Source organism: Castanea sativa, chromosome 1 (genome assembly GCF_040712315.1).
Source record: "Castanea sativa cultivar Marrone di Chiusa Pesio chromosome 1, ASM4071231v1".
NCBI classification, from domain to species: domain Eukaryota; kingdom Viridiplantae; phylum Streptophyta; class Magnoliopsida; order Fagales; family Fagaceae; genus Castanea; species Castanea sativa.
Window position 1 is genome coordinate 34,627,474 of NC_134013.1, and position 72,089 is coordinate 34,699,562.

Below are 72,089 nucleotides of genomic sequence, written 5' to 3' on the forward strand. Positions count from 1 at the left end.
GGCCATGTAACCCAAACGAGAGATGGTAGAGCTGAACTTGGCAAACCAAGCACGTGAAGCTTGTTTAAGGCCATAAAGTGCACGCCGAAGGTGATAAACCTTGTTTGATTCAACAGAAAGACCAGGAGGAGGTTGCTTTTAAACTTCTTCACTCAAATCCCCATTGAGGAATGCATTTTTGACATCCATCTGGAAAAGATCCCATTTACTGGCAGCAGCAACAGAAGAATAAGAGGGCACGAACGTATGAGATACGAGCAACCGGAGCAAAGGTCTCTTCATAATCAATCCCATACTCCCGTGTAAAACCTTTTGCAACAAGACGAGCTTTGTAGCGCTCAATGGACCCATCGCAAGCGAGTCTTAATCTTGCTAGATCCACTTACAACCAACTACGCATTTCCCTGTGGGAGAGTGACCAAGTCCCAAGTATGGTTTTTAGATAATGCATCAAGTTCCTCTTTCATTGCAATCTGCCATAAAGGGTCAGTGGAAGCCTCACGATAGGTGTGAGGCTCGTGCAATGTAGCAAGGACAGTGTAACAATGATAGTCAAGTAAATGTGCAGGAATAGACCTTACCCGAGTTGAGTGACGAGGTGGAATGTTTTGTACATGATCTTCAGGCGGAGCAGGAGCGGGGGAACCAGGATCAAGGTTGGGTAGCTCGTCTTCAACCTGTTCATCTTCCACCTGTTCATTAAAAGGGGAACTAGGAAAGGGATCAAGGATTTCTGGTGGTTGGACAGAGAAGTTAATAGGAGAATCGGGGAGCAACTACAAGAGGATCAGATCACCTATAGGAGGGTCGTGGAGCAGCACATGTATGAATTTGCGTCTCATCTGGAAATAGATCTAAGACAGAAGAGGAAGATAAAGAAGCACGAAAGTGAGAGAGCTCGACAAAGAGGCGATGTTCCCAAAAGACAACATTGCGAGAGACACGAAGACGATGAGAAATAGGATCATAACACCGATACCCCTTTTGAGTTTCGCTATAACCAAGAAAACAACAAAGTCTTGACCTAGGCTCAAGTTTGTTATGCTCATGTGGCTGAAGAAGAACGAAACAAGCAGCCGAATGAGCGTAGGTGGTGATAGTCCGGAGGTGACCCAAAAGGCGCTCATATGGAGTTTGATTTTGGATGACAGGATCGAGAATGCGATTAATAGTATGAACAGCATGAAGAGCAAGCCTTCGCCCCAAAAGGAGCAGAACTTTGGCAGAGAAGAAGAGCATGAACAAGTGTCAAGAATATGACGAAGTTTTCGTTCGGCTCTACCATTTCTTTGAGAGGTACTCGGACAAGTTAGTTGATGAACAAGGCCATAGGAATGCAAAACAGCTTGGAAAGCATATTGAGTGTACTCAAGAGCATTATCGCATCGAAAAATTTTGATACGTTTAGAAAATTGAGTTTCAACCATTTTTGCAAAATTAGAATACACTTGCAATAATTCGAACGATGTTTAATATTAAAGATCCAGCTATAGCGAGAGTAATCATCAACAAAGACAACAAAATATCGAGATCCACCAATACTAGAGACAGAGGAAGGTCCCCAAACATCAGAATGAATAAGGTCAAAGATATCAGTGGATATAGATTCACTAGAATTGAAAGGCAAAGCCGGTTGTTTTCCTAATTGACATGAAACACAATCAAAATTTTCGTAGACACCGAACCTAGCAAACCTCTAGAAGCCAATTGTTGTACACGGGAAGAAGATGCGTGACCAAGTTGAGCATGCCAAAGAGCAAGAGAAGGAATAGAGGAAACCGCAGCACCGCGGCAATAGAAACGGAGCAACAAGTGGAAGACGAAGGTTGTCCACGGAAACATACGCCCAACTCGGGACCGGCCCCTAGCTCTGTCCCGTCCTTGGATCCTGCACAATACACCGTAATAATCAAATATGATTCGATAACCCAACTCGGCTAATTGTCCCTACGTAAAACAAATTGTAAGAAAGGTCGTGAACATTAAAGACCCCAAAAACGGAGAAGTTGGAGGTTGAAACGGAACCCATATTATGACCGTACATTGTGGAACCATTTGCTGTGCGAATAGTAAGAGGGTGTGGTGCAGGTTTAAGTTCAGAAAATAAGGATGAGTGAGGTGTCATGTGATTGCAATAAGCAGAATCCATAAACCAGGAGGAAGGAGACATACCGGACAAAGCTGAGAGAGAAGAGGAATAAGATGCATTACCAACCATACGAATGACATTGGCGATGATGTTTTTAAGGTCATCTGTGGTCATGGTGAAAGTGCGACCTGAAGACTTAGACTGTGCAAAGACGGGAGCCATTGGTTGGACACTCTCAATGTTAGCAATAGTGGCAGAAGAACCTGAAACAGCTGATTTATTGCGCTGAAAGCAAGTCTCAATATTATGGCCAAAACGTTTGCAAAAATTGCAAAAGCGTTTACTAGATTGTCTGCAATGATTGTTGCAAAAGGAAGAAGACCTGTCCTTATTCTTCATTTAGAAGCAAAATATGCAAAAATGGATTGCAAAAAATGAAATCTACGCGAAAAACTGAGTAAGGAGAACCTGGACTGAAAAAGTCAACTCCAGAAAAGTCAACGGTCAACAGTCAACGGTCAATGTCAACGGTCAAAGTCAACGGTAGCTGACGTGGCAGGCTGACGTGGCTTGCTGACGTGGCTAGGGCTGACGTCAACAGGATCAGTATGGCGCGTGGAGGCGCGTGAGCAGGCGCGTGGCGGCGCGTGGCGGCTCGGTTCGGCGCGTGGAGGCGCGTGGGCGCGTGTACTGCAGTGCAGAAACTTCTGGTGGCGCGTGAGGGTGCGTGGAGACTCCGATAACTGTGAGGTTTTCACGAAAAAGATAGATCGGAGCAAGACGATCTTCGTGGTACCTTCGGAAAATTTTTCGGAGCAATATTCACGGCGGTGCCGAAAAAGGCAGTGGTCTTTGCAAAGGTTCTGACTCCTCAATCGGCGGTGCCGCAGGTCCGGAACCTGAGGACGATGTCTGGAAGACTCGAAGGTTCAACGGCGAAAGGCTGTGGCAGTTGTCGTGACAGCGGAAGCAATATTGAGAACGGAGTTACACCAATAAAGACAAGACTGCTAAGAAAAGGTCAGAGCAGTGGCTCTGATACCATGTTAGAAATACTGATTGAATAGTATTGTATTTCTCACTGAAAGAATATACATGAGTGCCTTTATATAGGATGCATATGAGTGCAGTACAAGTAAATATGAGTGTAGTACAAGTAAGAGTGCTATACAAGTAAGAGTGCTAAACAAGTAAACTAGTTGGGCCTAAAGCCCACAACACTATATATGTTAACAATAAGAATTAAAATTGCAGAAATGCGCAAATTCTAAATAGTTTCTGAGATAATCTAATTGTTGTTGATAATTGTATTTAACTAAAAATGTGCAATATAGTACTTGATTTGCTAATGTTCAATATCACACATGGTTTTCTTTGGAAAAAAAAAATCCGGCTTTACTTGTGATCAAGTACCTAAATCAAATACAGATCTAAGGAAGTTCTAGAAATATATAGGATAATCAAATCTCTTGTGCTGAAAGCTGGAAAAAAAAAATCTGACATATACAATCATAAGCTACAGGAGGGACAGCTTAATCCCTTTAAGAGATTAGCCTTTTCCCTCGTTTAAAATGCTCCACATCAAACACATTATAATTGTAGCCCATCAACAGTACTCTTTCCTTTCCCAACAACCCTTTTTGACATTACAAAGAGAAATAAGTTGTAATTTATGAAAAACCTACCTGTTGGTGCAAATACAATGATAATGGAAATACACAAAGAGAAACTGAATAATACTTCTGAATTTTTTATTAATTTAAAGAGAGAAATTACACAACACTATTTGGACTGAGGCGCGGCAGTCGCTCTCTTTAAGGAGATTCAAGCCCTTGGTTGGCTAAACTTTGTAACCGGTGCAGACCGTCTCTAACTTGTCTCCCCCAGGATACAACAGCCCAACAAGTGTCGTATGGCTAGAACAACCTCTGCACAAAGTGTTCAAGCCCAAAGCTCCACCAGAAAGAACACCCTTCCTTGCCAAGAATCTCTCTATTTTTTTGTGTGTGTGTATATTACAGTCATATGGATTGTGTCTGAATGAGTCTATTTATAGGCTCAATGGGCCTCACGAAATTACTACCCAAATTAATCTGATTAATTAGGTCCATTATTCTGATATAGTGGGTGTTACAAGATTAATTGCTAGATATTATTCTGATGGGCTGGAGTTACACAATTAATGGTGAGATAATGAGTTTTCTGAATAATGAAAAGGCCCAAACGGATAGTCCATTAAGTGGGTTAATGGCTCATTATTTTCCATAATAAAAATGGAATATTAATTCGGGCTATTTACTCACCAACGGATCCGTCCATTAAGTGGGTTAATGGCTCATTATTTTCCATAATAAAAATGGAATATTAATTCGGGCTATTTACTCACCAACGGATATAGTAATTACTCTGAATGGGCTGTCAAGTAGGAGGATCCAAGGTGCTGATTCATTTCCGAATTTGACACCTCCACCCTTCACCTCCCCCTTGCGCACGTATCTGGCCCAATATTTAAGACAATTCATGTTAGCCCATTAATCACCACAATTAAAAAGAACAAAATAGTCTCTCTCCTTTTCAATGTGGGATTAAACATTTTCACTAACTCCTCATCTTCCACATTCACTCCCACATCTTTACATTTATTTTTATCACATTTATTCATTTTAATTATTTAATATTAAAATGCTCCAACACTACCCTTGCCTGGTAAAGTTTCTACATGACACACAAAGTCAGAAATATTAAACTGATGTGTCCCCTCCTCCATATAAATAAGTGTTAAATTATGAAAAACTTACACCCATGTTGATCTCAAATGTCCCCTGCTCCATATCGTCATTGTTTTTGCATTGGTTTAAAGCTTCAAACAGACAAAGTCACAAATATAAATCCTCACCAGCCAAATTAAATTGCATTGGTTTAGATTGTAGGTAAAATATAGAAGGGAGAATGAGAAGTGAGAAAAGAAAGTTGATGAAGATTTAGGAGAGTAAAAGGAATTGTCATCCTAAAAAATAGAACAATTCAGTAGATGACATTGCTCAGTTCTAATTTTTTGTGATGAAGTCATGAAATAACTTCTACCAAATGTTATAACTAACATTTTGTCATTTCTAAAGAAGATAACCTTTTGAAATAATCATGCAACACACAAAAAGGAAAAAAATAAAATAAAAAAGCTTGAGCAAAGATTAGAAACCCCACAATTTCAATCCCGCTTACACATAACAGAATAGAACAGAATGCATAAGAAAAAAGCATAATTTCAAAACCTAGCAACGTAAAAAAAGAAAAAGTAAAGGAAATTAAAAAATAAGCAGAGTAAATGATAATTCTTAAATAGCATTATTTCAAAAGGGTGAGATAAAGCCTTGGCAACCATGCAGTTGGAATGTGACACCTTCATAATTCTCTTCTACCTTCCCCAAATTCGTCCAGCCATCTTTATTAAATAATATTGATAATACTCTCTGTTGTGGAAAACCAACTCTCTCTCTCTCTTTCTGCCATGGATTTACAGTTTTAATCCCAAACAATCAGACATAGTAATCAAATCCAACCAAAAAAAAAAAAACAAACCAAACAAGGTAAATGTCGACGGCGCCATCTTTCGCTCTCTTCAGGCTGTTGGTGTCGGACTTGTTGCCAGAGACCACACAGGACAATCAGTTGCAGCAATGAGCAAGAAGATTTGGGTGCCACTTGGTCCGTTGGAGGCAGAAGCAAAGGCAATGGAAGAAGCTATTGATTGCGCGTGGAGTATCGGACTTCAAGACGTGATCTTCGAATGCGACTCGGAAGTACTGCATGGTGCACTCACCGGGGCCACCACAACTTCTGCAGCTATAGCAAATGTTGTCTTCTCTTGTCTTGCGCGGCTCCAGGACTTCAGATCAGTACAATTCTCGCACGTTCGACGTCAAGGAAATAACCCGGCTCACACCTTGGCACATTATGCCAAAAGTTTAGAGACATTTGTCACCTGGATTGAGGATAATCCCTCACCTATCGAGCATGGCTTAGCTCGGGATGTAATGTTTATTGCATGATTTTATAATAAAGTTCAAGTATTTCCTATCAAAAAAAAGAAGAAGTGGGGGTTGATCTGGCAAGAGTTGTTGCCTGGGTGTACGCATTTCTAGAAACTGTTTGATTGTAAGTAACATTTTTGAAAGAGAGTTTATGATTTAGATTGGGAAACCGGTTGGTTGTGTGCTACGAATTATATTTGGGTTTCAAATTTTTTGGGATCTTGGGTGGGAAGAGGGAGAGAATGTGAATGTACTGGGAGCATATTCCTATTTTGTAAATAGTGTTTTACATGAAAATTAAAGAAACATTTTTATCAAGTCTACTAGATGGAAACATAAGCCTTTTCGCTTCGAGGAAATGTGGTTGGCTGATTGGGGTTGTGGTGATATAGTTAAAAAGGCTTGGGAGGTTCAGCCTAGGGGTCAATTTATGTATAGAGTGGTGACCAAGGTTAAAAAGTGTAAAAGAATGTTGCACTCTTGGAGCAAAATTCATTTCGGTAGCATGAAGGATCAAATTAAGAAGAAAAAAGAGCTCCTATGGAAGGCGGAGGAGGTTTCGGCTAAGGGAGGCAATTATGATATAGTGGTCCAATTAAGACGAGATTTGAATGTATTGCTTCATAAAGAGAATCATATGTGGTCTCAAAGGTCTAGAGCTCAATGGTTGGCGGAGGGTGACAGAAATACAAAATTTTTTCATGGAGTGGCAACACAATATAAGAGAAGGAACTTCATCAAGGGGATTCGGGACAGACATGGTGATTGGGTTACGGATGAGAAGGTAGTGGCGGATATTTTTGTTGATTAAGGCTCTTTACTACTTCGAACCCAACAAATTTGGAGAGAGTTTTGGCAGGGGTTCAGGTTGTAGTTAGTGATTCCATGAATGAAGCCTTAACTAAGCCTTATGTTCGTGAGGAGGTGGATGTTGCTATAAAACAAATGGCTCCCTTAAAGGATCCTAGAATGGATGGGATGCCTCCCATCTTTTATCAGACCTTTTGGCTAGAAATTGGCATGGAAATTTCTGATGCAATACCCTCTTGTCTTAATTCTGGCACTTTTTTAAATCCTGAAACTGTTGCTCAATTTAGGTCTATCAGTCTTTGCAATGTTATTTATAAAATTTTGAGTAAAGTTCTTGCAAATAGGCTAAAACCTATTTTGAATTCTATTATTTCGGATGCTCAGAATGCTTTTATTGCTGATAAAGTTGTAACTGATAATATCTTGATTGCCTTTGAGACTTTGCATCATATGAAAACACATTGTTCAAGCAAGAAAGGTTTCATGGCCTTAAAACTTGATATGAGTAAGGCTTATGATAGAGTGGAATGAGTTTTTCTGGAGAAGATCCTCCTGAAGATGGGCTCTCAAGATACATGGGTTGCCTTGATTATGCAATGTGTGACAATAGTTTCTTATTCAATTCTGGTGAATGGTGAGCCTCATGGTCTTATTTATCCTTCTAGGGGTTTGAGACAAGGAGATCCTTTATCTCCTTTTTTATTCTTATTTTGTGCGGAAGGTTTGAACGCCCTTCCCACTAAAGCAGCTAGTGCTAGGGATATTAAAGGATATTCTATTTGTAGAGCTGGGCCGAGAATTACTCATCTTTTCTTTTGCGGATGACTGCTTATTATTCTGTAGAGCAACTTCTTCAGATTGTGCAAAAATTCAGAGCATTCTGGCTTGGTATGAAGTAGCTTCGGGTCAACTAGTCAATTCTGATGAGACCACAGCTTTCTTTAGTAGGAATACTTCTGAGGAGGTTCAGGAAGAGCTAAAGGTATTGTTGGGGGTGCCTACAATAAAAAGTTATGAGAAATATTTGGGGCTTCCGTCGTTTGTAGGGCGTCAGAAAAAAGCTTGTTTCAATCACATTAAGGAGCGGATTTGGGCACGGATGCAAGGGTGGAAGGAGAAATTACTTTCTCAAGCCGGTAAGGAGATTATGATAAAACTGGTGGTTCAATCCATCCCTACTTTCTCTATGAGTGTCTTCCATCTCCCCATTGGTTTGCTCAAGGATATTGAAGCTATGATTAGGAAGTTTTGGTGGGGTTGTTCAAAAAATTCTAGGAAAATTCATTGGGTTCAGTGGGAGACACTTTGCTCTTCTAAATCTGTTGGTGGAATGGGCTTTAGGGATTTGCAGATGTTTAATGATGCAATGTTGGGTAAGCAAGTTTGGCGCCTTTTTCATGATATAAATTCTCTGGTTTTTAAGGTGTTTAAGGCTAAATATTTCCAGTCCGCCAATATATTTGATGCCAAGTAGTCTTCTAGATGTTCCTTTGCTTGGCGAAGTATTTTGCAAGCCATAGATGGGTTTTGAGGGGAGCTAAGTGGAGGGTGGGAGATGGGTAGGATATCTATATTTAGAAGCATTGTTGGTTGCCTTCTGAAGGGAGTGGAGGTATCTTATATCCTCAACGGGATCAGTCTTTACAGGTGCTTCATGATTTATTTCTGCCTAGGTCAAAGAGGTGGAATAAGGAACTCATTGATGTGAATTTCTATCCATGGGAAGCTGAAATTACTAAAGGTATTCATGTCGGCCAATATGTGGATTTGGATACACTTGTTTGGCCTCTATCGCCTGATGGGGTGAATTCTGTTCGGAGTGCGTATCGTTTATTTGTTGAGGTCAAAAGTCAGAATCTACCTAGTCCTTCGAATGTGGAGGAGGGTAAGGGGATGTGGAATGGTATTTGGAAACTTCGAGTTCCTCATAAAGTTCGCCATTTCCTTTGGAGAGCTGTTAGAGAGGCTCTGCTTACCAAGTTAAATCTGCTAAAAAGGCATGTGGTGGCTGATGATCTTTGTGAGCAATTCCATGAGACCAACGAGGATAGTATTCATGCCTTGTGGTTGTGTGACTCAGTGAAGCCCATCTGGATGTCTGATTGTCGTTATTCAATTCTTCGTGCACGGAAGTTTTCCAAGTTTAAAAATGTTTTCTAGTTTCTGCGTAGGGAAGCTCCTTCTAAACTGGTGGACGTCTTTGCCATGGTTGTGTGGAGCATTTGGGAGCGTCGGAACCGGGGAAAGGAAAGACAAAAGACGTGGGGCATTGACCAAGTGTGTCACAGGGCTTCCAAGCTATTGAAGGAGTTCCATGATGTGCATAAGAAGGTCCCTCGGGTGGTTCCTCGGAGTGTGGATAATCGGTGGAAGCCGCCAGCCTCTGGTATGTATAAAATCAATTTTAATGGTGCTCTGTTTGAGGATTAGGCTTGTGCAGGTTTAGGGGTGGTTATCAGGGATTTAGGGGGATTGATTATTGGTGGTTTGAGTCAGAAAATTAGGCACCTAAGATATGTGGATATGGTGGAGGCGTTAACTGCAAGCAAGGCCATCAGTTTTGCTAAGGAGCTCTGTCTTCATCACATGGTGGTTGAAGGTGATTCATTGCAGGTTATCTAGGCTACTGTAGCTACGAGGCCATCAAGGACTATGTTTGGACATGTTATTGCTGAAGTTCATAGTTTAGCATCTACTGATTGTTGTAGTTTTTGTCATGTTAAGAGAGAGGGTAATAAGCTTGCTCATGCCCTTACTCGTAGAGCAGTTCCATCCATAGATTTTGATGTGTGGTTGGAAGATCTACCACGTGATTTGGATGATGTTTTTCAGTTTGATTTGTAGTAATAAATTTCCTTACCTGTTTCTCAAAAAGAAAAAAAAAATTGTTTTGTCCCATTTGATAGGCCAAGAATGTATTTACGCCTTTGGTAACTTAATCAATTAATTTAGCCAAGTGAAATTAATTAGATTCAATTACATGCAATAAGAATGGTAGCAAAAACAAATTACCAAATAACTAAATGCAGCGGAAAATAAATTTGACACAAGTGATTTGTTTACGAATGGAAAAAACCACCTATGCAAAACCCCACTAGGTGAATTTAAAGTCACCACTCCCAAGAATTCACTATTATCAAAACAAGCGGTTACAAGTAACGGAATCCCAGTACCTTACTCCTTTGCATGAATCCAAGTACATGACTAACACACCAACTTGAGAAAAATGTTAAAGATTAAGAAGCTCATTGCAAAACCCTTAGCGCAAAGACGCAGTAGCTTCTACAATAGGAAGATGAACTAGGTCAACCTTTGTCTCCGGTCACACAATGCATGAAGGGATGCTCTAATTCCTTGTGCAACAACATTGTGATGGCCTTTAAAATAATTCTTATATATGTCTAGGGTTGTGAGAAAAAAAATCCTACACAAATAACTTGGATATGCATGAAAAACATATCTGGAAATCTGAATTCCGTAATTCTCGATAAATACTATTTCTGTCAAGATATTGTCACGCATTAAACTTCGATAGATATTATTTGTCGAGCTTTAATGAACAACACTTTCTTCACTTATTTCTCAAAGAGTTTTGCATGGCTTCAATACTAGACTTGAATTCTTGTTCCGTAAAGTATTAAACACATCCTAGATCTACCCAAATACAAGTAAAGTGCGTTTTGTCAAAGAATTAGTCAATATACAATAACATATGTTCTAACAAGTTCCACATGTCCTAACATTTTTCTGTTTTTTTTGGGCATCAACCTAATGTTCTGCTTCTAGTGCTCCTAGCGGGGCCGGCCCAAGCGTTTTGAAGGCCTAAGGCAAAATCTTCAAATGGGGCCTTTAGATTATCACTTAAATAATATTTAACTAACATTTTATACAATAATTTTTTTAAAATTCATTCTTTTTAATTTTTAATATGATTTTTTTTTTAGAAAATGCTAAAGTTATAACAAATTTTACTACAAGCTGGTGTTGTAATGAATGTAATTAATGACATGAGGCTTACAAAAATACTAGAAATATTATAAAACTAACAACATGAGAATTACAAATATATATCACCAATCACATATATTCATTCAAAAATGCATTTAATGGTTTGTTGAAATCTACCTATTATATTCATTGTCACATCAAATTATAAAAGTTATGAAGACCACCAGGCACCCTTGGTTTAGTGATCACTTCACAAGTATAAGTTCTTGTGGGAAGTGGAGGGCAATGACCGAGATTTAAGTCTCTAGAAGAGAGTTTCGTGCACATATACACTTAGATTAGGTTAAAGTAGAATTTTTATTTTGTATAAAAATAATTAAAGATGTAATTACACATAACCCACCTGTGGTTTGGGCGAAAATCACTTTGCCTACCCGAAGTTTAAAAAGTATCACTTAACCCACTTGTGGTATGTTCCGTTTGTTTTCCATAACCCACCTCTATTAAAATCATGGTAAATAGGTATTTTTGCTTAAATTTTATATCTCTTTCATCCCAAAACAAAAAATAGCACAAAAATGCAAGAGAAACAAGATAAAAAATGGAGGGTTTTGTGAAAATTAATAAACCAAAACATAGAGCAACCCTTCACAACAACCCTTCTCTCATCCACCTATTCTCCTCCTCTGCTCCTCCTCCAAACCCCACCACTTCTGACCAACCTCAATCCTCCTTTACCTCCTCCTATTTCTCTGATGTCAAAGCCAGCCTCAAACACCAGCAAAGACCCACTTCCCCATTTTTACCAAGGCACCCCACAAACCCATCATCAAAACCCACAAACCCATCATCAAAACCTTCAAACCCATCTGTCTCCAAGCCTTCAAAAGTCGCTTCCCTCGAAGCAATTCGCAAAAACCTCTCCGAATTTCGTTCCTGATCTTCCGTTCCACCTGCATTCAACCCAACAACTCTAACTCTGCACCCTCCTCTTCCTTTTCATCTCAGCACATTTCATTTCAAGAGCTTTACAAAAGAAATGTGACTGCCAAGGTAGCAGAGGAAAATGCTGCCAATAACACCACTGACTTCGGCCTCAGAAAGTTCGGTACCAATGCAGGCGACAAGCTCTCTTTCGAAGCGATTCGTGAGAGCTTGCGGTAGCTCTGATTGACAAATGATTCACCCTATAATGAGAGGAGGATGTTATTGGCTACCTAAGACTTGGCAGAAGGGAGTTCAGCTATTGCTGGAACGTCGCCGTTTTCGACGATGACTGTGACGGAGATGTTGATGTTGGCGAAGGCTTTGAGGATGTCAGGGTTGGCGTCCAAGATCTTGATGCAGTCGATGATGGTTTGGGTTTCCAGGAAGTGGGCGACTTGGGAAAGTGTTAGGAGGTTGTTGGCTGTTGTTCCATAGTTGACGCCGATGTATAATGTGGCGGCGGAGGAGTGGTCGAGTGAGAACAAGGACAGGAAGATGAGAATTAGGAGAAGTTTGGGTTGTGATTTTGAAAGTTTTTCCATAGCTATTAATTTTCACAAAACCCTCACTTTTTGATGTTGTTTCTCTTGCATTTTTGTGCTATTTTTTGTTTTGGGAGAAGAGAGACATAAAATTTGAGCAAAAATACATTTTTACTCCTGATTTTAACAGAGGTGGGTTACGGAAAACAAACGGAACATACCACAGGTAGGTTAAGTGATACCTTTTAAATCACGGATAGGCAAAATGATTTTCGCTCAAACTACAGGTGGGTTATGTATAATTACCCCATAATTAAATAAATAAAAGTTATGTAGTAAAATTTATAGTATTTTTAACATTGTCATATTTGAATTACTTGTTATTAGTAACACATCTATTTGTAAGATCTATTTATTTAAATTTGTTTTATCTCTATATCTAGCATTACTTAATTCTTTGAGCTTTTTTAACAGTAAAAAAAATGTACACTAAAATGTTTTAATATCTCCCAAAAATATTTATATATAAAAAATAAATAAAAAATTTGCTCTCAAATTTAAGACCTTCTCTAGTAAGGGGCCTAGGCAATGGCCTACTTGGCCTAAGCCTAGGGCCGGCCTTGGCTCCTAGTAGTAACCACTTTTTGAACAATAACCAACCTTCAACTCAGCTTGCCTGCAGGAATGTTTGGCAATTATATGATACTTTGTGAGGCTTTAGGAACCAGTTGAATGTTTGGCAACCTTCTAGTTTTTGCTTTTCCTAGGAGCATAATTTTTCAAGGATAATACGACGTGGGTGATTTGAATACCAAATACGCTGTATGAGATCATGAGTGAGTGATCAGATGGTATTGACTTTTGACAGTTGAAACTAAATATTAATATTGTTTATTCTTGGATTGTTAGGTTGAATCACGTGCCTTGGAATATAATATATATTGTTTAGGTAGAACATAGAATCACGATTTACATTTGACTATTAATTTCAAAATAGTTTGACTTGTTTTATCCATGTATATAAACTCTCAGAGCACTACGTGAATATCACGAAAGAAACTGGTTTTTGATTCTCAAAAGAGAAAAGAAAAAAGAAACTAGTTTCGTGCTGAAGAGGGTGAGTCATGAATCCAAAAAAGAAAGAATCGCTGTTTCTGGGCTCTCTGTTTCTTGTTGTACAGTGTCTTTGCGTGGTCAAGGGCGATGTTCATCTTTATGACTTTGTTGTAAGTAGGAGCTACCTTATACTTTTCCTTTAATCGTTTTATCTTAAAAATGACAGTTACAGATGCACTACCTCTACTAGCATTATTATTAGTTGCGCTAAAAAGTTATATTATTATTTTTAACACTACTAATTACAAAAATGAGACTAGATTAGTAAAGTCAAAGTCAAATATTCTGTCTTCTCAGCCGCTACAGTGCAGAGCTACTTAACCGTAACTCATAGTTATTTATAAAAACCAATATTATATTCATAGCCTTATTATTCTAATCATGTTTAAATATCATTCACTCATTTTTTTTTTTTTTATCTACTCTCCACCTCTCCCACAGTTCTCATTCACACATGTTGCTTTCTTCGCAAACACATTTTGCAAACACATTTTGCTTGTATTTCTATCCGTGGGTCTCTTTGTGCAGTGTCCAGTCTCTCTTTCATCAATATTCAATTACTTTCTACACTATCTTGAAAATTTTCTCACCATTTCCCTCTTTCTTTCTTTCGTTTTCTCTTGTGCTTTCTTTCGTTGAAAGTTTATTTTTTCACTACTGTGGGATGTAGTTGCCACAGTGGTGGTTGTGGCTGGTGGAGTAGTGGTGGAGGTGGTTGTAACTGGTTGCTAAAGATTTTTTGTGGGGGGGGGGGGGGGGGGATTTTTACTATTATTTTAATGCGTTTTTATATTATTTTAATTGAAGTATTGCTAAAAAAAAAACTATTAATGTTTAATGAATCGTAAAATGAAACGTTAAAATAGATAAAATAACTTTTTGAATGGTTAAAAGCTAAAAAAATTTAGCTCTTGAATGCTCTAAAGGTGATTTTCTAATACTGTGGGTTTGAAAACACAAGCATAAGCTTGCCACCAGAGTTGGAGAGTACAAGCTTGTTGTTTTTGTCCGTTACATCAATTTATCAGCAAATGCTTATTCTTCTTTTAATTTTACAGCTTAAGGAGGAAAACTTCACAATGTTGTGTAGCATTGAGACCATGTTAGCTGTAAATGGCAGTATTCCTGGGCCAGTAATACAGGTTCACAAAGGGGACACGATGTATGTCAATGTTCATAACCAAGGGTCTTATGGGGTGACCATTCACTGGTAATCTCCCTCTTTTCCAAAACAATCAAGCTTGCGTCCATATTTAGTAAAATTATTTTTCATTTAGGGTTTGTTTGGAATTTATTTATTTTGTTGAAACTAAATTTTTTTTACTGAAAGTATTATAGATAAGGGTAAAAGTTAGCTGAAATAGTACAGTTAGACCCATAAATAATACCAAAAAGTGCAATAAGACACATAAATAGTAGCAAAAATAAGTTTTCAATTAACGTGGTTATCGCCTCTTTGGGTCAAGGCATTGAATGACACAGACTGAAGGCATATTTGCACATAGTATTTAGTTTGAGTAGTCTATTGTACACTTTAGCGTTCATATTCTCACAGGCACGATGTTATCCATACTACAGATTTTATTATATAAATTGATGTGAGATCTATATTGAAAATTATAACTATTTAATGTCAGCAAAGTCCACTGATCCATTCATTATCAAGTCAAATTATTAGGCTTATACAGTAAATATTTATAGCAACTTTATCATTTCCCTTCTCATAAATATGATTCTTGAGGATTTGTAAACCTAAGAATGCAACCATGCCCATATGTTTTTTTATAACATTTTCTAAGAATAAAATATTTTCATATTAAACCGGCTAAATTACCATTTCATTTATAACATAAGCACTGCTTAACAAGATTGACAACCTTAAATGATATTATGATTCTTATAGGCATGGCGTAAAGCAACCAAGAAATCCATGGTCAGATGGCACAAACTATATCACACAATGTCCTATTGAACCCGGATCAAACTTCACCTATGAGGTCATTTTTTCCACCGAGGAGGGAACACTCTGGTGGCATGCTCACAGTGATTGGACACGAGTTGGTGTTCATGGTGCTATTGTTATCTTGCCTGCTATTGGAACCACTTATCCATTTCCCAAACCAGATGACGAAGAGATCATTATTCTTGGTATATTAATATTTTTATCCATTCCTCAAATTTTACCTAAACTAACCAAAAATACTCTACTTTTTCTAGTTTAGCTTCTTTTTTTTTTTCCATACACATATATCAAACTCAAAGCTCAATTTCTTACTTCATTTAAATATTATTTTTCTTTCTCTCTTCTCTCCCCTCAGCATATATTTACTGTAATGTTAAAATGGCCACACAAACGTAAGTACTCTAAGGTATAATATATATATACGTGTATATATATGTGTGTGTGTGTGTGTGTGTGTGTGTGAAATAAGAATCTCAAATAGTTTAAAACGAAAAATATAATTGACTTAAAATATTTTACTTTTTTTTGGGGTGTCTATTATCGATATGGAGAAGGGAGCACTCAAAGGCACTAGTGGTGATGAGCAAGGGAATGGTGGTAATATTGGCTCACCTTGGGTCTCTCGTGGCGACGCCTTCAACATCAAAACAAGGTGAGATCTGTAATCATCCTTTCTCGGAGGTTGCCAGATTTCTCACCAATGATGAGTGAAGGTGAAGGCTGGCACCACTGGTGTTGCTATTGCTAGTTTGGCTTGGGAGAGTATGAAAGAGGAAGAGAAAAGTGTGAGAGAGGAACAAAAAGAGGTGAGTGTGAGAGGGAGAGTTAGTCGGGTGTGATGGAGTGAGATTTTTGAAAAATGTTTTACACTTGTTTTTGTTGTAAAACATTCTACAAGTTTTTACATGTAAGGTTTTAGTCAAAGGAAAATATTTTACAACTTTGAATACATTTTACATGCAAACAAATACTTGAAAATGAGTAAATATTTTACTTCAAACAACAAAGTATACATTTTATTAAAATATTAAATTTTCTTAACAATTTATATTTACCTTCTAATATGATTAGGTGAGTCATGAGCATTATCTTTTTAGTTTTTCCTCCACCTTGAAAGAGGACTTGATGGAGACATGAAAGAATTCAATAAAGAAAATAAAAGAGAGATAATATGATAAAGCTAATATGCGAGATTCTTAAGAATTAGCATTAGGGGTATAAATCCTCCCTAGTTTCTATTTTAGATTCACACATGCCCAAAACCACAAACATTCAAGTTGGTATATCTTAAAACTTTTTACACACTACTACAATAAATGAGTATCAACAGCAATTACAGTAGTTGTATTAGTAAAATTAAAATGGATTATTTTATTGCCTATCACGCACTCTCTTCACCTTCTGTGATCTCCCTCTCTGTCATACTTTGCTGCTGCTCTCTCTCTCTCTCTCTTAATACTTAACCCATGTGAATCTCTCTCTCCTCATGCCACTAAACACAACACTCTACCCTCTCTCTATTCTCTTTTCTCCCTTTCTACCATCGTCAAATTGGCTGTTTGTGGTTCAACTAGCTTCTGATGGTTGGGTTGTGGTGGTGAAGATATTGAGTTTCGGTGGTTTGCGATGTTGGGTTTTGATAGTGGTGGTGGTAGTGATGTTTGGTTCTATCCAATCTAATTTTTGGTGGCTTTAATGGAGGTTTGCAGTGATTGGTTCCTTCCAATCTAGGTTTGTTTTTGTTTTTATATAGATTTGATGATGATTGTGGTTATTGATGGATGGTTGGTGGCTTCTGATGGTTGTGGTGGTGGTGGGTTGTAATGGTAGTTGTGGCTGAGTTTTTATTTTTTACTATAGGGTTTGTTTTGGGATGGGTTTTGTGTTGGGGATTTCTCTAAATCAAGGAGTAATAATGAAAGAACAAAATGAACACATCAAGTAAATAGAAATTAGTAATTGACTTGGAGGCACAATTGAATGTTATCCTTAAACAATATTTGTCCCTATACACAAGTTATTAAAGGGTTTCTACAAACTTGTCCCTAGGATACAACCAAGTTTATTGGGTTCTACAAATAACAATTTTGGAGAATACCCATAGGATTTCTTGTGTTTCTTTAAACTTACTATTTTTGGAGAGATAGTCTATTTTTCAAGTAAACATTAACCTTTATTTATACCCATAGGATTATAACCCTTCAAAAGGTACGTATGGAGAATTATGATGCCTCATAAAACCATTTACAAGATTTAAAACATTTCCCAACGTTCAGAATGGTTACCACAATTTCTGCAGAAAATTCTGCAAAAACAGTTTTTACGAGGCTCGATCGATCAAGAGGAATCGAGCATCAATCAAAGACTCTTTTCGATCAATCGAACAGGAATCAAGCATCAATCGAGTCAGGAAGAAGCTTCAAATCAATCTTCTTGATCAATTTGATTGATTGAGCAAAAGTTTCAACCGATCGAGAAGCCTTTCTCATTGCTTCGATCAATCAATCTGAAGTCTCGACTAATCAAACATCCTGAAACTTGAATTTTCACATAGAAAATTCTAGATCTCGAAATTCTTTTTTATTCATCTCACAAAAGAATACTCTCCAACCTTATATCATTATTACAACCTATCCTTATATATACTTATATATACAACATTTTGTGGGTTGGTGGTGGTGGTGGTAGTGGGGGGATTGTTTCTTTTTTTGTGTTGTTCATGGTGGATTTGCGGTGGTTCTTGGAGAGAGAGAGAGAGAGAGAGAGAGAGAGAGAGAGAGAGAGAGAGAGAGAGAGAGAGAGAGAGAGAGAGAGTAAAGAGAGAATAAAAAATAGTAAAAAAAAATATTTAAATGAAGTGGTGAAAAAATAAAAATTAGGATATTAGATGTATTGTAAAGTGGTATGATATAATAGTAAAGTAACATTTTAGACGATAAAATAGACATTTTTATGCAAACGTGAACGCTTAGAGGATCCAAAAAAAAGATGAGATAGTTTTTTTTCCCCCTCTTTTTGGTCTTAAGACGTTGTCCTAATTAATGCGAGATGGTGAACTGTTACTGTGGCCGTTGGTGTTGATAACCAGAGAATGATGTGTCGGAGAAGACAAAACTTAGAACTCAACCCTTGTGTGCCACAACTCTGAGAAAGAGTACCAACAAGCTAATTTTGCTCCAAAACACGTGGAAAGAAGTTGCTCCACATATATAACATATTGATATTATGTTTCCTAATTCTCACTGGTCGGTGGTCAATATACTATAGTTGGCTCCAAGCTGTGAATTGAGTACGGATTTTAGAAAAAGCAATGTTACATGTATAATAGTTTTTACAATAGATTTTATAATTGTGAAGTTGTTATTAATTTTTACAACTCTCACCTTATTAGTTATGAAAAAAAAATTTCCTAAAAATTATCACTCTAGATTATTGATTTTTAGAAACCAACAATAACAATGAATCTACTTGGAATTCATACTTTAAATTCAAAGGATATAAATATTTTTTTTCCAAAATAGGTAAATTGCTAGAAAAATACAGTTCAGTTATGAATATTATTCATATTTTAAAACCCAATAAAAAAAATTCTTCACCTTCTCATAGTCAAGAAAAAGTAAAATAAAATGTTTATTGTGATAATATGATAAAAAAAATTATACTACAAAAAAAAAAAAAAGACTTATAGTTACGAGCAGCCCAATCTTCTTTGTAATAAATAAAAACGGTGAACTAATAAATAAATTTCAAATTTTGGAAAAAAAAAAATCGATTTGTAAATGTTATTTTGATTTTTGGCATACGTGGTGTAATAATTAAACCTAGATAAGAATCTGTTATTTATTTACTAAAATACAATAACTTTTATCTTTCAAAATCATTTTGGGTCTCAATACATAACTGCTATACTTACTAGGTAAATCAATAAAAAATGTTAAGCATATTTATGATTCAATTTTGTTGAGCATGCAGGTTCGTTGTACAGTGGAAATGTAAAATCTTCGTTGGATGAGGATCTACACTCTGGTATTGACTTGCCACATTCTGTTGCTTACACTATAAATGGCGAACCAGGAGATTTGTGCCCATGCTCTAAAGGTATGGTTGTAGATTTTGAATTTAATTTGGACCTCAGGCATACCTTGTGGATCATTTTGTTAAAATAAGATAAATTTGGCCATTTTCACCCATGGGAATACTAAATAGAGTGTAAGTTCAGTATTAACTTATACCCGTATTAACTTATACTAGCCTCAGCACTTTTTATTTTTTATTTTTTGGATTTACATGTTTTACTCATTATAGTTTTATGAAAACAGTTTAATGATAAAATAAATAAATAAAATACAACAGTACATTTGTGGGGAAAAAAAAAAGCAATATTTAAATAAAAAAAAAGTTGTATTAATACTTGACAACTAACATTAGAGAAAAATGTAGAAGTAGGAGAATTTTTTTTTTTTAATTTAGCTAAAAATTAGGAGTTTTTAAATTATTAATTTTACATGTCTAACCCTATGATTTAAGCCTTAAAAATGGATAAATTTGAAGGTATTTTGGACATCTAAATTAAAGATTTCAAACAGGAGAAACTCTTTAAATAGTAGTATAGATGTAACAACAATTTGATCTAATTTTTTAATAAAAAATTAAAAGCATAGTTATTTATTTATATTAAAACAAACTAACATTGAGTTATAATCTTAATGTTGTAGAAACAACATACAGATGGATGGTTGAATACGGCAAGACCTATCTTATTCGACTTGTCAACGCAGCTGTGTCTGCAGATCTATTCTTCGCAGTTGCTGAACACAACCTCACAGTTGTTGGAACTGATGCACATTATACCAAACCCATAAACACTAGTTACATCATGATAAGCCCAGGACAAACAATGGATATCCTACTCCGAACAAATCAAAGTCTTGGCCATTATTATATTGCTGCTCGACAATTTTGGAGCCAAGATGTCCCGGCTTTTCTTTATGACTCAGTCAATGCTACCATGATCCTCCAATATAAGGGCAATTATACTATCCCATCATCCCCTACCTTTCCAAGTAATCTTCCCTTTTACAAAGACTTACGATCTGCCATAACATTCACAAATCTTTTTAAGAGCTTAGCAAACAAAGATTATCCAGTAAATGTCCCCCTAAACATAACTACCAAAATGTTTATAACACTTTCCATGGGCGGCATTATTTTTCATAACCTTACATCAACACTTGAAGCAAAGGCTTCAAGCGCCAATAACATAAGTTGGTCCAATCCAACTACAGATGTATTGCTTGCTTACTACAGGTTTTTTCGTCTTTCTCTCATTTAATTATTTAAAATATACATTGCTTTTCTTTGGGAATAAGGTAATCAGTTTTAACGTCTTTCCCATGCTCCTTTATGATTTCATGTCTTGCCATAGTAGAAACAAATTGTGGATTTTAGTCAAATGACCATGTAGAAACTAATAGATAATAATACATGGTTAACTTACATTTGTAGAATCGAATATGAGTGAAGCATGAAAGAAGGCTTGGACTTTCTCTTACAATAATATATAACAGGATTATATCCGTTTCAAATTCGGTCCATTTTGTCTTGCATGCTTAAGATTGATTGGATATTGGTTTAGTTTGTCTTGTGGGGTGTGTGTTATTTAGGTTTTGTTAAACTAAAAGAAGCCTCAATTGTGCACTAATTATTTTAGGGTATAACATAGATGTGGTTAACACTTTTACATGTATAGCACAAATGTGGTTAGCATTTTTTCTTGAATAGCATAGATATACCAACAGAACCATGAAATGGAGAGGAACCTTTTCGATGATGTTATAATTTAGCTTATAGATTCTTTTTATATAACAAATAATAATAATAGATGCTTATAGATTCTTACAAAAGATTGTATTCATTAATAACTAGTTACCAACATTGTAACATGAGTATCGTACTATCATAGATGCCTATATATTTGGAAAATGGATTAATTAAAACTTTCATGCAGGAACATTAGTGGGGTTTACACTACAGATTTCCCAGACCAGCCCCCATTTTATTTTAATTTCACAGGAGACGATTTTCCATATACCTTAACAGAACTTGGGACCAAGGTGAAGATGTTGAATTATAATGAAGCAGTTGAGATGGTTTTTCAAAGTACCAATTTGGTGGAAGGCGCAGCGCTTCATCCAATGCATTTGCATGGGCATAGCTTCTATGTGGTTGGATCAGGTCCTGGGATCTATGACAATGTAACCGACCCAAAAAGTTTTAATTTGGTTGATCCGGTTGAAGTAAATACCTTCGGAGTTCCTAAGGAAGGATGGCTTGCCATTAGATTTGTAGCGAACAATCCAGGTATGTAATGTCTTTATAACTTAAATATTAATTAGTTTTTGTTATTCTAAAAGGAAATGCATGTGGGCTTAAATATATACGTTGGTTCAAGATCTTGCAACCAACAAACTGATTTGCAAATAATAATAATTTTAAGGGAGAAGTTGGGATCAATCGATTCATACCTTTTGTGAAGCATACTCCATACATAGCAATTGCATGCATGTATGAACAGTTAGGTCAACCCGTTTTTGAAACTGATTGTACACGTTAAAAGGGTAATTAACTATAATCATGTGGCTCTAGTTGGTTGGCATATATATTTTGGATGCTAACATCAATCATATTTGGCAGGTGTGTGGTTTTGGCATTGTCATTTGGATAGACATATGACGTGGGGTATGTCTTCTGTTTTTATTGTAAAGAATGGAGACACAACTGAGACAAGTATTCGCAAACCCCCTCCTCAATTGCCTCTATGCGAAGCTTCATTTGGATTGCGGCTCGAAAGCATTGATGGATTGGATCAAGGAAAAGAAAATGAATCAATTTTTATCTAAATGCATTTTATCTACTTACGTACTATTTGTTTGTTATTTAGACCCTTGTAAACTCAGTTTGTTTAACCTAATTTAATATCAAGTTTTTAATTAGTTCAATTAAACAAATCTAGATTAAACACATCTCAATCATATCACACAAAGTAGAAAACTAAAGATATAACATAAAGCGGAAAAGTAAAGAAGACAAGCGATATGATGAACTAGGAAAACCAATGAAATCGTCTAGTTTCAAGGTAAAAAACCTGGGGAGGATTTAACCTATACAATCCACAAGGCAACAAATTCACTAAATAGAATGGAAGTATTTACAATAGATTTTTCCCTAAATCTGGTATTTCTTGTATTACTTACTCACATGACTACACGCAGGTTCGAATCTATAGACTCTTCTATTTTGAATTTGTTGCACAAAACACTCCAGTTTGTGATTTTGAGAACTCCACTCAAAGATTTTTTTAGTGTTTTTTTTTTAAGAAAATAATCTCTCTCTCTCTCTCTCTCTCTCTCTCTCTATATATATATATATATATATATATTAGATATAATAGAATTTTAACGTATGATGCCCGCTTCTATATTAGAAACCAATTTTTTTTCTCAAAAAAAAAAAAATCAATTTTAACCCATTGATTTTTAATATAAGTAGGGTTTGAATGTTATATGAAAACTCAAATAGTGTGAGACACTATAGCCAATTTAGACCCCCAATTTTAAATTACAGCTTAGTTGCTTTTACTCTAATTTAACTAAGTGTGAAACAAGAGTAAATGATGCGCAATAAAACTGGAACACTACTTTAAGGCATAAGCAAGTACAATAAACAATAAATGAGAAGCTTAAAGAGTAGAGAAGAGAGATGCAAACACAAGATAAAACTGAAACGTGTTATCGAAGAGGAAACAGAAGTACTCGGCGAAAAACTTCTTCGTGGCCCTCTAAACTAAAATTGATCCACTAGTGAATAAAGTTGAAGTACATAAATAACGAAGAGAACGTCCAAGCCTAATCTAGCCAATGTACTTGAACCCTCCAAGTTCCTGGTACCAACAGGCTTCACGGAGACATGTCTTCACTAATTGTCTAAATCTCGCAATTACCTCCAAATTACATCTGCCACTCAACGACTTCTTCCAATGTTTCCTATATGCACCAAAGCTTCTCTTAACACTCAAAATGGGCGAGGAAAGTGTTTGGGTTAAGAACCTCTCTAGGATATGTAGATGGAGATGTAAAAGTAAAGGAAACTTTAGAAAAATGATGTAGATGATTGTGGGTAAACAATCACTAACTCCCAAGTGTTTGGCTAGGGTTTTCTCTCTCAAAAGTGGAAAACTTCTTGTTCTTCTTTCACAATTTCGTGGGTAATGACGGTTTATATAGTATTGGTAAAGGTATGTGAAAAGACAAACTCAAAAACATCAGGCAAAGAGTTTCACGAGTCACTCGCGACTTGGCCTGAGTCGTGAATGACTCGCGAAATCCAGCCTGACAAAGACTCTTTAAATTCTAGCACGTGCTTCTCACATGACCTTTTTATGGGTTAGCACTCGCGAGCCAGTCGTGAGCTAGTCATGAATTCTTCATCTTCACCAAATTCTCACGCACAACCCTTACATTAAATCCCACAAAAATTCAAGGAAATGATTGAATAGAAATAAAATCAAATTTGATATGGAATTAAAGTCAACATAAAACATAGTTGTAAATAACAACTTTACAATCTCCCTCTTTTGCTATTCCGTGACAAAACCCCTAAATAGACTTAAACTTAAAACGTGAGTTTAGGAATAGATGCAAAACTCACTCATACCTAAATCTAAAACCTGTGAAGCACTTGAACCATATACACCTGTACCCTAAAACACTTGCACATAACAAATAGATTCATTAAGTTCGAGACAAGTAGAATACAAGGCATGTTTATAGAGCAAGCAAAATGTGATCAAGTAAAGGCAAATGAGATATGAACATCTGGACACACAATCAACTAAGAGCAGTGCAAAAATTAAGTGCATGTCCAACAAGCACATAATGCATTAAAGAAACTAATGCAAGAGGCAATAGATGACTAAAAGCATAAAGAAACGGCTATGAAAACCTAAATACATAAGTACTAAAGAAAACATAGTTTTAAACAAAATTACTTAAAGCTCTAAATAAAGCAATATAAATAAATTATTAAACAAAACAGGGCATAACGCTGTTAAAACTTCTAAGATGTGTGACTGTAGGTTAGCTTCCTCCTTTGTATCCATTGTGCTCCCCCTTTCTATATGCACTCCCCCTTACTCTATGGTGTATTCACAATATTCACAATAAGGCTTTCTCCCTCTTTTTGGCACAAATAGCTAAAGGTCCGCCTCAAGCTTATGTTGAATCTCATCCAACTGTGTATCAATAGTAGTCAAGCAAAGCTGAACATGATTATTGTAAGAATACATCATATTTGTAAGTCCAGTTATACACTCATGCAATCCTTCCATCAAAGTCCTCATCCTATCCATGTGAGGGATAAATGATCCTGGTTGAGATTGAGTGCTGGAAGGTTGAGGCTCTGGAGTGTAAAGAGGTAATGTCTCAAGGAAAGTGGAGACACTAGGAGAAGCTAAGACTTCCCCAATGGGAGAGGCAGGAGAGGAAGTCTTAGATCCACTCTTTGGAGGCTAGGAAGGACTCTTTTTTGCCCTTTTAGCAAAAGAGTGAACCTTGCTGATCTGAAGAGAATGCAAGGAAATCGGCCATTGACAAGGCAAGATCGTTCCATTCTTAGGAGGATGGATGCCCTTGAGAGTCAAGATCTTTATGATTAGGCTACAGGAAGGAAGACATGTCCTTGCAGCAAATTGTCCTGCAATTCTTCCCAAAATCTGAAAGATGTGAGTACAAATGTCAATTGGAAATCCATTAATAAGATCACAGAGGAATTAGGCTCGTCCAAGACTAATGAAACCCGTGTTGGTCGGTGGGAACAAGTTTGAGTACATAATCAAAGTAAGAGTCTTCATTTCCGGTCCAAATCTTGAACTACCAATTAATGTACCCGTGTTGGAAACTTCAAGATCTACTCCTAATGTTTCAAGAATTTGGACAACTAGAGCCAATCTGTCATCATAAGGGGATGTATCCACATTTATTAGATGATTCATTTGAAGAATCTTTGCAAGATAGTCCGGAGTGATGATGAAGTCCTTTCCACGAACCCAACATTTCAGTTCAACTCCGATAAACTAGGCCTTGGAGTAGAATTCCTTGACCAACTCCTCATTTAAAACCACCAAACAAGCTAGCCCAATCTCTGTCAGCAACGATTTTAGGATGAAAGTTGATCCCAATGTGTCAAATGTCACAATTCTTTCTACCACAGCTGGGGCATTCTTGAATGTGGAATATTTAACCAATTATATCTTAACGGTAGGAACCAAATTAATTGCAAGTTGAGAATAATCGGGACCAAATTGACTGCTATCAAAATATAGAGACTAAATTGATTGTTAGCCTAAAATGTAGGAATCAAAATAGTGTTTTCACCAAAATAGAATGAGTTTTGAAAAGAATTTCCAAATCTGATTTTTTATTAGAAAAAAGAATGAGTTTTGAAAAGGATTTACAAATATGATTTTTTTAATTAAGATCTGAATTTTTTTATCAAAAAAGAATAGGTTTTGAAAAGGTTTTTCATATATGATTTTTTTAAAATAAAAAAGAATGAGTTTTAAAAAAGAATTTGAGATCTGGATTTTTTATTTGAAAACAGAATAGGTTTTGATAGGGATTTTCAGATCTTATTTTTTATTAAAAAAGAATGAGTTTTAAAAAAGAATTTTCGGATATGAATTTTTTATTTAATTAATAACAATAGATCTAAGATTACATTATATTTATCCTACATCTACATGATCAATCATGTGAACAAACATGAACAAACAACCATTACATGTTTTCTATGAAATAAAAAAATCATAAACAAGAAAACCATATTAGAAGTTAATGGTCACAGAGAAAACATAAGCAGATGCACATGTTAATGAAAGGATAGATATGTTAATGAGAGAGTAGAAGTGATACCTGCATCAATGCATAAATAAGTTCTGTGGGGGAGAATTACTTTAGAGTTAGAGAGAGAGTGAGTCTCTTTAAGTCCTAAAGAATTTTCACTTATTGGAAAAGAAAATCTTAAAGTCAAATTTCTAGAGTTTCTTTAACGTTAATGTCTAGAGGGATGTTGAATTCTAGATTTTTTTTTTCTCCTCTATTTATAGAGGTGTGTCTACCTAAAAAATAAGTTAGGGTTGCTTAGAAAATTAGCAGATACAAATTAGGTCAAGTTTTATCCCTAAAAAATCAAGTTTGATAAGTCTAGACCTGAGCTAAAAGTTTCTAGGCCGGGCTTAAAATCTGTGCCAATCGGCACTGTGGGAGTGCCGATCGGCACTCTACAAGTTCCGATTGGCACTCTCCAAGTGCTAATTGGCACTACTAGAGTGCCAATTGGCTCTCTTTAGTGCTTGGCCCAAATTCCTTTTCTGATTCATTTTAAACTCTTTTTTGGGCATTTTATGGGCCGGGATTTGTATTTGGACGTTTTTCAAACTTGTATTCCAAATGAAATCCATTTTAACTTGATAATTAAGTCCTTCAAAGAATAATTATTTGAAAGCTAATTACTTCTTAATGCCTAATTATCAGCAATTCCCACATTATTAAATTATTCATTTTATTCCTACGCAACCAAACTCGTTTTTAATCAAATTCAACAACCAATCACATAAGTTATTTAATTAATTTTAATTATTGAACAGTCAAAATTAATTTCAATTAATCACCCATGATCGGTTTCACCCAAATGAATTGTATGCAGACCATGAAAACTTGATCTCGTGATATTTTTCAATCCGATGGTCCGATTTGGGAACCAGGAATATCGTCGCGATCGTTAAAATCTCAAAATCATTTTTATGATATGGGATGAATGATTTAATGCATGAAATGAAATTATGATTTTTTGGGTACTTAAAATGATTATTTCAGTCATCGTCCAAGATTAAATTCAGGGTGCAAAATTGAGTGTCTATAGTATGATTAGAAAATGCTTAAGGTGGTGCAAGTTAGAATACAAGAAAAATGAAGTTGCAGGTTCAAGGAATTTGAAACATGCCAAGTTCGACCAATCAAGAAGAAGACTCGACCGATCGAGATGCGTTTCTACAGAATTTAATGAAGGCTTAATAGCTCATTAAACCCATTAAGGGGTTAGGGTTTCAGATCTAATTCTCCTAGTATTTAAAGGAAACCCTAAAGCATGTTTTGAAAAGACATTGGAGGTGCTCTTTTGAGATCTAAATGACACTATGCCTTCTCCTTTCAAAGTCACTGCCGAAATTTCATCTATACATAATTAGAAACAGTTGATTTGAAGTTGCTGCAACAAGATCATACATAACTGATGATTTAAAGCTTTGAGTGGGATCTCAAAGTCAAAAACGTGGGTGTTTGTGCTCATCAAATTCAGATAAAAGAGTCTGTGGATTCAGAGTTGTGTGCGGTCATATAAGTAAAAATTACAAGAGGTAGCTTTAGATTCAGGGATGTTTATTCGTTTAGACCCCTTAAAGCAGATCGTTTAATCATATATATATCAACCAAGTGATTACTTAGATTAATTATTCAAATCTAGGTTAAACACAAATAACTCATATCATGCAAAGATGTGGAAAAGTAAATAACACCACGATATGATGACCTAGGAAAACCAATGGAACTAACCGTTTCAAGGTAAAAACCTGTGGAGGATTTGACCTAGCTATCCTCAAGGTAAAGTAAATCCACTATAAGAGAATTGAAGTTTTTACAATCAGATTTAACCTTAAATCTATTGCTACCTCATGTAGTAACTTATTGATACGACCACGTGCAAGCTCCGAATCCATGGAGTCATTCTCTTCTTGGATTTACACCTACACAAGCCTCCTTGCTTGTGACTTTAAGATCTCACTCAAAGGTTTCAAATCACCTTTAGTAATAATCTTGATGCAGCAACTATGTTCTATCAAACCTTGATTGTAGTTTTAGTTCCGGTAGATTCTTGTGTAGTTAGAAAGTACAAAACCTCTCAGATCTCACAAAGAGTAACACAGAAGTCTTCCAAAAGTCTTCAAAACATGGCTAGGGTTTCCCTTTTATATGCGGAGAAGTTTAGATGAAACCTTAAACTTTTTTGCGGGCTTGGGCCTGTTTAAAATTCTGCAGAAAAAAACTAGACCAGGGATTTTTGATCGGTTGAGCAACGCAGGACCACACTCTCTTTTTCTGCAATTAGCTGGACTTGAACCTTGAAACAACCAGTTTTGAGCATTGCCTAAAAACCTAGACTAGACATGATCTGTTCTCGGTTTTCCAACACAATACAAACATAATTCTAAATATTTAAATCTAAGGGTGTGTTTGTTTGGAGGTGAAATAGGGTGGATGGAAAACTTTTGAGAGAAAATAGGAAGGAAAACTTTTTTGGAGTGTGTTTGGTTGGGTGGGGAGGAAGGAAAATAAATGGTGGGGCCCAAGTATTTTCTCCCCTGGCCCACCAAAATGTTTTCTCTCCAAAATGGAGAGAAAACTGAGTGAGGATAAATTTTTTCTTGATTGAAAAAAATGCCCAGTATATATACACATACTTCTTCAAGTTGCTTTTATTTATTTTTCTTCTTAGTAACGTTGCTTTTTTTATTTTTTCTGGGCAACTACGATGCCTTCCTTCTTTTTCTTTTTTATTTATTTATTTTTTCAGGCCTGGGCATGCTGCCTTCTTTCTTCTTCTTTTTTTTTTTCTTCTATGGGGCAGTTGCTTTTTCTTTCTTTTTTTCTTCTTTTGATTTTCTAGGCTTGGGTGTGATTTTTTTTTTTACATGATTTTTTTTTTTGTGGTTATTTGTCACTTTTTTGTTTTAATTGGGTATCATTCTTTAACATGGGTATATGAGTAAATTTTTTCAAACCCATTTTTTCCATCCCTCCATTTTTTCACCCCCAACCAAACAAATAGGAGAGAAAATAAAATATTTTCTATCCTCCAACTTTTCCATCCTCCTACCATTTTCTATCCTCCCACTTTTCCACTCTTCCAACCAAATGGACCCTAAATCTTAAGAACCTAACAATCTCTCTCTTTGGCAATCCATGACAAAACACACGAAAATAATGAAATGCTTAAACTTAAATACCAACCCAAATACAAGTTATTGCCCTAATACAATCCTTACACAACTACTAACTATTAGTTACTAGTATAAACAACAGTTGTAGAAAAAATTAATCTGTAAATTTCTGAAACACTGAAAACAAACCATAAATGCATGTGTGGAAAATACAAGTACTAAAATCTAAATAAAAATTTGAACTTTTATTCACAAAACATATAAAGAGACAGTGAACACATCAATAATGAATAACCTCATCATCAAATACTATCATAACCAATAAGCACATCAATGTCTATGAATCAAGAATATAAACAATAAAAAGATATAAACAAAGAAAATATAAACACTAAAACCAAAAAAAAAAAAACATCAACTCCCCCTAAATACAATAAATCTACTCCCCCTACGTACAAAAAGTCCTAATAAACACTCTACTTCCCCTTTTTGTTACGAATCGCTAAAGGCAACATCAGTCTTCAAAGGGTGGAGGAGGTGTTAAGGCACTCTTATACTCCACAAAATCTGGTCTCAAAGATACAACCTCTAACAAAACTCATCGACAAGCTATCCATGAGCAACCTATGTAGGACTTCATCATGGCACGGAGTGATAGAGGAGGAGCAACTGAAGGATCAACATCATCAGCACCACTAGAAGTATCCACAACATAAGTCGGATCCACAAACGTCTCCTCAGCAGTAGGCATAGCACCAGAGGTAGGAGCTGTAGTAGAAGCTTCTTCTTGTGATCTCTTAGACATCCCAATGCTTGGCTCAACACTCTTCATCTGTGCCTATCGTTGTCTAAGATAGGTGGCTCCTATAGGAGCAATGATATGTACTAACTCTAAGGGAGGAAACTCTAACAACCCTAAAAATCTCAAAAATCCTAAATATAAACGTAGGAAAGAACAACTTCTGACTCTTACTCTTACTCTTACAGATATCAACAATGGCTTGAATAAACATGGAAGGAAAACACATGGAACCATCAATAATAAAAGCATAAAGAAAAGTACATCTATCTATAGAACAGTATGAACAGGTGAATTAATCTCAATGAATTCACAAGAATTGATTCTTGGTTCAGAACCTCAAGAAACAGGATGACCACAAAGAAGTGACATCATGTCATCAACAACAGGAAACTCAGTGTATAGGTACGTGGGTTTACGAACTAAAGGTAGACTTAAAGCTTCAGAGATAGTTTGTTTAGAAATAGTAAACTCTTAACCTCTAATCCAGGAAGTCAAGTAATGACCACATGTGACCACAGAATACATAGAAAGGTTAGAGTAAAACTATCTAATCAAAGCTGCAAAGGAGGATCAGACACCTCACATAAAGAAACCCAGTTCCTAGACGCAAAGTTCCTACGAATGGAAGGATCTAGCTCACTCAAAACTATTTCCCTCTCACCTCAGATAGACCTATATTTTGTTAAGGCTCATAAGTCTTCTCACATTTGGCAAACAGAATACACTCTCTATCACCTAGGGCTGAACCTGAAGAGGAAGACCCAGGGTTCCTATTTGCTCTAGTTTTGAACTTTCTACCAACCTTAGGAGCCATGACTAAGGCAGAAACAAAGAAAACTCAACAAAAACCAAGGGCAAATTGCATTAAGAAGGATTAGAGCCAAGATAACATGCAATTTGAAAAACTATAGGATGCATGACATTTAAACTCATATTATGCATGCTCTAATGCTCTAAAATAGCTTAATTTTATCACAAACTTGAAAATTTTGCAAAGGAAATTAAGAATTTTAGAAAATCCCCAATTTTGAAAAACCTAATTTTCAAAAATACTTATTTTGATCAATTGAACAACACAACAAGTATAAAACAAGTTATAATCACTCAATTTATCAACAATAGAAGCCAATGTCACTCAATTTTACCCAATTTAACAAAATCCCCAATTTTCTCAAGAACTTAAAACCCTAATTTCAAAATTTTTAATCAATCACAAAAATTTTGAAATTAAAGCATGTGAATCATGTTTATATGATGCATGAACAAAAACCCATGGTTAAAATTTGATCAAAAATCCCATAAATGTCAGAAACCCCAAATTTTCAAAAATACGAAAATCCCTAAAAAAATGTATGAAAAATGCATGAAAACATGTAACATGATGAAAAAGAAAGGTCAAAAGAGTCTTACCTTAAGTGTATGAAGAAAACCTTTGAATCTTTGACCAAGAAAATGACCAAAAAAAAAATTAGAGAGAAGGTATCGAGAGAGGAATCGAAGAGATAGAAAAAAAGAGCTTTTGAAAAGGTCAAATCTGATTCCTATATGTTTTTGAAAATCGTAATCCAATCGGTCAAAAGGAATCGAGCAGGAATCGAATTTCACTGAAAAACAAGCTCAACTGATCAAAAGGAATAGGGCAGGAATTGAAGGGACCCAAGACTTTAAAATAAAAAAACCTGTTTTTCTTCTTCACATTTCGATAGATTGAAAAATAGACTCGATCTGTCGAATTTTAAAGGAACAGAAATTTGAAAATTTCTTGATTTTTTTTTTTTTTTTTTTGCAGAATCATTTGGAAAAAAAAAAAACTATTTTTGTGATATGACATGTATGTTCATGACTTCAAATGATGTTCAAAACCAAATTTTTCAAAGAAAAATTCAAACTTTATCAAATTTCCTCAATCTTTTCTATCATCACTCCCCAAAATGCATTAAACACACCAAGAAGTTTAATTTTGGATGGCCACAAAACTTAACACACAATTACATGTACCAAATTTAACAAAGTTTTGCATGTGGTGTGTGTAACTAGTAAGTGTATGAGATACTCACAAGATGATATGTAAACAGAGAATAAGTACACTTTCAACATTATTCATCACATAAGTTTCAAAATGACTATCACCTCAAGAGTTACATCATATAACTCTCACATCTCCTAGAAAACACACTTGCAACCATTCAATTTTTATTTTTATTTTTTTGCTTTTTCTATTTCCTTTTGAAGCATATTTTTCTTTTTCTTTGTGCTTTTTTTAACTAATGTACAATAACACCTTAAGTATTTTGCTATGCAAGTGCTACACCTTACTAAGCACGGCTTTTATGATTTGCACACAAGTGTTTATGATTGGCGAGTAACAATGGTGAGATAGTTATTTATGCCTTTCTCCTAGGATTTTTTAGTCCTTACAATCAAATGAATGTGACTTCAAAATCAAGAGCATGTGATTAAAAAAAAAAAAACATATGATTAAAAACCATAAACAACTCACACAATATAAGCATTACATAGCATAAACTAGCAAATTGCAGAAAAATAAAGCTCATCAAAGCTAAACACAAATTTCATAGGCTAACCTCAATTACACATCTTGAAGATGTATAATACAAAAAAAAAAAAAAAAGTATTTTCTGTTTTTCTATTTTTTTTTTAAATACTGAAAAACAACAAGAAACAAACCTAGAATGCAATGTATGAATGTTATGCAAATTCAAACCTAAAGAAAAAAAATTTTGGTCACAAGAGATAGAAGGAATTAACACAATGACCATTTCAGATAGACTCACTGAGGCTAAGTCTTTTGCATCCAGACCTTTTTAGATGCAAACATGGAGTTGGGATTTCTATTGGAATTGACCATAATTTCAGCTCCAGTATTGGTATAAAGTATAAGAACCTTTACTAACTCATGCATAAGTGCCACATGATCTTGTGCTTTTGGCACATGAACTTTTTGTTTGGAAGCTTGCTTTAAAGCTTACAATTTAAAGCAATTTGGTCTAGTATGCCTAACTCCACCACCAAAGTGACAAAACTATTAAGGTTTATGGTTTTTCTTACTTCCAGATTGATTGGAATTTTTTAGTTTAGACTCACTTAGATCTACCCTAGTTCTTCTAGAAGCTGGAACTACATCCTTATGTACCTTAACTTTAGAAAGAGTTGGATGAACAACAGAAGATGATGTAGTAGGTACAAACTTATGGGTATTTACCATAGTAGTAGATCCATTCTCAACAAACCCTAAACCTGTCTTATCAGAAACAGACTTTTGAACATGTAACATCTTATCTAGTTTAAAAGTAGAAGTTCTATTTATTTGTTCTCTAGCAATAGATAATTCTAATTCTAAACTTTTAACCTTTTCAAGCAAAGACGTGTTCTTAATCTTAACAGAATTCAAGAGTTCATTAGCATTAAACAACATTAGCAGAAAATTCTTCTTTTCTTGTGTACGTTTTTAGACCCCTGTAAAACTAGATTGTTTAACATAATTAATTAACCAAGTGAATACTTAGGTTTATTATTCAGATCTAGGTTAAAACAAAACAATCATATTATGCAAAGTAGTGGAAATATAACGAACACAATGATATGATGACCCAGGAAAACCAAACCGGTAAAAAACCTGGGGAGGATTTAACTTAGCTATCCTCAAGGTAAAACAAAAAAACCACTATGAAAGAATTGAAGTTTGTACAATAGCGACTTAGGCCACTAACATCCTATTGCTATCTCGAGTAGAAAACTTACTACCACGACCCCATGATAGCTCCGAGTCCACGGACTACTTCTTTCTTTGGCCTTTGCAAAACACAAACACCCACGTTTGTGACTTTGAAATCCCACTCAAAGGTTTAGCAACACAAACTCTCCTGTTTGTGACTCTAAGACCACCCTTGAAGGTTTAGATCATCAGCACCTTTGATGACTATAGAAGGCAGCAACTTCTACAACTCCGGATCTTGAGATTCTTCAAGTAATAACACTAGTAGAAGATATAAGAGAGCTTTTTAGGAACAAAACCCTAAATAAAAAAAAAGGCTCACTCTTCTCTCTCTGAAAAACCTCATAAAAATGTGCTTAGAGTTTCCTTTATATAGTAGGAGAAGTAGATTTGAAACCTTAATCCTTAATGGGCTTGAACTGCTATTTGGGCTTAATTCAAATTCTGGAGATACGACTTTCGTCGGTCGAGCCTGTCTTTCGATCGATCGAACCAAGCAATTTCTGAAATCTTCTTTCTGCAGCTTGTATGTTCTTGTGTGTTCACGATTTGCCAATTGTTCTAAACTTTTAGAACCTAACATCTAGTTTAAGAGTGTTTATCTTTTCAACCCTGATTCAACACTCATAGCATCTTTAGTTGCTATCTTGCAAAGCTTGTTGTAAGCTTCTTGTAAATCTACATTCTTAGATTGTTCCCCATCAAAAGGGTTCTCATCAGCAGTCTCACTTCCACTTACTACAGCAGTATTAGTGAAAACCATGAAGTTTCCTTCTTGATCACTTTTAAACTCATGATCAGAAACTTCATCATCACTCAGAGTAACAGTCATAGCTTTACCTTTTGACCTCAAGAAAGTTGGACACTCAGATTTCAGATGACCATAACCCTAACAACCATAACACTGTTGTACTAAAGAACTATTTGAAGATTGACCTACTTTATCTTTTGATTTTTCAGTACTGTTGTTTTTGGCAGTCATTCTTCTTTAAAATCTTAATATCAACACTGTTTCTATTACTTGCCCTCCTATTATTATTTCTCAAAAAATTTCTAAAGTTCTTAGCAAGATAAGGATTCTCAGTAGATGAGAGCTCATCATCAAATCCACAATCATTAACATCATCAATAAATTTTAAGGCCATAGATTTGAATTTATTAGTTTTTGGTGTGTAAGATTCATAGGATTGAAGAGACCCTACAAGTTCATCTATAGGGATAGAATCAACATCTTTACTTTTAGTTATGATAGTCACTTTAGATCTAAAATCCTCAGTCAATGATTTAAGAATTTTTCTAACAATTTTTGGTTGATCATATACTTCACCTAAATTAAAAGCAAAATTGACAATATCATTCAACTTAGCATAGAATTCATCATGTAAGGAACATATTTTATGTAATTGGCATATCCTTTGACAAAACGCACTTTACTTTTATTTGGGTAAATCTAATTAAGTTCAAGATAATCATTACAAGTGGTTAAATTGAAGATATGAAGATTACTCAAGAACTACTCAAGAAAGTGCAATCTGCAGGTCTCAATACCTCCTCGATAGAAGCTCAATCTGTCGGGATTCATTAAAGCTCAAGACATGTCCCGATCTATTGAGCTTATGGGATTCAGACTATCACCAGCAACGTTTTTATTCTAAAAGGCTCTATTTGTTTATGGGTTTGTATAATCCTTATTGGATTAGGAAAGCCCAAGGTTTGTGTATACCTTTTTGGAATAGGAGAGCCCATTGAGCTCTTATTTAAACAAGGAGGTGGAAAAGAAAAACCTAACCCTAGAGAACTTCATAAGATTTTCTTTTTGAAACCCTAGCCTCCTCCTATAGAAGAAAGAGTTCTTGTTGTGTTTCTTGTACGTCTTTGGGTTTTGTAACCAAGCAAAGTCTCTTACACCATCATTGAAGATCTTATTGGTGTTTCTATGTGAAGCTATTGTGGAGTTAGTCACATACTGAGATTCGTGCAAAGGAATTAGTCAAGTACTGGGATCCGTGCATCATTGGTTAGTCACGTGCTGGAATTCGTGCATTGAACGGAGAGATTGTCGCTATAATACAAATACAATTGGGTATTGAGGTAAGGGTTCAACTGTAGATTGGTATTTCGGGATAGGCCAAAGAGTTTGGTAAGATTCCTTATAGTTGTAACCGCTTGTGTTTGATAATAGTAGATTCTTGGGAGTGGTGACCTTAAAATCACCCGATGGGGTTTTTCCTTGGTGGTTTTCCCCATTCGTAAACAAATCACCCATGTCAAATTTATTTTCCACTACATTTAGATAATTCGGTGATTTGTTTGTGTTGCCACGCTATTGCATGAATTTTTATCTAATTAATTAACTTAGGTAATTAATTAATTAATTGCAAAGGGTCAATTCATTTTAACCCATCATGTAGTATCAGAGTAGACACATTCTGATTAAATTTTAATCTTTGTTGTGTGATCCATTGACCCCCGTTGTCATGGAACTCTTGATTTTTTTTGATTTGCATGATCTTGTGTTGAATGATGATGATGATGATATTCAAGATGCCTATTGCAAGTTTTATAATTTTTGTATGAAATCTCTTGAATTTTCTACAAAATTAAAAAATAATTTTAAAATTGTCAAACTTGAAAGAGATGAATTGATTGCAAAATTAGATGAGGCTAATAATTTGAATGAGAAATTTAAAAATCAAATTTCATCGACAAAATTAAGAGTTTGGAAGAGCAACTAGTTGAATCTAAAACCGAAGTTGAAAAATTAACTAGTGTCAAACTTGTTGTTAAGCCTAACTCAAAAGAGAAAAAAAAATTATATTCCTCCATTTAAAATGAATAATGAAGAGTTGAGTGGTAATATTGCTAGGATAGACAAAGGTAAATGATAGGCTAAAAATGTATTGATCCCTTGTGATGAATTAACCAATTAATTAACCAAGTGAATTAATTAGGTTCAATTACTAAATAACTAAATATGCAGAGGAAATTAAATGACACGGTGATATGTTTACGAATGGAGAAAACCTACACGGAAAAAACCCCACCGGCTGATTTTAAGGTCACCACTCCCAAGAATCCACTGTTATCAAAACAAGCAGTTACAAGTAAAGGAATCTCAATTCCTTATACCAACTTACAGTTGAACCCTTACCCCAATACCCAATTGGACTTGTTCTGTAGTGACAACCTCTCCTTGTATTGCACGGCTCCCAGTACGTGACTAACCAATCGATGCATGGATCCTAGTACACGACTTGATTACCAACTTGAGAAGGATGTTGGCTGCAAAGTTCTTATGTTCTTCAACACATGAAGATCACAAAGTTGCTTGGTTACAAAACCCTACGGTGTACAAACACAGCAGCTTCTTCAAGAACTAGGGCAAACTAGGTTTCCGGTCACACTTGTGGAATTATGCTCTTGTACAATTGTACTCTTGGCTGTGTAACCAAATACGGCCCTTAAAATAATCCTTATATATGTTTAGGGTTGTAAGAAAAGAAAGCCCAAACACATAATCACAGATTGGATGAAAATATGAATTTCATAAACCTCGACAAATACTCTAGCTGTCGAGCAATTGTTGAGCCTCGGGCTTAAATAGCTCTTTTAAATCTCGATAGATGCTAGCTATCGAGCTAGATGTTGGTTTTAATAAACAACACTTCTTCACTTGTTTCTTAGACAGACTTGCATGGCTTTAACACTTGAACTTGAAACCTTGTTTCTTGAAGCATTAAACACATCCTAGATCTACCCAATTACAAGTAAAGTGCGTCTTGTCAAAGGATTAGCCAAAACATAAAATGTTGACATATATTCCTAACATCCAATCACATATGTACTAACAGCAAACAATCTGATGTTAACGCTAAAATTTTTAAACCTATGTCTAAAACTCCTCCTAGGTTGAATAAAAATTCTAAATTGGTCCCCACTTGTCATCATTGTCATATTGTTGGTCATATTAGGCCAAATTTTCCTAAGTTGTAAACCTCTAAGTTTATATCTCCTTCTAGGAAGCCAAGTTGCTCTAAACCTACTCATGTTTGTCACTATTGTGGTGGTTCTAGTCATACTTGCCCTAATTGTTTCAAGATGTTTCCTTATAAGTGAGTGTCCAATAGGTCTCATCCTTTGTCTAAAGGCTCTGTACCTATTCTTGGTGAGTTATTAAATGTTTTACGCTTTTTAACTCAGCTTCAGGGGAATTCTAATTTCTCTATGTCCTTTAGTAGTCATACTAGGACACATGCTTTTTCATCTTTACTACCAAAGACTCATGCTATGTGGGTGATGAAGGATCCTAAGAATTAATTTTTTGTTCTCTGTTTTATTTCTTTCTATCTAAAGTTGGACTTTCTTGCTTGAATTCTTATTTGTTTTTGGAATCATGCTTTCATGCATTTGCATCTAGTTTTTATGCTTTATAGTTGTTTGCTTGTTTTTGTTTATTTGTTTTCAGTTTTTGTTTTATTTGTTTTTAAAAAAAAAATTAAAATGAGAAAGATACAAAAATAGTGTGTTTGTGTATATTGGTACTTGTATGCCTTGGATGGCTATTGAAACAAAGTTTCTAAACTTTGTATCTCTTGTAGCTTAGATGAGCATCTCTGTGCACAACTAAGTAAGTGAGCTTTGTGGCTTATGTTTGTGATGAGTAAGATTAAGTTATCTCTTATATATCATACTCATATCACTCTTTTTTATGGGAATGACTAGAAAATCCTAAGAGAAAGGCATATATAACCATCTCACCACTAAAACCCGTCAATCATGAATAACATCTGTGTACTTAGGCACATCAAATTTGGGATGTTTTAACTTACATAAATGGGTATTTCTTCTCTCCCTTATATGCCCATGCATGCTATGCTTAAAAGAAAAAAATTGCAATGAAAAAATAAAAGCAAAAAGATTAAAATGGTTTTAATATGATTGTAAGCGTGTTTCTAGGAGATGTGAGAGTTATAGAATGTACCACGAAGGTGATAGTCCCCATCAAACAGTTATGATTGTGTATGAGTGTATTAGATGTTCTCATATCTCAAATCATCATAATATGAGAAACTTGTGAACACTTGTTATGTTTTCACACACAACACGCATACTCCTTGCTATTCTTGATACATGTGCAGGTACAATATACTTTGGCCATCACAAGGGATATGTGTGTTAATATAAACTTGCTAAATTGTCTTAACTTGTTTTTGGAATATAAAATTGATTGGACTTGTTTAGTATGTTTGTGGATCTAGGAATGCTTTGCATCTTGAGTTAAGGTGTGGTTTGAGTGTTTAATATGTTCCTTGGATGCTTGTTTAAGTAGCCATCTTGTTGCTTTCTCATCTTATGTGTTTTTCACCCCTTGAAAAACCTCTTTTCTGCATCCTCGATAGCTTCTCGACAGAATCTCAACAAATACCTCTTCTATCGAGATTTTTGGGTTTGCCCCAATAGCTTCTAAACAAATAGGTCAATCCATCGAGCCAAAACCTTGTACTCTCTGTCTGCTCAACACAACCTCGACAGATTCTCGATCCATCAAGGCTGGCTTCTTCTCGATAAATTCTTGACACCTCCTCGATTGATAAAGATACCCTTGCATGCATTTCATTTTCCTTTGTTTTGCATTTTTTTTTCCTTTGTATCCATAGCATCTTGTTTTTCTTTTTCTTGTAGGTCTATGATTTCTTGTTCTCCTCATTCCCTCTATGTCAGTTTTCTATCTGTCTCCAGTCAAGTTTTTTGGCATTTTATGTCCTTTAACAATCGTGTCAAAAAAGGGGAGAATTTTGAGAATTGAATGTCATTCCTCAGGGGGAGCAATAGACTTAGGGGGAGAACTTCATATTAAGGGAAGAAATTTTTTGATGTAACTAACTTAGGGGGAGTGTTAGTCTAATACACTTTGATATTGATATATATTTTGTGTTGTGTATCTTTTAGTTTTGTGACCATTTACACATCATATGTTGTTTCTATATTTGATGATGATGTATATGTTTCACTCTTTATCTCACATGTGTTGTTTCTTTTCTCACTTTATACACGTGATTCTTGTTTATTTAACTTGTCATTATTTTCCACATGATACCTTGATGTGTTTTGTTTAATGCCTTTTAGGAAAGACAAGTTAAAGCCAAGTTAAGATTCTGAACCTTCTTCTTGCAACAACTTCCAAGGTTCAGATCTCTTAGGCTAGGCTTATTTATTCTGTAATCTTAAGTAGAATGTATTCTAAGATATTCAATGTACTCTTGTGGTTTTGTGATAGATTGCCAAAATGAGAGATTGTAAGGGACATATTTTTATGTAATTGGCATATCCCTTGACAAAATGCACTTTACTTATATTTGGGTATATCTAAGTAGATTCAAGATGATCATTACAAGTGGTCACATTGAAAACATGAAGATTACTCAAGAACTGCTCAAGAAAAGTGCAATCAATAGGTCTCGATACCTCCTCGACAGAAGCTCGATCTGTCGAGATTCATTAAAGCTCGACACATGTCCTGATCTATCGAGATTATGGGATTCAGACTATAGCCAGCAACGTTTTTATTCTAAAAGACTCTATTTGTTTCTGGGTTTGTATAATCCTTATTGAACTAGGAAAGCCCAAGGTTTGTGTATGCCTATTTGGAAAAGGAGAACCCATTGAGCTCCTATTTAAACAAGGAGGTGGAAAAAGAAAAACCTAACCCTAGAGAGCTTCATAAGGTTTTCTTTTTGAAACCCTAGCCTCCTCTTACAGAAGAAAGAGTTCTTACTGCGTTTCTTATACGCCTTTGGGTTTTGTAACCAAGCAAAGTCTCTCACACCATCAATGAAGATCTTATTGGTGTTTCTATGTGAAGCTGTTGCAAATAAACTACATCAATCAAAGGGTTGTTGTGGAATTAGTCACGTATTGAGATTTGTGCAAAGGAGTTAGTCACGTACTGGGATCTATCTATCATTGGTTAGTCACGTACTGAGATTCGTGCATTGAACGGAAAGATTGCCGCTACAATACAAGTCCAATTGGGTATTGGGGTAAAGGTTCAACTGTAGATTGGTATTTTGAGATAGGCCAAAGGGTTTGGTAAGATTCCTTATACTTTAACCACTTATGTTAAATAATAGTGAATTCTTGGGAATGGTGACCTTAAAATCACCCGGTGGGGTTTTGTCTTGGTGGTTTTCCCCATTCGTAAACAAATCACACGTGTCAAATTTATTTTCCGCTACATTTAGATAATTTGGTGATTTGTTTGTGTTGCCACGCTATTGCATGAAATTTGATCTAATTAATTAACTTGGGTAATTAATTAATTAATTGTAAGGGGTCAATTCATTTTTGCCCTATCACATCAAAAGATTCATCATCAGACATTCTAATACTTTCAAATCTAGAGGTCAACTGGTGCAATTTATTGATTTTTACTCCCTTTGTGCCTTCATGCACTGTTTGCAAGATATTCCAAGTAGTGTAAGCAATCTCCACATTTGAAATCCTCTTAAATTCTTCCATGGAAACAGCATTGAATATCACATTCATAGCCTTACTATTAAAGCTTGTTGCTTCCTTTTGGGCAGTAGTCCATTCACCAATAGCAATGGTTGGTCTTTCCCAACCATTCTTAACAGACAACCACACTCTCTCATCAATGAATTTCAAAAAGGCTTTCATCCTAACCTTCTAGTAAGCATAGTTATTTCCATCAAAGTGTGGGGTGATCACAAGAGAGTGACCGTGTTCTATGACAGTAAGGGTCAAGGATCAACTCTAGGTTCAGAAACCTAAAAACTAGAGTTAACCCACTCTGATACCACTTGTTTGTTTGTTTAGACCCCTTAAAGAAGATTGTTTGACCTAATATATTAACCAAGTGATTACTTAGATTAATTATCCAGATCTAGGTTAAACACAAATAAATTATATCATGCAAAGATGCGGAAATGTAAATAACACCACGATATGATGACCTAGGAAAACTAATGAAACTAATCGTTTCAAGGTAAAAACTTGGGGAGGATTTAACCTAGCTATCCTTAAGATAAAGTAAATCCACTATAAGAGAATTGAGGTTTTTACAATCAGATTTAACCCTAAATCTATTGCTATCTCATGTAGTAACTTACTAATACGACCACGTGCAAGCTCCGAATCCACAGACTCCTTCTCTTATTAGATTTACACGAACACAAGCCACCTTGCTTGTGACTTTGAGATCCCACTCAAAGGTTTCAGATCACCTTCAGTAATGATCTTGATGCAGCAACTATGTTCTACCAAACCTTGATTGTAGTTTTAGCTCCGGTAGATTCTTGTGTAATTAAAAAGTACAAAACCTGTCATATCTCACAAAGACTAATACACAAATCTTCCAAAAGTCTTCAAAACGTGGCTAGGATTTCCCTTTCATATGTGGAGAAGGTTAGATGAAACCCTAAACGTTTTCGTGTGCTTAGGCCTGTTTTAAATTTTGCAGAAAAAACTAGAGCTGTGATTTTTGATCACTCGAGCCTAATTCTCGATCGGTTGGGCAATGCAGAACCACACTCTCTTTTTCTGCAATCAACTAGACTTGAACCTTGAGACAGCCACTTTTAAGCATTGCCTAAAAACCTAGACTAGACATGTTGTTCTCGGTTTGCCAACACAATACAAACATAAATTTAAATATTTAAATCTAAATTTTTAGAACCTAACAAGGGAAAAATCTATTGTAAAACTTTCATTCTATCATAGTGAATTTGTTACCTTGAGGGTAGTTTAGGTTAAATCCTTCCCAAGTTTTTTACCTTGAAACTAGACGATTTAATTGGTTTTTCTACTTTACTTTTCCACACTTAGTGATATGGTTGTATGTGTTTAACCTATATCTGAATAATAAACCTAAGTATCAACTTGGTTAATTAATTAGGTTAAACAATCTGAGTGTACATGGGTCTAAATGAACTGACAACGGTAATAAAAAAGATTATAATATTAAATATGATAGTAAAATAATATTATGTGGTTCAAAAATTTATTTCTTACGTAATTTTATATATACAATATTTTTCATAAAAATTTTATAACTATTAAATTGTCAAACTATTGTTTTAAAAAAATTATCAAGTTAATTTGGATTCTCATCTAAACCTATCATTGACATCACTTTGTTATTTTTTATTTTTTATTTATAATCTACCACCTTTGACATTACTTTTTTTTTTTTTTTTAATCTACCACCTTAGTGATTGTAAATTTAAATTAGAAAAATAGGCGAAAATTTTTTATTTATTAAGGAAATTAATTTCTACTCAAAATACTATTAATAATATAATATTATATTAAATCATATAACTTGTTTAATGGGAGCATGATATACTGTTTTTTTTTTTTTTTTTTGAGAAACAAACACACACACATATATATAGAGGAAGGGAGATGAGATAAGGGAATACACTCACACACCAACACCAAAACTGCATGCGGCAGTTAGTGTCGCGAAGCAAGTGATAAACCCCTTCTCAATATATCACCTTATCAATGTGGGACAACTCAACAATACTAAGTATCTTTTTTTTTAGACACACACACACACACACACACATATATATATATAGGAAGGGAGATGAGATAAGGGAATACACTCACACGCAAGCCGCTATGTATAGTTTCATTATTCTACAATCTATAATTAATATTGATGTAATTTAGAGACTCGAAAGTAGTTCACGTGCGCCCCATCTATGATTATTATTGCTGAATATTAATTTTACAATGCTCTACTAACCTTCAACAATTCCATGAATGTTTTTATTGTTTAAAAAAGAACGTCCGGTAACTATGGGAACTTGGATGGTTAATTGATAGAGGACTGTTTCTCAAAAAAAAAAAAATTTGATAGAGGACTGTTAGGTAAGGACTCTCGAAGAAGAATTTCGAGATTCTTTATTTAATTTGTACATATATAGAACACAAAGGACAAGGGGTAGACAATATAAGTAGGTATTGTTAGCAAAGAAAGTATTCTTTAAAGGGAAAGAAAATGAATTCCAAGAACAATTACGCGATGTTAGAGTTTCTGGGTATTCTGATTCTTTTTGTACACTTATTTTGCATGGTTCAAGGCGATGTCCATTTCTATGACTTCGTTGTAAGTACTTACCACTACTTTCCTTGCCTATTCGATCTGTGAATGTTTTTAGATTTATGAAATTGGGTTTGAGAACCGTCGTTGCTTCACCTATCTTGCAATTTCTTTCTCCATATACTGGGATGCACGGACGCGGCACCGGAGGTGCCGCACCCGCGTCCAACGCAGCGGGACACGGCGACGCGTGAGGGACGCCGCTACTCGCACGTCGGTGCGGCGTCCGGCCGCGTCTGCCACGTGTATCCATCCTTTTTCCAGCCGCCTCGTGCCAACGCGGCTTCGACTCGGCGCGATTCAGGCTGAATCGCACCGAATCGGGTCGTATCGGGCGATACCGGCAAAACTGCCGAAATTTCCGGTTCAGACCGAAACGGCCGATTCAGGCCGAAATTCAAAAAAAAAAAAAAAAAGGTGCGAAACGCACCGTATGAACTTAATATCTAACCCTACTTCAGCCCACTTCATTCTCACTTCATCAAACCAAAAAAACTTCAGCTCTCACCGACACCGTCTCACGCCATGCTTTCTGCCCCTCTGCTGTCTCTATGCTCTCTGCCTCTCTGCGGTGTGCTCTGCCCTCCATCTCTGCCCTCCATCTCTGCCTTCACTCTCTACCTTCACTCTCTCCGTCTCCCCTGTGGCAGTGCCGAAAATCCAAGTCTTCATTCTTTCAATCTCTCTTAAGCATTCTCAACTCTCTCTCACGCATTCTCAACTCAGGTATTGATATTAATAAAGCTTTCAATCTTAGTTTGATTTGTGATTTGTGATTTGTGAATTTGTGAATGTGATTTGTGAATCTTAGTTTGTGAATCTGTGAACTTGTGAATCTGTGAACTTGTGAATTTCTCAAAGCATTCTCAACTCAGATTCTTAGTTTTATTTAGTTAATAGTTATTATTTGTGAATCTGTGAACTTGGTTTGATTTATTATTAATTTATTTAGTTAATAGTTATTAACTTATTATTTGTGATTCTGTGATTTTTGAACTTGGTTTGATTTATTATTAATTTATTTAGTTAATAGTTATTATTTGTAGGTTAAATTGAATCTATTGAATTTGCAATGGACGAAGTTACTAGCACTGAAACTTCACCTTCGTCTAATCAAGAAGTGCCAAATGATGAATCTTCTCTTTCGCAGTAAGTACCTAAAGTAGAAAAACCAACTGGTGCATCTGTTAAATCAGGGGGAAACACATACTTTAAGTGTAATTATTGTGGTGTAGTTTATATGGGATCTTATTCTAGGGTTAAGGCTCATTTATTAAAAATTCCTAATAAAGGAATTAAACCGTGCCCTAAGGTGACACCAAGTCATAGGCTGGAAATGCAGCAAATGCATGATCAAGTTAAAAATGATAAGTTAGAGAGAGAACGGAGAAGTCAAATTCCCTTACCCCCACCTCCCCCAGGCTGTGGGCCTATACCTATTTCCCAATTTCAGAGACATGAAAGGAGTGATAGTACAAATCCGATTGATGGTAAGAGGAGGAAGGTGGCTGTGAATAATACTTTGGAGAAAGCATACCAGAATAATGCTAGACATGAGTTGGATAGTAGAATTGCTAAGATGTTTTACACCGGTGGGCTTCCGTTTAACTTTGCAAGGAACCCATATTATCGTAATTCCTATGCATATGCTGCTACTCATAGCATTCTGGTTTATGTTCCTCCTAGATACAATGCTTTGAGAACAACACTTTTGCAAAAAGAAAGAGCTCATGTTGAAGGACTTTTGAAACCAATTAAGGACTTTTGGCTTGAAAATGGTGTAAGTATAGTTTCTGATGGATGATCTGATCCACAAAGGAGGCCTCTTATTAATATTATGGTTGTATCAGATGGGGGTCTAGTGTTTATAAAGGCAATTGATGAGTCGGGTGAATTCAAAGACAAACATTATATTGCTGGGGTGTTGAAGGATGCCATAAAAGAGATTGGACATGAGAAAGTTGTCCAAGTCATCATTGATAATGCTAGTGTGATGAAGGCTGCTGGATCTCTTATTGAAGGTGAGTATCCTAAAATATTTTGGACACCCTGTGTTGTCCACACTCTCAATCTAGCTTTAAAGAATATTTGTGTAGCAAAAAACACTGAAAAGAATGAAGTTACATATGAGGAATATAGTTGGATTACACGTATTGGTGATGATGCATCCTTCATACATGTTTTTATCATGAACCATTCAATGAGGTTGGCAATGTTTAATGAACTTTTTCCATTAAAACTACTCCAAGTTGCTGATACTAGATTTGCTTCGATTGTTGTAATGCTAAAAAGGTTGAAGTTGATAAAAAGATGTCTTCAAGCCATGGCTATTAGTGACCAATGGGCTTCTTATAGGGAGGATTATGTTGGAAAAGCTCAAAAAGTGAAAGATCTGATTCTAAGTGATCTTTGGTGGGATAATATTGATTATATCCTTGAATTCACAGCACCTATTTATGATATGCTACGAATAGCCGACACAGATAAGCCTTGTCTTCATCTTATGTATGAGATGTGGGATTCAATGATAGAGAAGGTGAAAGCAGTAATATATCAGCACGAAGACTTGGAAGATGATCAGCATTGCTCATTTTGGAGTGTGGTGTATGATATACTCATTGATCGATGGACTAAAAACTGTACATCACTACATTGCTTGGCTCATTCCTTAAATCCTAAGTAAGTACATTTATTTTCTATTTTCTTTATTTCCCCCTTCTAGTAAAACACACCTTTCATTTATATTTGTTTTTTAATCTTTAACTCTAGGTATTACTCCATTGAATGGCTTTCGAAGAATCCAAAATGCATCGCTCCACATCGAGATTATGAAATTTCTATGGAAAGGAGCAAGTGTTTAGATCGATACTTTGAAGATGGGATGAATTAAGTGTGGTGAAGTTTGAGTTTGCAGCATTTTCAAGAGGGAGGTTTCCTTCACCAGCTGCCTTGACAGATAGGTGGGTCTTACAACCTTTGGTTTGGTGGCAATACCATGGCACCGCATTTCCAGCTCTTCAAACCCTTGCCCTTAAACTTCTTGGACAACCTTGTTCATTCTCATGTGCTGAGAGGAATTGGAGCACATACAAATTCATTCATTCCTTAAAAAGAAACAAAATGGCTCCTGCACGTGCTGATGATTTGGTATATGTGCATTCTAATCTTCGACTCTTGTCAAGGCGCAATGAGGAGTACATACATACAGCAACAAAGGTGTGGGATATTGGAGGAGACTCTTGGAATGAGAGCGACATACATGAAGGAGTTGGAATTCTTGAGAGTGCAACCCTTACTCTTGATGAGCCAGAGTGGGAGGCCATATTTATTGGGAATGCTAGCACTAGTGCTACTACTAGTGAAAGTGAAGTTCAAAGTGAAGTTCGAAGTGAATCTATTGATCTTGATGATGAAGATGTTGGTGTTTGATTGTCTTTTATTTAGTTTTAGTTTCAAACTTATGAGTTGTATTATAATTTCTGAACATCATGGAATGTTTTAGTTTCAATCTTGTGGGTTATATTTAATTTATGAACATCATGTTTTAGTTATTATCTACTATTGCTCTTAAATTTGGTCTATGTTTATATAATGTGAAAAAGTATGCTTAGTAATATATTAAAAATATAAATAAAAATATTTTTAATAATTTTTTAATCACCGAGTCCCGCCGCACCCGCACCCACCTTTTTCGAAAATTGCCGAGTCCTGCACCCGCATCTGCACCCGTGCTTCATAGCCCATATATATATAAATTTTGATCAAAGATCAGCAGCTTATTGTCTGCTTATATATTCTCTCTTCGTTTGTAGCTTAGGGAGAAAAACTTTACAGGGCTGTGTATTACAAAGAGCATGCTAGTTGTGAACGACAGTTTCCCAGGGCCGGAAATTAAGGTTCACAAAGGAGACACCGTTTATGTTAATGTCCACAATCAAGGACATTATGGAGTTACTATTCACTGGTATTCTCTTAGACTCTTACACACTGTTAATTTATTGCATATCCTGGCACTTTAGTGTGGCTCACTAGAATGACATTTTATTTTGAATAATAATATTGTGATCATTATTATAGGCATGGTGTAAAACAACCAAGAAATCCATGGTTTGATGGTCCAGAATATATCACACAATGTCCCATTTAACCTGGTACAAATTTCACATACAAGGTTTTATTTTCTGATGAAGAAGGAACCCTTTGGTGGCATGCTCATAATGATTGGACACGAGCCACAGTTCATGGTGCTATTGTCATTTTGCCTGCTATTGGATCCACCTATTCTTTTCCCAAAGCAGATGGAGAAGAGATCAATGTGCTGGGTAAGAACGTAAAAATTGACAATAAGGGTTTAATTTTAATTATTGAAAATAATTTTTTAGAACGTAATCATTCGTCTTGATCAAGACGACCCATTTTTCACTTCCAATTTATTGCATGTGCCAACTTCATGTCAGTTTTTAATAGTTCTTACCAATGCCTATCACATGCAATTGGAGAATGTATATTTTTTAAAACTAAAATCGGAAAATTATTAGGTACTCCCGAAGTACCATAAATGCGTATTCTCCTCTTACATGAATGGTGAGTTCCATTATAAATTTAATTAGTAGGATTCACCATTCATGTAAGAGGAAGAAATACGCATTTATGGTACTCCAGGAGTATACACTAATTTCCCACTAAAACCTATGTGCCCATTTAAAATTGCGTTTTCAGCGGACCATTTCAATTGCATTTCGTGTGTGTATAGACATGTGTGAAAGTGTCTATTTAACAGTGTCATATTTTTTTTAGTAGGATCAGATTTATAAATGACTATATACATGCGGAGTGAATCACGGTGCACTTTTTGTTTTCTTTCTTTAATGTTTTTATTATTATATTCTATTGGCGCTTTTCACGAGGAACTTCTCTATTTTTTGAGATACTCTCATTAGATTTGGGCGGGAAAAGCTAATAAATTAAGGGACTATTTGGATAAAATTTATTGTTAAAAATTAAAAACTGAAAATACTGTAGTAAAATAATTTTTAAATGTGTGAATAGTACTGCAAGACCCAATTTTAATAAAAAATTGCTGAAAAATTGTGTGAGCAGTGCACGCATAGTGCGTGAACAGTGTGTGTACAGTACGCGCACTGACCCATTTGTCCCCCACAGCAAAAAAAAAAAAAAAAAAAACGCAGGATCGCAAAACGCAGCCTAATATAATTCTTATCCAAACGGATACTAATTCTCCTCAAACTAGCTGAAATTTATATTAATTTTTTATTTGAATAATGATTAAATAATTAAATTTATTAATATAAAACCGTTTAAATTTGTTAGATAACTGTATTTGAGTATGTGTTTGGACAGCGGCCACGTTTTCCTTTTCTTTTTTTTTCTTTTTTTTGAGAAGAGCGTTTATATTTTTTCAGTGGGTCTCATGCACTGTTCACAGGATTCACAAACTTCTTTTTTCAACAAAACTTTCATAAAAAATTGGTCTCACGGCACTATTCACACATTTAAAAATTATTTTGCTACGGTATTTTCAGTTTTCATTTTTCATTTTTTTAGCAAAATAAACGGTATCCAAACACACCCTGAGAGTGTATTTCAGTCTTTCAATAGTACATAACTTTTGACTGTAATCACCCTTCCAAAAGTCATCTTATAAGAATACTAGACTCATCAGACATCACAAGTGTAAAGTAATAAGGCTCTTTTTTTATTTTTTATTTTGGATTTAGTGAAATAACGTTTAAAAGTGAGATAGAGATAGTATCTTAATTATTAGAATCTTTCTCTACACGAGAGTTGATAAAAAAAAGTTTTTTTTTTTTTTTTAAAAACAAAGACACACACACACAAGGGAGAGGGAAAAGGGTTTTAGCACAAAGATTGGAGAGTAAGGGAGTTAATAAAAGAGTTTAAAAACTTAAAACTTAGGAACTTTTTTTTAAAATAGTAAATTACTCTTTTAACTAGTTTATATTTTTAAATTTAAAATTATTCAACTAAAAGATAGGAGTAGTTTAGAGAGTTTAAGAATTTATGTGAAAATATTTTAGTACGCAAAATGATGAAATTACCCAAACAAGAAATCCTATTATTAATAGTATAAATGAGAAAAATTGGTACTTCTTTATTAGTTATTTGTTTTTCTAAGTGTGAGATGATCCCATGTAATTTTTTGTTCCTATAATCTTGTTTATATAATGACATAATGATTATTTTTTCAACTAAATTTTTAATCATTTTTTTTTAATTAAACTTACTTGTATCAAGTATTGGGACCGTTACCACCACGCACCCTTGGTGCAGTAGTCACTCCACAAGTATAAGTGCTTGTGGGGTATAGGGGGCAAGGGCCGGAGTTTAAATCTCCAGAAAAGAGCTTCACACATATATACACTTAAATTAGGCTAGAGTAGAAATAAAAATAAAATAAAAAATAAAGTATTGGGGCGGTTAAATTCATGTGACCCTTAAGAAATGAAAGAAACACTAATAGTCTAATAAATAATGCCCGAAATACCGTATATTGTTATATAAATCACAAAGAAAAATGAAAGAAAATAAGAAATATTTTTGGTACTTTTTTCAGATATTATTAACACAATAAATTTGGTCTCAATCTCGTTTCTCCTTTTTGTTAAATTTTTTAACCAATCCATTGATTTTCTATGTCATAATTTTTTTTTTCAAATCTTCTTTTTATCATGTTGCTTGTTCAAGATATAAAAATTAGATTGCATATATTTTTCTTTTCAATATTAACTTTCTTACTATGAATTGTTACTATCAAAAAAATATATTAATTTTTACGCATATGTTGTGTTTTAAAGGTTGCTTGCTTCTGAAAAGAAAAAGAAACTATCATGGTATTTAAATCAAATTAGCAATTTAAAATCATGAAGTACTAATTTATTGTTTAGTTCAGTTTCTATATATATGCATCAAAATCATAATTACTAATAATTATTGCACATTTCCTTTCTTATATATATATAGAGAGAGAGAGAGAGAGACTCTAGGAAAAGATAATCGTTCTTAAAGGACCATTCCAAAAAAGTCCTTTTTATAAAATATTTATGGAACGGACTTTTTCTAAATAGCTTTTGTAAAAAAAAATCAAGAATAAATTCTTAAAACAACTTTAACTTTTGTTATTACTAGATTTACTATTATCAAGATCTAAAACTGTCTTATAATTTAACTGATACTTTTTGGTATTTTAATATTTTCAATAAAAATGTCTAATATTCAAATTACTTTTTCCTTAGCCAAAAGAAAAAATAAATAAATTTAACTTTGTTGACACAAATATGGCTCCGCATATGAATCACAATTTGATTCGCCTATGCCGGTTCATGTATCTAATTATTACCGATGGTAATAATTAGATACATGAACCAGTGAAGGCCAGGATTTACGAGAATCTCAACGCCTAATCCCCATATAGTGAGCAAAGTTAAAAATTAATTTTCTATAGAAAGACTAAATACATTGCACAATTGCTCTTACTTACTATTTTTTTTTTTTTTCCTTTGGTCGACTATATACTGAGTAGAATCAAGAAAATAAAATCTCCATCATTAATCTTGTCGTGATTCAATTTCCAGCCCCGTTCCATCGTGTCAATACTCAATAGACAACAGGTCAAAGACCATCTTTTGATAACTAGATTACATTAGTCAATAACCGTGTGCAATACATAAATTTTTTAAAATATAATTTTTTTTCTCTTTTATTTTTGTCTAAATATAAAATTTAATAATTATTAAGACATATTTATTGTACTGTATTTGTATATAAAATTATTTAGTCTACCATTACAAAAATTACTTGATAAGATTTTAATGGAAAATTTTATAGAATTAAATTTCAAATCAATTTGATATATATATATATATATATATATATATATATATATATATATATATATATTAAAAAGACTAAATATTACGAAATAGTTAAATAATTTTTATTTTATATATATTGTAAATTATAGATTATAGATATATAAGTTCATTTTATTGTGGGATAAAGTGAACTTATATCAAATGTTTATTTTATATATATATATATATATATATATATCCAATATTTTCTATTTTTGGTTCTAAAGTAAAATCCTATCTCGGAGATTGTGGCATGAATCATGAATGGTCAAGTTGGAGACAAAAGTGGGATCTTTTTTCTTTCTTTTTTTCTTATTTATTTCCTTCGCCAACAGATCGATTTGAGCAGATCGGAGAAATACAAGTGACCAAAGAAATCTATAGTTCAAACACCGGGAAAAAAAAAAGTAATTATTAATTCTACCTTACATCTGACTCAGTCTATTGAATATACAGCGGCCTGGTACAAGGGAAATTTAAAGGAAGAGGTAGATGAAGCCCTTGAAGCTGGTAGTGATTTGCCACATTCCGATCCTTATACCATAAATGGTGAACCGGGAGATTTTTGTGCCTGCTCCAAGAGTATGTCACAAACTTTAAGTTCACATTTCTTCTAGGTTCACAATTATTTTTACCACAATTTACTTGAGTAATTAATTGTAAGTGGTGGGCAATTTCATTTACATACCTAACACTTTCTTTTTTTCTTGTCACTCAAAGTTGATCATTTCAACAAATTTTGGTAAAAAATTGTCTTTAAACTTTTTTTAAAAGTAAAGTGGCATATTTAACAATGATGTTAATATTTGCAGAAACAACATACCATTGGACAGTAGACTACAACAAGACCTACCTTCTTCGTATAATCAATGCTGTCATGAATGCAGAATTGTTTTTTGCGGTAGCTCAACATAATCTCACAGTTGTTGGGATGGATGGACGTTATGTTAAACCTTTAGCTACAAGTTACATAATGATAAGCCCAGGACAAACAATGGATGTCTTAATCACAACAAACCAGTCTCTCGGTCGCTATTATATGGCTGCTAGACAATACTCAAGCGAAGACGCCTCTGTTACAGCATTTGATCATGTCAATGCAACTGCGATTCTCCAATATGAAAACAACTATAGTTTCCCATCATCTCCTTCCTTTCCAACTACACTTCCTTTTTACCTGGATTACATTGCTGCCTTAAACTTCACTAATCGCATTAGGAGCTTAGCTAGCTATGAATACCCCGTAAACGTTCCCTTGAACATAACTACCATAATGTATGTAACAGTTTCCATGAATACAATCTTCTGTCCAACTTGTTCTGGAGGAGTTGACGATGAGATATTAGGGACAAGCTTGAATAACATAAGTTGGGTCAACCCAAGTACTGATGTGCTACAGGCCTACTACAGGTTTTGTTATTTCTTCCCTCTCTTTTTTTTAATTGTTTGATTGTTGGAAAAGACAAGGTATGCATTTGCATACTTTTACCCTTTTCTCCTTGAGAATTGTAGACTTTGTAGTTCATTTCTTTTTTCTTAAATGATTTTAAAAAGGGTAGGTTGGGTATAAATTGAGATATGAGATGACAACTTTAAATAAAATATTTTCTGATATTTAAGAATCAATTAAATAAGATGTATAGTTTTCTTTTTATATTTTTCAATTAATTTTTTCCTAATTTTTAAGATATAAAATGACTAAATATATTTGTGTTTAAGTTTTACATGCAGAATATATTAATTTAGTACATATGCTCGAATTTTTTTTTTTTTTTTGGGTAGTTGAAAATCTTCTTTTAGAAATTGTAGTTGGTAAAATAAACCTAAACCATTAATATTAGAATAAATCATGTTAGATAAGGATTTGAATATTTTTGTGAACTATCATCAACTTGTGAGCTATATTAGAACAATTATGGTGTCTTTTTCTACTTAGAAACCTTGGGCAGTTCCCTAAATAGCCTAGCAAGGGACTTGCCCCTCACAGTACAAAAGTTGAAAGAAGTGTTGGCTTTTGCTAAAATGACCACAAAAGAAGTTTATTACATGGGTTTCTTGTAGAGTATCCTTGGTCATTGCTTAATTTTAATAAAACTTTATGCAGAATGATTTACTATCATGTTTTATATTCACTTTTAAGTTTTAACATTGTACTTAATGTAGTTATATCAACTAAAAAAATCCCTTGCTATAAAATTACATATGTCAAGTAGGTTTCCAGCTCAAATACTTTATGGAAAAGAGAGTTTTGCAATTTTTTCTCAACCAAAATTGTTCAAAGTTCACAGTTTAAAAGGAATGACAATTAGTTACTCCTATAAGCCAACCATTATCTTGCTCACAAGACCTTAAGTGGCCTCCTCTGATTTATGTCCACGCGGACATTAAACAAACATATCTTAATTTATAGGATATATGGAAATACTTAGATTTATATTATGATAAAGGTATACCCTACAACCATATATGCCTGTATGTTTGAAAAATATGATCAAGTTGAGATTTCTTGTGCAGGAATATTAGTGGAATTTACACCACAGATTTTCCCGACCAACCACCTTCATACTATAACTTTACCGGTGATGAATTTCCAGATAGCATTGAATTAACAGTCCAAGGGACTAAGGTGAAGGTGTTGAATTACAATGAGGCAGTCGAGATAGTTTTCCAAGGGACTAACGTGTTAACAGGCTCTGTAAATCATCCAATGCATATGCATGGATATAGCTTCTATGTGGTTGGTACAGGTTTTGGAAATTTCAATAATGAAATTGACCCAAAACATTATAATTTGGTTGATCCTCCTGAGGTGACTACCTTTGGAATTCCTAAGAATGGATGGGTTGCCATTAGATTTGTGGCAAATAATCCTGGTGCGTTCTTCTCTTCCCTTAATTAGTTGTTCTTGACTTCTTGTTTTCTTAGGTATTTTTTTCCTTTTATAAAGCAATTGCATCCATTTTAAAGATTGTAAGCATGGGTAGGGGATCGGGTGAAAGTGAAAGTGATAGTCTAGAATAGTGATGATATATTTTATAATGCTTCATGTATGTTGTTCAAACCCAATCTTTACCTCCCCATTATTTACCTAATAAAAAATATATATAACATGGATGTGGGATTAATATGTATATGACTATATGTTATGGTTAGAAGTGTTAGCTCAAATAACATCTAGATTATGTCCTTGAAGTCCCCGATCAAGTATCCGACCTTCTAAAAAAAAAATAACCAAACATGGTCTAGGTACATAATAACATTTATAAAATATATTAAATTTTTTATCAATTTTATAATTAAAAAAATTTACAAACTAACCTGATAATAGATTTGACTAGTATCATGTTATTAATATACTAATTTGTAATTTAATATATATGGATATACTTAAAAATATACAATAAGATGCATAATATAATTCATATATATATAATTTAAATACTATTGATAGTCATTTTTATATTTTGTTAACTCTTTAAAAAAAATTGTAAGGATATCATTAGGTATTAAATGTAAATTGTCCATTTTTTTAATTATTGTGAAGCACTTTTTTTTTATGATTCATTTCGAATCTTTGGTTTTTGTACTTAATAATTCACTTGGATGAATATTTATACTGTGATCTCACATTTGATTCTAAAATTAAGAAATAAAACTCTTTATGGATAAATAATTTAGTACATATAGCGCAAAATTAAAACTCTAATTTGAAATTTTAATTTAAGTTTCTCTCAGCTTCATCTACTACTATTATTATTATTATTATTATTATTATTATTATTATTATTATTATTATTATTAAATAAATTTATTAATGGGTTTTTATTTGTATATTAAAAATTGATATGTTAGTTTGTAAGATTTATGTAGTAAAATTTGTAATATCCTTAATATTAAGTGTTTTTAAGAAGCACGATTTGCCCTTCCCACGTCCAACGTTTACCTTTTTCTTTTTTTCTTTTTTTGGAGCCATGATTGTTGACTTTTTTGTGTGAACAGTGCACACTAATGGATCCCGTGCACTGTTTACGAGACTTACAAATCTCACTTTTCAGCAATTTTTTTATTAAAAATGAGTCTCACGGTATTATTCACACATTTAAAAATTATTTCGCTACAGTATTTTCAGTTTTCAACTGTATCCAAACGGACCCTAATTAAAAAAAAATACAATAAAACTGAACCTAAATAATATTACCTTCTCAAATAATAATAATAATTATTATTATTATTATTATTATTATTATTATTATAATATTACCTTCTGGTTCATTTATATGCCATAAGTGCTAAGATCGAATGATTTTTGGCAGGTGTATGGTTTTGGCACTGTCATTTAGATCGACACATGAGTTGGGGCATGGACACGGTCTTTATTGTAAAGAACGGTGACACTATGGAGACAAGCATCCGCAAACCCCCTGCTTATATGCCTTCCTGTAGAGTTCCGCTGAAATCCTATGGTTATGGATTGGATGAAAAATCCAACACATAATCTTATTTGATTAACTTGTCAATGTCAAAAGCCTATTTAACATAGTGTTACATTAAAATAATTTGCAACGATCAAGAGACTTTCTTCTTTTATTTAATTATTGTTATTTTTCGATAAAAGAAATAAAATTTATAATTGAAAAAGAGATACAGGCCGGACAACAGAAAGTATAGGCGAAACTATTACAGGCATGAATAGCCATAGTAGCACCAATACAGAATAATCTAATCAATTAGATAAAACATGTGCAATATTGGACTGATTCTTTTGACCTCCAAAGACAATCAGCTACTGCTGGACATGGGCAAAGAAATTCTATGTGCTGCTTTATTGTAATCCTACAACAGGATTTGAGCCATATCCAATATTTGCTAGGGTGAACTTAGGTTCTCTCATTAGGTAAAAATCTAAAATTGACCATCTAACTTTCAACTTTTGTCATTTCAATCCTCTAACTTTCAATTTTTTCATTTAAGTTCTCTAACTTTCAATTTTTGTTGGTGTAGTATTTAGTTAAATATCAATTAAATGGTGTTGTTAAGTGAGTAAAAATGACACCATTTTGGCTCTAATTTTTTTATAATAAATTTCATAATTAAAAGAAAATAAAAAAATTGTTATTAAAAATAAAAATAAAAATAAACACATTGACGGGGAACAACGTCTGGAAATCAAAACAAAAATACTTGACTCACTATAGCCCTAACTGAGAAAATTGAGGGAAAAGGAGAGAAGTTTGGGTGGGCAAGGGAGACCGAATTTGAGATTCATGTCTTCAATTCTCAGTGATATTATCCTTTCTGGCATTTGTGAAATGCTACTACAGGTCCAAAAATCGCCACGATAGGTCTATTCAGGCTATAGTGGCCTTTGTAAACGCCATTATTGTACTACAATTATAGAGCTATAATGGCGTCTATTGAGAAATGCCATTATAGATCAATTTTTTTATTTTAAAAAAAGGCTATAGTGGCATTCTCAAACGCCACTATAGACCAATTTTTTTTATTTTTAAAAAAAGGCTATAATGGCGTTTGAGAATGCTACTATAGGGCAGACCTATAGTGGCGTTTCTTAAACGCCACTATAGACTCACCCTATAGTGGCGTTCTACAAACGCCACTATAGCCCAAAAACCACCCAAAAAAAATCAATTACCAAAAATTAATTTTTGGTAATCAAATGGAAAAAGTTTTTTTTATTGAATTAAAATTGTAATTAAATTAAAACTTCAATTTTAATTAAATCAAAAGATAAAAAAAAACAAAACAAAACAAAACAAAACAAAAAAACATAAATAAAACAAAATACAAACAACACTATAGCTAGCCTAGCAAATTCAAAATGAAAGACAAACCCACCTAAAAAAATTTCAAAATCAAATATACTCACATCTAAAAATTAAAAAAAATTAAAAAAAAATAGCAACTCCAATCCCAACACATTCAGCCGCCATAGACCAACCTGCAAAAAGAAATCATCAAATAGATTTTGAATTTTTCACTACTTTCTTGGTTCTATTAACAAAGATATTATCACACTTGAGATTTCTAAACCTATCAATAATAAAAAGCCAAAGAATTCTCAAAAATTAATAAAAAATCTCAAAGACCCACGAAGCAAAGTTAATGGCAGACATAGGAATAGACCAAAACTATTATCAAAAAAGGAATAGACCAAAACTATCATCAAATTTTTTTTAAAAAAAAAATAATACTTACTTGCAACTATACAACTGATGGCATCAAACACAATAGCACTCTTTCTTCAATCACAAATCCCATAACAGTAGCACCATTTACAAATTTGAACAAAATTAACTAAGTACAAAACCATCTTCAAATCCAAAACCCACTAACATTAACACCACTACAAATAAAATAGGGGAAATAAAATCAAATAGGAGAGAAAGAGAAAAGAATAAATCCATGTGTGCAGTGAAAGAAGAGTGAAAGAATGAAAAAAAAACAAAAAACAAAAAAGAAGAAAGATGGAGGAGTACTGGAGATAAGGGAGAAAAAGGAAGAAAGAAAAAAAAAAAAAAAAAAAAAAATAAGTGAAGAAGCTACGTGGAGACAAGAGATTGATAAGGTGAGTGGGGTTAGGTGGGTTTTAAATTTTGAATTTTTTTGTTTAGTTCTTATATATATAAATGATATGTTCATAATATTTTCACAATATTTTTACAACAAATTTTAAGTAGCAAGTTGTTATTGTTGGGGCAAAAAAGTAATCTTAGTGTTAAGTTCAAATTTGAACCAATAAAAATTAACCACTTATAATTTGTTGTGAAAATGTTATAAAAATGTTGTGGACGTAGTATCTCTCACCACTTATAATATGTTGTAAAAATGTTGTGAACGTCACAACATTTTTACAACAAATCTTAAGTGACAGGTTGTTACTGGTTGTTATTGTTGGGGTAAAAAAGTAATCTTAGTGTTAAGTTCAAATTTGATCCAATAACAATTAACCACTTATGATTTGTTGTAAAAATATTGTAGAGATAGTATCTCTCATTTAAATATAAATATATAATAATATATACATTTAATTATATATATATATATATATTATTCGAATATTCTGGAATATGCCATAGAATATTCTAGGCATATTCCATTCTTAATTTGCTGAATCGGTGAATTTAGATTTTTTTTTTTTTTTTGGAATATGCCATAGAATATTCTAGGAATATTCTATGAAATATTCCTAATATATGCTTTCTGCGGATTGGGTCTCGTGCACGCTCAAGCCACAATCTTCCACAACAGGGACCACCCTAAACGCCTGACACACAGCTAACATGAGCTGACCAAACCAAAACAGGAAGATACCAGGACTAACAGGGCTAACCGCACAGATCTGGACTCAAAATGTCTCAACAGTATACATCTGCAACAAACTTTTGGGCTAAACACAAAAACAAGAAGAAGCAGATAACTGGGATGCAAGAGTTAATCTGAACAAAGAATCACAAAAAAATAAATAGATAAGTTAAGAAGGAGGCTCAGCCTACCAACGGTATAGATAGAAGAAGATGATGAAATAGTAACAGACAAAGAAATAAATGAATGAGAATGGAAGAGTTATCATAGAATAGATGTAAAACAATATATGCGGTATGGAAGATATATTCATGAAAATAATTCAAAATAATAATAATGCTCAAAATAACTTGGATAACTATGGCTGCATCTGCCGCCAACTTGATTAAAAGATAAAATGTAACTTACAACTTCGATCGGGCCAACTTGGCTCTGATACTAAAAGGGGGTAAGTTACAGACAAAGGCCAACTGGGGCCATATGCAGAAAATAAAGATAAAGGCTAACTAAGGTCATATGGTTACAAATGTGAAGACCGGCTAAGGTGTTACAAATGTAAAAGGGTGCCATCTGATTACAAGTATTGGGTTGTAAAGAGGAGGCAAAGCTGAGGGATTCTGGAACTCTTCCTAGAATTGAACCTTTGAGGTAATTGTTACTACAATTGGACCTGCTTTATAATGGAATCTTGGCTGCCTTATATAGACTGGAGGAAGCCTTGGAGTCTTCTGAAGATTGCTAGAATCATGGAAGGTGAAATGCTTTTACTGGGGTGAAAACCTTTTTCCATTGAAAGCAAACAGTGTTCCTGGATGATTGTGTCTATGAACAGTAACTGTTACTGTTCATGAATAGTGGCTTGTCCCCTTGCTTTTCTGGAGTACTGTTCCTCTGTAGTGGCTGGTACTATTGGACGAATAGTAGTCTGGCGGAGAATCTGCTGAATGTGGAAACTGTTCAAAACAGTGACTAGTGCTACTTTTTGAATAGTAACTGGATTGGAATTTTATCCTGAGTAGTGACTGGTGCTAGTCAAAATAATCCAATTTCTTGTCTGAATGGTTTAATCTGTGGAAGCTGCATCAGATGGATACCCATCATAAGGAGTCCAAGGAGGATCATCATTTTGATCATGCTCATGATGAGCAGCATATTGGTTACATAACCCACAATAAATCAATGGTTCATAGTCTAGTTCCATTGTGATGAACTGGTTGGGATGGATGTAACCAGCACGATGTAGGTCTGGGATAGACTCAGAATAAGGTTTGGAAGTGAAAACAGAAACTCTTCCTGTATTGCCTACAAAATGGTAGTTCTTCCATAGATCTTGGACTGTGTCAAGAATTTCATTGTTGAAATAATTTATCCAATAATCAACAAGAGCATATGGATCGTTGTAGGATAGGTAGGAATTTCCTTCAAACCAGGGACCTTGGTAAGTGTATCCATTGATAAACACTAAATGAGTGGAAGGCTGGATAGTCATCCAATTGTTTCTGTCCCATTGTGGGATGCACCCACACCATGCAAAAATAGTTGTTGTAGGAACAAGACTATCAGTGTTCTCACTAAGCAAGAAGAACTCCTTCTAGACCTAATAGAGGCAATAGAAGACCCAGTTATCAAAGCTCAAAAGTTTACCCAGTTCCACCAAACCTTAGTAAAGGAAACCAATAAACCTGAACTAAGGATCCAGCAACCCAAAGTAGATTTAGAGAAAATCTACAATAGGTTCACCAAGTCCAAGAAGGAAGTTACGGTCAACGACCTTCACAAGGAAAACAAGGAGACTAAGTCAGAAATTAGAACCCTAAAGCAAGAACTAACCATTCTTAGGGTTGATCACAATCTCCTTAATCAAAGAGTCCAACAATTGGAAAACACTTCTCATCAAAGCAATGAGGAAGGAGCCTCATTTCAGAACCCTTCCTATGACAAAGTAGATGAAACAGTTAACCCTATAGCTGATCTGATCCAAGAACCATCAGGAGAGAAGTTCTTAGACACCATCAATAGGATTAACTTCCAAAAATGGCATTCCAAAGTCAAGATTGTCATCAGTAAAGATTTTGAATTCGAGGTCATATCCCTAATAGATTCAGGTGCTGATCTCAACTGCATTCAAGAAGGAATCATTCCCCCCAAGTATTTCAAGAAGACTAAGGAGAGATTGACATCCGCAAGTGACGGAATAATGCAGATTGAATTCAAACTCCCACAAGCCCATGTTTGTCAATATGGCTTATGTTTCAAAACAACATTTGTCCTTGTCAAGAATATGATAGATAGGGTCATCCTAGGAAACCCTTTCATGTGTCTGTTATACCCTTTCATCACAAATAGTGAAGGAATCACTACCCATCCATTTAGCCAGACAGTCAAGTTTAAATTCCTCAAGAGCCCAGAACCCTCTGAGGTTAGCACCCTACAAGAAGTCTCTATCTCCAAGAACCTTAATATTGTCAGTACTAAAATCCTTCCACTCTCCCATGGTACCTATCAAGCCCAGAACCTTGATCTATTTGTACCAACAACTTCATCCAATGTCAATCAAGCAAAGAACCTTGATTTTCCCACTATCCTAAATGATGAAGCCGAGAACCTTGATTCATTCATTGCAGCTGATGATCCTTTTGACCCCATTCGATCCCAAAAATCATCATGCATTCATCATAAAAGCAACTGCTTCTCAGCATCCATTGTTTTCAAAGATAAAAGGGTTTTAAATAATTATTTGAAAATCAAAACCAATCCGAATCTTTCTTGCCAAGATAAAGAGAGAGCAATTTTTAATACCACTAATACGTGGATAATGACTTCTTCGGCAGAGAAGAGGAATAAGGGGAAAGCACCAGCAAAGGGCTATCCTCAAGACAAAAGACTACTAGCGGGACAGTCTTTTGTAATGCATGAAGGCACATCCTCTAAGGGAAACCAAAGAGGATTAACATCCCTTCAAGAATTTGTCCCGGCAGTGGTGACATATTCGAGTAGTGATATGGCTATTATTTTGAAGGAAGTTTTATCCAAGAAATACCAATTCAATAATGGAGCCTATATAGATTTACCTCCCTCCATTAAATTTATCCTTGATGACCTCCAAATGGCCTTCATCCAAAACCGTTGGTAAACTTTTCCAAAGAACCCTCAAAGCACTAGAAATCTACCTAGTAAACCTTGAGGCAGGACATCAATCCATCCCTAGTCACCTCTTTGGCAAAGAGGGTATCCATTGCATGGATAAAAAGACTATTATGGGCACCGATTATGCTAGACTTAATCTTAAGACTCAAACTACCTTAAGAAGTGTTGTTGCCAACTTGCTTCCTGAGATACAAACCAGTATTTTAGGATCCAAGGCAATGTTTGAATCATCCGATAAATGGTTTGAGCATTTCAAAACATTGGTTACCTTAAGAAGTGTTTCATGATCGTATAGATCAAGGTATTGACTCCATCAGGAATTCCTCTTTCTATTGCATCAAAAATGGGGGTTCCTTCCTCATCTTTTTGGAGAGCATGCTTGATGTCTTCCTTAGATTCTTCCTTAGATGGTTCTGTTAGGCAGTTATTCCACCACTGTAGAAGTTTTCCTGTAAATCCTAAGGCCATTATTTCTATGACTTCTTTGTGAGGACGACCTTCGTCCAGGTAGTTATTGGCTACCATAGTCATATGCTGAATCTTGTTTAGGATTTCTTGTTCTGATAAACCATCTATGTTCCATTCATAGAGTTTACCAGAGGATACTGAGAATTGGTTGCTAACATTCCTTTCCTCGAACTAGAGGTCAGGGGGTATTGGTCTAGGGTACCAATTCTTGGTTAAACTAGTTGGACTTACTTTGGGTTGGTAAAGTCTTTTTACTTATAAAACCTAAAACTGGTTTTCTAGTTGTTCTATTTCCTTGTCAGACTCTTGGGAAGCTTGACTAGAACTACTAGAGGTTGTTCGGATGTCTAAAACCTTAAGCTGTGGGGTTTTACTAGGTGAAGGGATAACTGGTTTCGCTTTCGCTTGTTCCTCAAGCTTTTGGGTGACAATCTCTATGAAGGGGTGGCCTGGGGATTCTCAAGCTTTTGTGCTTAAGACACTGGCCTAGGGATTCTCACTAGTTGAAACAAGTGAAGGGGTGACCGGTTCCTTCTTCACAAGTTCTTCTAGTTTTTGGGAACTATTTCTAAGACTGTTTTGTCCTTAGGTCTGAGGCTTGTGTGCCTGGTTATGGGCAGCTTGACTAAGGGCTTTTCTAGGGTTTGGATAGGTTTACTAAGGCTTCCTAGCTGGGGGATGACCTTGTTCTTAATCCTATCTTCTATCTTATCCAGCTGCTTTCCTATAACGTCTAAACACTGGTTGGTGTAGTTGTTTTGCACTATCACTTTCTTGACTGGTTTTTCCTCAACTGTGGGAACCTTGAAGGGAGAGGCAATGACTTCATTGTTACGGTGTTTAAAGGTTATGGCTTCTAGGGGTGGATGACTGGACCGGACAACTTCCTTAGTTCCATTGGGTCCTTCTTTGGTCCAAGTTTTGGTAATGACACAGGACTATTTGTGTCTTCCATGGTAGTTTTCAAAGTATATGAAGAAAGGGACATTGGTGGATATATCTTTCATGAATGCTTTCCATCCTTCCAAAACTTCCATCTTTTGCTCTCTGGTATGGTTGGCTCTATAGGCTTCTCTTTTGAGTTTGTTTTCTTTAGAGTCAAATTCGACACCTAAGGCTACTAAATCAAGAGTGAACTCTTTCTTGATTACCATGAGCTGGTGATCTATTGGAGGGTACTGGGGTTCTTGCTAAAATGGTTGTTCTATATCAATTCCAAATGGGGATGGAGGGGATTATTATCTGTTGTCTTCCTCACCGACAATTGAGTCCTATTTAGCTGTGTAACAAGGTGTGCTAACCTGAGATCTGGTTGTGACTCCCTGGAGTTCTAAACCTAAATCTCTTTTAGACTTTGGGAATGGTGCCAAAGGTCTAGTTGAGCTACACTAGAATGCAAGTCTATCTCTAAGAAGGATAGGTGACTGCCTACTTGGTTGGTGTAGATCTATTGGGGATCTAAACCGGGATTTATCCACAGGTGTTCTGCACTCATAGTCCAAAGGGGTACTAAGTCTGGTTCTATCAAAACTTAGTCTAACCGTACCGTCAGCTTGTTGTTGGACAAAATCTAAATCCGGATTCTGGGCTGGGTTCTGGATTTGTAGAGGATAATTCTTACTCTCTAAAGTCCAATTTGTGGGGAATGTGTCCTCGGACCATTGCAAGGTCTTTGGAACCTGAATCTTGACTCTAGGGTCAATGGTTTGGATGAGAGTAGTTTCTCCAACTCTCCTTTTGTCAAGTGCTTGGACATTCATGTTTGTTCTCATGCACTTATAATACACTCTATAGATCAAGGCTATCTGGCTAGTTCCCTACGTCATGAGGGTTCCATGGGTCTTGATATTGAGTGTAAGGGCATTGATGACATTGCTGTCATGAATGTGAATGGTAAAATCAGGGAAACAGTTGAAATGAACTGGTCTACTGCTAAGACTGGATTCTATGGTTCCTAAGAGGCTGTCATTAAACCTCACATGCCGAGTATCTCTGAGGGCCATAAGGATTGAATTGTTCAACCCATTTCTGATGAGAGGTTTAACTCCGACCTGGACTAAACCTATGTGTAGGAAGTTATGACCTTGCTTCCTATAAGCTACTATGGTGGATGGTTTTAACAAGTAGCACGTCTCGTACTCCTTGTTTATACCATAAACTTGTTCTATAGTCTTAACATGGTAATTTGTCTTGAAAGCCTTTTTCCAAGACCATGAGGACTTATAGATCTAGTTGGTGGGGACTTTAGGGATATTCCAATCTCCTATGTCTAGATCTACATCTGATAACTCATATGACTCAGAATTGAGAATTCCAGCATCTTGTTGAATCCTTGGGAGAGATGATGATGGTTGGGAACTTCTAGAGCTGGTAGAAGAGTAACTTTTAGACAACCTATTCATAGTTTTGGATTAAAAGCTTAAATCAACAATTATAACCTAATCACCTTTATCCTCGAACTACTGGATCTAACCTTAGATCTGAAACAAGGTATACAACAGGACAAACGCCTGATCTCGTGCACGCTCAAGCCACAATCTTCCACAATGGGGACTACCCTAAATGCCTGACACACGGCTAACACAGGCTGACCAAACCAAAACAGGAAGATACCAGGACTAACAGGGCTAACCACACAGATCTAGACTCAAAAGGTCTCAACAAGATACATCTGCAACAAACTTTTGGGCTAAACACAGAAACAAGAAGAAGCAGATAACTGGGATGCAAGAGTTAATCTGAACAAAGAATCACAAAAAAATAAACTAATAAGTTAAGAAGGAGGCTCAGCCTACCAACGATATAGATAAAAGAAGATGATGAAATAGTAACCGATGAAGAAATAAATGAATGGGAATGGAAGAGTTATCATGAAATAGATGTAAAACAATATATGGGGTATGGGAGATATATTCATGAAAATAATTCAAAATAATAATAATGCTCAAAATAACTTGGATAACTATGGCTGCATCTGCCGCCAACTTGATTGAAAGATAAAATGTAACTTACCCCCCTTTTGGTATCAGAGCCAAGTTGGCCCATATATATATATATATATATATATATATTTATTTATTTATTTATTTATTTATTTATTTATTTATTTATATTTAAGAACCTATAGTGGCGTTTGAGAAACGCCACTATAGGAGGGCCTATAGTGGTGTTTGTCAAATGCCACTGTAGGTCTTTTTTTCTCTAGCCCTCACCCAAAAAACCCAACCCAAAAAAAAAATTTGAAAAAAAAGGCCTATAGTGGCATTTGTCAAACGCCACTATAGGTCTTTTTTCCTCTGGCCCTTAATTAAAAAAAAAAACCAACCGAAAAAAATAAAATAAATGAAAAGTGCCTATAGTGGCCACTAAAAAAAAAGGCAACTATAGGCCCAGTTTTTTGTAGTGTGGGTGTATGATAAATTCCACATTCAGGCATAGGACACACGTACTTCAATCCTTCTTGGTCGTGTGCCTTTACTAGTTGTACTACGTTTCATGATATTTGCCTACCTCTAATTAATTAGGCTCTATTATTATCTATTATATTAGTGTAATTTAGTATCTGGGTCCTGGTAATCTCTCTCTTAGACTACTCTTATTGTGAAAAAAGCTACAAACTTTTCTGTGGTTTCAACATGGCTTCCTCCAGTGGAACATCTTCAGGGTCATCTTTGCTTCAAAACTCAGGTTCTGAGGAAGACTTGCAAGCTTTGATGGATCAAAGGAAAAGGAAGAGAATGATATCAAATAGAGAATTAGCAAGGCAATCTCAAATGAGGAAACAAAAGCATTTGGATGATCTTGTGGCTCAAATGCTCAATTCAGGAAAGAGAACCATCAGATCATTCAAAATGTCAGTATCACCACACAACATTTCATGAATATTGAGACTTAAAACTCAATACTGAGAGTTCAAGCTCGTGAGCTTAGCCACATATTAAAGGCTTTGAATGATATTATCAATCTTCTCTCATTTTCCCCCAATTTTCTCAGGTAGGGCTCTACTGAGTCATCGTGTTTTGGTTTTGATTTTGGGGGAAGGGGTGTTTTCTTTTTTTCTTTTTTTAATAACAGTTTTTTATTTTCTTTTAATTACGAAATTTATTTTAGAAAAAATATTTAGAGCCAAAACAATGTCGTTTTGACTCACTTAATGACACCACTTAACTGATGTCTAACGGAATACTACATTGAAAAAAATTGAAACTTAGAGGATTGAAATGACAAAACTGAAAGTTAGAGGACTAAAATGACAAAAGCTAAAACTTAGAGGGTCAATTTTAAATTTTTGTCTAATATTTATTTCTAGCATTCCAAATCGCCCACACCAACACAACCCATAATTTAGTTTCTTCTATGCAACATTCCATGAAAGCTCTTTTACTGATACAAATCCACGATTCAGTATCAATACTAGCCTGATGGTAGTCCTTTCTATTTTTGGTGGCTTGATTGACCTATAAGTTATTTTAATTTAGCCTTAGGTTGCCCCCTTTGAGATCCAACCATAAAGCCGCAATTGATTTGATTTCATACTCAATGAGCAATGCTCAATTACACAATGTGGTGGTTGGCTCTTATACCAAATAATACAAACCCATAAGTAGAACTTATATTCGAAAACGGGCTTGCAAGGGGAGGGTGCCCAACACATGGTTAAACAACTTAAACTTACACTTAATCCATATAAAATACTAGGATCATAATGTTTACACAGGGCAAGAAATCAAAGACTGTATTTGTTGGCCATTTTTTTGTATTTTACCTCTCACTAGAGCCCAAACATTTCTAGCCAAAGGTGTAAGAAATCAAGAAACAGAAAATTCTAGAAGAAAGCTGAGAGAATTTTGATTGAAAACTGAATATTTCATTAGCTTGAATGAATTTCATCTAGGTCTATTATATATATACAAGAACAGGGAATAACTTTATTTTGCTCCTTAGAGCATTCACACCCGCACTTGTATATTGCATATGTTGAAATATTTTACCATCAAAGTGAGAAAGACATACTTTATCTACACTGCTAATTGCAAAAAAAAATTGCAATAGTGCTACAGTACCGTCTTACATATAAGACGGTATTATAGCAACTTGCATATGTAAGATGGTACTATAGCAACTTGTAAAACTTAAACTCTACATTTTATTAATTTCTCCTCTCTCTCTCTCTCTCTCTCAATGACTTTTGGGTTATATGTTTATTGGGTAGATATATTATTTAAATGTATTGTATAGGAAAATAAAAGTTAAGATGTTGGGTGTGTTATAAAATTGTATGATATAAATGATAAAGTAAATTTTGAAATGGTAAAATAGAATTTTTTGTAGAAATTGGATGCAAATGCTCTAATACTGCGTTCACATATATTAAATGATAAATATCTAAACTACTCACTAAGCTAATTGTAGGCTTGTAGCTTACAACTAAACTACCATACTCTACTGCGGTTTAGCCTTACTTTCTTTCATCTTCTTGCCCATAGATTCAGAACCTTAACAAAAGGGCACAGCTAGTCGATCATAGTGTGAAGCGTCGTTTCATCCTCCTATTGACAAATTCGACATTTTGATTCCACTTCTCGATCTTCCAAATTTACAAATTTTGAAGCGTAGCAAATGAATAAGAACATCCACGCCACACACAATGTTTTACTTTTGGCAAAGCGTGTAGTTACTAGTTTCCACAATTTCTTCCATGTTCTCCTATCCATCCATGTCGAAGAGCTTTCGGCTTTCAAAGACGACTTGGTTATCTCGATAGCCAACTTATAAGCCCATTTTTTTATTGGAAAAAAAAAATAGAAATATCTATTTATTTATTTTGGTAGAGAGGGAAGGGTTTCTTATGAGAAACGGGAATATTTTATTTAAGAGTCATGCTAATGGGTGCCCTTAGGGCAATAGTTAACAATTCATTTTAGGAAAGTGTTGGCACCACTTTTATGGCAAATGAAAAAAGCTGTCAAAAATTTGATTTTTTTTCTTTTCTTTTCCCATAAAAACTTTCTTTAAATAGATTATTAATCATTGTCCAAAGGGCATCCGTTAGTATTTCCCTTTATTTACGCTCTATTTGTTTCAGCATCAACATTTTCTGCAAAATGGTTCATTTTCCAAATAGCATTTTCTAGAAAACTATATCATTTTCCAGTGTTTGGTAATGACTTTGAAAATGAGCTTGAGAATGTTTTCTGATGTTTGGTATGCAAATTTTTATTTTTATTTTTTATATTTCTTGTGTAATTTAAAACATGTGTATTATGTAAACCAACTAATGTAATCAATATAAATAATAACAAAAAACCAAGAATGAATTTGGTTTTCATACTAAAATTTTGACAATAGATACAATTAAAATTAGTTGTCAAATTTTCATAATCTCTACCACTCATCTTGCTCATATATATGGACAGGAATGTCCAAACACACACACACACACACACACACACACATATATATAACAATACCTTTGAATTGTCTACTCTTTTTGTTGGTACACTAATTGTCTACTATGGTCAACCACAAATCTTTAATATTACTCAAAATTATGTATTTATATAATGTATCTACATAATATATCATCACTACATAGTATCTGTAGAATGTATCTGTCAACAAAAAAGATTATCCTATGTAAAAGCAATTTAGAGCCATATAGGCACTATGTTTAAAATTTTCGTCTTTTACTGAATCATTCTTTCTTTCTTCTTTTTTATTTTTTTTAGTACTTTTATGTGCAAAAAAAAAAACTTCTACCTGAAATCCATCGAACCAAAAATTTCTTAGAGAAAAAATAAAATTAAATTTGAAATTCAAAGTAAAGAATTGGGATTTTGGTAGAAAGGAATGAAATATTTACCGTTCCAAATATGTTCTCTTTTGCAAGTTGGTAGAGAGGAATGAAATAATTACTGAGCAATGAGGGAAAAAAATCTAATCAAATAACTGTGTCATAAAGGAGAAAAGAAATATGGAGAGAGAGAGAGAGAGAGAGAGAGATCTATGGAAGAGGAGAGACCAGAGTTAGTGACAGTGAGGGTGTGAGGAAAGAAAAAGAAAATTGAAGAGAGAAAGAGTGAGAGAGCATACCATGATAGAAAGGATGTTTTCCAAAAAACATTTTTGGAAAACAACCTATAAAAAACAAGCCTTATTTTTATTAGGATTTTTCATTGACTAAAGATAATTTTCCATTGACCAGTTTTTTTTGTGCTACCAAATACTAGAAAATTTGGAAAACTATCTTTACAAAAAGTTTTCCAACAAAACAAACAGAGCGTTAATATATAAAAGCTAGTTCATTGGGCATTCTTTAAGAATTCCCAGTTTCATTACATCCCAAACAAGAGTTGATAATAAATAAATAAATGAATGAAAGAGAGAGAGAGTGAAAGAAGACGTTGAGCATCCCATAGCCAGCAAATGAGAGGATCGCCTAAAGCCCCCAAGTAAAAAGAGGGTCCTAAATTTTAACTACTAGAGTTATTTCTTTCATTTTAATAGAATTAATTAAGCCAAAATATTAGTCAATAAATAAAATAATTATTATTTATCAAATGAGAGAGAGAGAGAGAGAGAGAGAGAGAGAGAGAGAGAGAGAGAGAGAAATGCTACATCCTCAACATTTTTTATAATATTTTCATAAAAAATCTTCAGTGACAGGTTGTTACTGGGCTGTTATTGATGAAAAAAAAAGTAATTCTAGTGGTGGGTTTAAATTAGAACAAATAACAACTTACTACCTAGGATTTATTGTGAAAATTTTGTGAATGTAGCACTTCTCATGATTTTACCAAATAAGCTAATTGGAATCCACTAATTTATGTACATATAAAATTATACTAAGTTGTAACCTATGCTTACGCATGCAATTATTAAACAATAGTGATATTGAGGGGTGGGACTTACTTAGATAAGGGAGATGGCCATCTCAACTTTCATACTAAGTATAATAAATGAGTTACTTGGCACCAAAATTAAGAAAAATATATATTGGTGTTGACACCCCATTTTGCAATCTCAATTTAACCTCTAGGGACAAATTGATTATTTTACACACTAAGGGCAAAAATGTAATTTTAACTATCAATTCATTCATCACACTTTATGAGAATGATCTTTAGATTTCAACAATCACAACAATATGTCCAGTGGCTCAATTTGATAAACAGATTAGAAGATATCGAAAGATCAAGTTTTAATGGTTATACAAACCCTAGCCGCATAAATGGTAATTTCTTTCTCTGAAAAGCCTTTCTATGGATGGCCTATATTGTCCTTTAAATAGTGCAGCAAACATATCACGAATTGGGTTTGAAATGGGCATGTTATGGGCTTTTTCGCATTTAAGATTTTTTCTGATCTGCAAATCTCAGTTGGTCAAGCTAGTGTCGAGCTGTAATCGAGATGTCATGGCATTTTGTAATTGGCTTGAAAAAGTTTTGCCTCCTCTACAGGTTTTTTGAAAAATGAGTATGTAAAATAAATAAAAAATTAGGTTTTATGATAAAATAGACAAAAATATTTGTATGAGTTGATGTGAATGCTCTCACACTTTCAAGTTTTAACTCAACAAAATTTCAACCCTCCTTTGTCCTTTCCAATGTAGTCATGTACCTTGGCCCCCAAAACTTAAAGATAACACAAACAAAGAAAATAAACAAAACAGGCCAAACAACTGGAGATGAAGAACCAAAAAAAAAAAATGAAATGGAGGAGGGGAGGGTGAAACAGAGAACTACAAAAGAAGAAGACAAAGCTAACCTCTGCAAGGGGCTGAGTTCATTCAGGTGACCAGATATGAGGTGGCAACTTACTATGATGGGATGAGTAAGTTATTCATTTGACTTGAAAATTATGGTAAAATTTTATGTTTAAATCAATACCAGTAGAAATTATTTTGGGAAAATTTCATGGAAATAAGCTGGTGTTGTGAAATTTATAAATATTCGTAAGTGCATGAATTGTATTGAAGTATAGTATAATTTATAAATATTCACAAGTGCAAGGTTGAACTTGTTAAGTTTTAGACCACTAAAAACACAGATCGTTTAACCTAATTTAAAGCCAAGTTGGTACTTAGTTCAATTAAACAGATCTAGGTTAAACACGCA

At 34.6% G+C, this 72,089-nt stretch overlaps 3 protein-coding genes and 1 pseudogene across 3 annotated transcripts; 3 read left to right on the forward strand and 1 right to left on the reverse strand.

Annotated features, from left to right (window-relative positions):
- The first annotated feature begins 5,766 nt into the window (after positions 1–5,766).
- LOC142625654 (uncharacterized) lies at positions 5,767–6,138 on the forward strand. Its single transcript, XM_075799329.1, has one exon. The coding sequence runs from the start codon at positions 5,767–5,769 to the stop codon at positions 6,136–6,138; it is 372 nt and encodes a 123-aa protein (XP_075655444.1).
- A 7,182-nt stretch (positions 6,139–13,320) lies between these two features.
- On the forward strand, positions 13,321–22,433 carry LOC142611671 (laccase-14-like). Its single transcript, XM_075783775.1, has 7 exons — positions 13,321–13,573; positions 14,522–14,673; positions 15,367–15,611; positions 19,399–19,524; positions 20,142–20,733; positions 21,434–21,786; positions 22,120–22,433. The coding sequence occupies exons 1-7, from the start codon at positions 13,472–13,474 to the stop codon at positions 22,323–22,325; spliced, it is 1,776 nt and encodes a 591-aa protein (XP_075639890.1). The 5' UTR covers positions 13,321–13,471; the 3' UTR covers positions 22,326–22,433.
- Positions 22,434–41,352: 18,919 nt separating this feature from the next.
- Positions 41,353–41,691, reverse strand: LOC142625671 (uncharacterized). The gene has a single exon (XM_075799351.1). It carries the CDS (start codon positions 41,689–41,691, stop codon positions 41,353–41,355), a length of 339 nt encoding a protein of 112 aa, XP_075655466.1.
- Positions 41,692–44,041: 2,350 nt separating this feature from the next.
- Positions 44,042–56,530, forward strand: LOC142625679 (laccase-15-like; annotated as a pseudogene).
- The last annotated feature ends 15,559 nt before the right edge of the window (positions 56,531–72,089 follow it).

Excerpts from the sequence above, each read along its gene's own strand:
- LOC142625654 (XM_075799329.1), top strand. The coding sequence starts at position 5,767 with ATGAGCAAGAAGATTTGGGTGCCACTTGGTCCGTTGGAGGCAGAAGCA.
- LOC142611671 (XM_075783775.1), top strand. The coding sequence starts at position 13,472 with ATGAATCCAAAAAAGAAAGAATCGCTGTTTCTGGGCTCTCTGTTTCTT. Across the intron at positions 15,612-19,398 it reads CGAAGAGATCATTATTCTTG|GTTCGTTGTACAGTGGAAAT; the intron begins GTATATTAATAT and ends TTGAGCATGCAG. Across the intron at positions 21,787-22,119 it reads ATTTGTAGCGAACAATCCAG|GTGTGTGGTTTTGGCATTGT; the intron begins GTATGTAATGTC and ends CATATTTGGCAG.
- LOC142625671 (XM_075799351.1), bottom strand. The coding sequence starts at position 41,691 with ATGAAAGCCTTTTTGAAATTCATTGATGAGAGAGTGTGGTTGTCTGTT.